A 72089-nucleotide genomic window follows, 5' to 3' on the forward strand; every position below is an offset into this window, starting at 1 on the left:
CAGTATAGCCTTGAAGTCCCCGTCAAAAATGGGAACTGAGTACATATTTGAAAGGCTTGACATTCTCTGAGAGGAAGCGTGGAGGTGGAACAACTCTTTCTGGCCCTGTTGTCGTCTGTCTATATATAGAGTTGTGCCCGTGAAACGACTTGGCAAAGGTCGCTGTGCCATACCTCCATATGAAATGCAATGTTTTTCAACTGATATTCCCGTTTCAAGTCAGGCATGTAAGCATGATGTGTCTGTGCTCTGCAGTGGAGCAGGAAACAAGGTGTCTGTCTCTGCTGCAAAGAAACAAAACTAAACCCCAAACCCTTGGCATACGCTGATTTAGAAGGTGGGGGAGGATGGAGGAAGGGGAGAGGGAGGTGCGTTCTTTTGTGGAACAAACCCAGGCTGAAAAACAACAACACTGGTGTCACCCAAAGTTTGGCTCATGCTAAAAATATAGCACATTTATTAAAAATATATATTTATAAACATCGGTTTGAACAGACACAGATGTCAAGCAACCGAGAGAGAAAAGGAACGTCAGGTAACCTTACTTTGCTCAAGATTTTACCCTTTGGTAGCACAGGCAGCTCAGCGGAGTAGCCGGTTCCCCTCCCCCCTACCTTGTGATTGCACCATATGTTCATTTTAAGTTAAAAACTGGAAAAACAAAGAGCGAGTGAAAGAAAAGCTTGCTAGCTTCGATGTAAATCAAAGAAAGGAGAGAAGAGAAGACGCGGACTAATGGGCATGGAACGTAACTTGGCACAGATATGCTATATATTTGTCACTGTTTATAATAGTGTCCAGTCTTTGGCTGTATTGAAAAGTTTTATCCATAGTGGGGGGTTTTCCCTTGACCCCCCTGTCCAAAGCTGATACTTACAGATTTGCACTCATTTCTCTAGAACAGAGAGAGAGAGAGAGAGAGATGCGAGTTTTGCTTGTAACTGTGTGAAAAAAGTCTTGTTCAATTAATTGTGCTTCAACCTCCAACGCCCTCAGGCAGAGCTTTTATGACGTCTTAATATACTACAGAGTCAATTCTCATTAAGCCGTGTGTCAATAGCCGGCCACGTTTGCCATCACCTCTTGTCAGCTGTCTCCCCCGCTTTGCATCTGCGGCTCACAATGTCGTGTAGATGTACACAAAAATGATCACAACGAGGTTCAGGATTGTCCCGATAATGCCCAGCATTGCCAGGATGGACTCCTCTTTGCTCTCCTTTTCCTGGTTGCCTTTTTCTTCTTCATTTCCACTAGTGATTACCATCTTGGTAGCCAGTTTCTTAATCCTTCTCCTCAGGCTAACCTACAATGTAAAAAAAAGAGAGAGAGAGATAAGGAGGGAGCAAAGCAGAGAGTCAGAATACTATTGCTCTATTTATGAATTAGTGAATGGGTAAATTCTGTCAGGGTCAGTTCCTCGTTTTTCCAGTCTTCAGTTCTCCACATTTTCACATCAGCTTGCAATTTTTAAAATTAAAACTAAAAAGGCCTCGTGAAAATGCTTTAGTACCTGAGGGCAATATTTACCACACTTCTGTATGTAGTTTTGCATGATAGGCATGTTTTTGCAAAGCACCGTCCCCAAATCTATTGCATTTCGCCTGTGATTTTCATTAATAAATGCATTTTGTGCATACTTTACACCCGCATATTCATTTTTGTACATATTTATAGGCTGGGGACCTGCATTGTAAAGTTTTGGAGAAAGGTGAATTCTGAAAGATGGCTGTGTTTTGGTTTGCATATTGTCTTGAAAAGTGCAAATTGGGTAACTTTTAAATGAGAACTGAATTGAATTCCCACCCTCCCATCCCTTTGTGTTGAATTTGTAGTTGACCTCCTTTGTAATGTTTTATTTTGAAATCTTTAAGATAACATTTTAGTTTTCTGTTAATTTTCTGTTAATTATGTTGCTCTGACTGTATACTCTATATATGACTTTCTTCAGAAATGTTTGATTCTGGATTGTTTTATTGATGTTTTAATATGCTGTAAACCACTTTAGCATTTTTCTTAAAAAGAGAGAAATGAAATAAATAATAATAGTAATAACCCCTATAATAATGAGCATCTCTTATACTGATAATAGTCAACCAATCATTCTGCAAGCCAGCTAGATGTTATTTTATTTTATTTACAAGATTTCTTCCCCACCCTTTACCGTAAGGTCCACAGTGGGCTACAACAATATAATTTTAGTTTTTAGTATTGAGAATCTGAAATTGATTTTCTATTCCTAAAAGGAACAGGAAGGCTAGTTTTCGACTGCATAGGGTTGCAAAAAAACCAAACACCCCCAAACAAAAATGGCCTGGCTATGGGGTTTTCGTGTGCAGGCGAATAGAAAGCTTTTGCTTGTTTATTTATTAAATATGGATCCCACCTTTCCACATTTGAGCTCAAGGTGGTGTATATGGTTTCCCCTCCCTATTTTATCTTCACAGCAGCTTCATTAGGTACCGTAAGTGGGGCTGAGAGTTACTGACTGGCCCAGAGTCACTCATTGGGCTTCTTGGCCAGTGTTAGAAACTGAGATATGAAAGCTAGGAGCTAAATGGCACCTTAAACCTGGATAATGGGCACAACAATGGAATGTCTAGGGGCACTTTTTAATATAACAAGTATACAAAGCTGAAAATGTATGAACGGCAGCTAAAATATTATGTTCATTTTTTACATGGTCCAGTCCTTCCCCTGCCCAGCCCCCTAATATTCTTAAGAGGGTCTCTTCTCCAGTCTTCAGAAAGTAGCTGGAAGTGGGGAGGCAGAAAAAGGTCCTCCTTTCCTTGCACTGAAATCTTAAGCATAATACTGTGCCCAGAGCTCAGAAACTGCTCAAGCTAATGAAATTCCCTGTTGCAAAATGCACCTAGAACAATGGGAGTCTCAAATGCTGTTCATGGCTGAATGGAGATTCAATCCCTGGTCTCTCAGGTTCTAGTCTAACACTCTAACGACTACACCTCATTGCTTCTTTTGATTCATTCTTAAACAAATAAATAAACCTTGCCAGGCTTCACTTTGATATGACAAAAACTACCCCAACCCCCTGTTAGGCTGCACACCCGGACCATCTCTGGGCTCTGTAACCTGGAGCCAAAAGGGTTTATTTATTAGCCTTTCCCAGGTTCTAAGAAGTTCTGATTTCAAGATCTGACACTCTGCAGCAACACAGGTGAGGGCATAACAGAACAGGCTTGGCCAAATCGCATTTCTGCTAATATAATCAGGGGGAGGAAAACAATCCCAGGAGGTAAACAAGAGTCCCCCGCCTTTTTTCTATATTTCTGTACAATGACTTTCTTATAAATAATTCAGAATAAAACCAGAGATGGAACTGTTCTTCTCTTTGTTTTTGTTTTTCCTTCTCCTTAATATAAAATGAAACATTTGGAGCACGGACAGCTGCTGCTGGTGGGATATGGTGGTGGACAGTCCCACTTTCTGAAGCTGCAAGCTCTTTAGGACAGTGAAAAACACACACACACACAAACACACACACACAAATACACATACGACTGATATTTGGTCTCTGAAAGGCAATCGCATTATGCCAAGCTGTATCCACAACTCAGAAGGCTCCATATCCATCATTGAAAGCAAGGCAGGATCTTGACCCACCTGATTTTGCCATGGTTTCATCCCTAAGATCCCCAATTCTAATAATAATAATAATAATAATAATAATAATAATAATAATAATAATAATTTATTGTCACTATACCACCTGTGTGCAGTGAAATTAAACGACCCCCCCCCCATACACTCAGTCTTGTTCGCACTCTGTGTGCTTGTCGGAAGTCAATTACACAACTATTTTTTTCCATTCAGCAGCCCAACAGCCCACGGATAAAAACTGTTCTTTAACCTGTTGGTGCGGCTGACTGTACAGTGGTACCTCGGGTTACAGATGCTTCAGGTTACAGACTCCGCTAACGCAGAAATAGTACCTCGGGTTAAGAACTTTGCTTCAGGATGAGAAGAGAAATTGTGCAGCAGTGGAGCGGCAGCAGGAGGCCCATTAGCTAAAGTGGTGCTTCACGTTAAGAACAGTTTCAGGTTAAGAACGGATCTCCAGAACGAATTAAGTTCTTAACCCGAGGTACCACTGTACTTCTGTATCTCCTACCCGATGGTAGGATATTAAAGAAGCCATCCCTAAGAATTTTCCTTGCTTTCCTGAGGCAGCGGTCTCCCGCAATGTCATCTAGCGAACTCTGAGGACAGCCCATGATGTCATATGCTGTATTCGCCACCCTCTGTAGGGACTTCCTGTCCGTGGCTGTCAAACCAGTGTACCACACTGTTATACAGTATGAAAGGACACTTTCCATTGTGGCCCAGTAGAAGGAGATCATCAATTTTTGTTTGACATTGTTCTTTCACAAGACCCTGAGGAAATGTAGTCTCTGTTGGGCCTTCCTAACCACCTGGATTGTATTGATTTTCCAAGTGAGGTCTTCACTAAGGCAAACTCCCAGGAATTTAAAGGAAGAGACTCTCTCCACACACACACACACCCCGATATACAATGAGGCTAGTTCCTCTCTCTTCCTCCGAAAGTCCAACACCATCTCCTTTGTCTTGCTGATATTTAGGTGCAAGTTGTTCTCTAGGCACCATGTGGAGACTTTTTGAACCTCCTCCCTATACGCTGATTCATCTTCACCTGTAATCAGACCCATTATAGTGATATCATCTGCAAACTTAATAATTTCAGTGGATGGATCAGATGAAATGCAGTCATATGTATACAACGAGTACAGGTAGGGACTCAGCACGCATCCCTGTGGGGTGCCAGTGCTGAGCTTCAGAGAGGTAGTTGTAACAGGCCCAATCCTCACTATTTGTGCGCGATCCCTCAGAAAGTCTTTAATCCAATCACAGATGGTAGGGGGAAGGTCCAGGTCCATCAGCTTTTTAATAAGAATGTCCGGAAGGATGGCATTAAAAGCTGAGCTATAATCAATAAACAGCATTAATTCCCCGGTCTCTCCAGATGACTCGCTGCAAGGTGAAAAGCTGTGGGTATGGCTTCGTCTGTTGACCTATTTCTCCTGTAAGCGAACTGGTGTTCATCAAAATCCAGTGGAAAACATGTCCTAAGGTGTTGAAGAACCAATCTCTCAGCCCCTACCCAGGCTGGTAATGTTTTTACAGAAGTTGGGAGTCACCCCCACTCTCTGCCGAGCGACAGCAAGATTCTAGGGGGTTCCAGGTGCTCACCCAGGGTTTGTGCTGTTTTGGAGAATTGAAGACACAGCGGAGACTGTCGTAGCTTTAAGAAATATGATTTATTCTCCCATTTACACCTTCAGTCTGTGTGGAGGGAGCCCAGAACTTATAGCATGGTCATTTCAAGAGGGGCTTGTTCTCCACAGAAGTGCAGCATGTCTATCGTTATTCAGTAAGTGAGATATGTAGTGGATTCTTAATGAGTGCCTGGCTTTAGGTCCTGCACAGCTGAGACATGCTCAAGCCCTTTTGCTAAATTTTCAGACCGTGCACTTGCTATTTGGGCACAGGATTCCTTAGCCCCCCCCCAACCACACTTACTGCGTAGCAGTATTTGCAGCAAATAATGTGTAGGGAGTACCTGATCTGAAATGAGCCCACCACAGGAAAGATACATCCTGGTCTCTATGAAAAAAGGAAGAGCAAATAATGGATATTCCAAAGGCTATTAGAAAATAAGAGAGAAGCAGGAAATGTACACTAAAGAGAATGGGGAAACAGCTCTTTAGGATCCCAGGGATTCTTATTGCCTGATTTCCAAAAAACTAACTTGTGTGGCAAGGCGTCCGCCCTGCCCTTTAGACCTCGCCATACCAAAGGCATGACAACTATTAGAGAGCTAGTGTGGTGTAGTGGTTAAGAGCGGTAGACTCCTAATCTGGGGAACCGGGTTCGCGTCTCCGCTCCTCCACATGCATCTGCTGGGTGACCTTGGGCTAGTCACACTTCTTTGAAGTCTCTCAGCCTCACTCACCTCACAGAGTGTTTGTTGTGGGGGAGGAAGGGAAAGGAGAATGTTAGCTGCTTTGAGACTCCTTAGGGTAGTGATAAAGCGGGATATCAAATCCAACCCCCCCTCCTCTTCTTCTTCTTCTATTATTTTGTGTAAAACCAGGCCACATCTTTATTGACTACAGAAGTAGAACCCACGACATCTGGCTAGCCTGCCAGAAGGACTTACATTGGGTTCAACCAGAAGTGGGGAAGTCCCTGACCTACATCAAGGAATAACTCCCCCACTGGATTGCACTTGTGAAGTGTTGTGGCCCCACATCTGGACATCCAGACAGAAGCATCTCCCCTGGATCCCTTTAATGGGCTATCTCATTTTTAGACGGACCAGGCAGAGACTACAACCGCTCCTCCATCCAACACTATGCCTGCCCAATGCCTAAACCACCACTTGAGCAAATGCTAACTGCCAAACCACCCATATCTGAAGCCAAAACCTTCAGCCTTCAACAGGTGGAAGCAACCAGGATGGGTTCGATTTGCAGAAATCACTAAGAAGGGTGATTTTGCTTCATAACTTTCCTTCTAGGATGACTAGAGACTTAAAAAAAAACAAAAACAACCCTCAGAGTTTGGAGCTCCTGCTCAGGTGTGCCAATGAAGGACTTCCTCTGTGCCATTGTGCCTACAGATGCCACGTTGATGTCCTCTGTCACATATCACAGGTCCGTTTCCTGATCTCCCCCCCCTCCAATGTGGCTGGTCAACTTGGCATCAGAGGCTGAGGCACATTTGTTTTGTTTCCTTGTCACTGCTGAGGGAGTCAACCACCAGCTTGCTTTTAGGAAAGTTTCCCAGCTGCAAACTTCGAACAACCTCTGCGCTTCAGAAGAAGGGAGCGGCAGCACGTTTAAAAGAAATGATAAATAACAAAGGAACATTCCGTTCTTTTGTCTCATTCATATGGCTCAAGCCTATGCATTCCCCAGAATCTTCTCTTCCCTGCTTGGCAATTTGATCACTGCTGGTGCCTCTCTTCTTCAGGAGATAAGGGAGACTCGGCACTCCAACAGCGCAGAAACTCACACACCTCTTCACACCTTCCTTCTGGGGGTTACTTCAGTTTGCCAATCAAAGCCGGTTTCTGCTGTATATCTCTCATCTGCAGAGGGATGAAACTATCCTCCCAAAATTAATGCTCCCTTATCTCTTAATGTCTCATCACAATTAATAGCCTAGGGATAGAAAACACGCTGAAATTTCTGAACAATTTGCCTGGGAGATCTGCGATTGTGTATGAAAGCATACAGAACGAGGGGCTGATAGTCAAGCTAGACTGAACAGAGGTGTGGGACAGATCCTCATTTTCCGGTCTTTCTTCATGCTCCGTTCAAAGAAAGGGAAACTGCTCTTGATTTACACCACCGGCAGATGTGGCCTTTGGGAAATGGTTACCAAAGAAGAGGCCTGACTTGTTTTGCAAATCATCAGATAATGCTTGCCAGCATAATGTTGAGCCTGGTCCAACATGGTGTCAAGCAAGTTTCTGCGATGCGATAATTAATTACTTCTGGCGCTGCGGAAGCTGTGAGAGTTGAATCTGTTCAGTTCTCCACGGGATAAGCTTTCCTCGTGCATCTCTCTGGAGCATCTTAATAAATTATTGCTTTTAATCTCAAATCACATCATTCCCACAACTTTTTCAAGTGCAAGCCAAGGTGCCGGCAACATTCAGAGCCTGTCTCAAAAAAAGTTGAAGCATTTCCTCTCAGATTATTTTGGGGGAATGCATTTCCAGGGGTGCCCAAATGTAGCATAGCGGGGGGTGTTGTTGGTCTCACTCATGAGCTACTCTCTGTCTGCAGGGTTGCCAAGTTTTAAACCAGCCACCGTGGCACTGCCTTTAACAGCAACAAGGCTGTGTTTCCATACATGATACTGAAATTAGGAGCACAAGAGCATGCCAGACCCCTTTTCTGGTCATTTGGCAGCCTTATTCCTCTGGTGCTTGTTATCAAATAAGGTAGACTAATGATTTCTCTTGGGCCAGAGGGTACAAGTTTGTAAGTTTGCTGGGTTCATTCTGTGGCATGACTCCTGTGCTGATGTAACAGCTGCGCAACAAGCAGAGATTCAACTCTTCTCCTGCTCTAGCTCAGTTGGTTAGAGTGTGGTGCTAATAATGCCAAGGTTACAGGTTCGATCCCTGTATGGGACAACTGCATATCCCTGCATTGCAGGGGGTTGGATTTGATGATGCTCAGGATCCCTTCCGACTCGGCAATTCTATGATTTCTATGGTTTCCAGGAAAGTTAATTCATAGTATAGTCTAGCTCAGCTGGTAGAGCATGAAACTCATAATCTCATAGTCATGGGTTCAAGCCCCACATTGGGCAAAAGATTGGATTGGATTAATCAGGGGTCAGCAAACTTTTTCAGCACTGTCCCTCAGACCTTGTGGGGGGCCAGACTATATTTTGAAAAAACATAATGAATGGATTCCTATGCCCCACAAATAACCCAGAGACACATTTTAAATAAAAGCGCACATTCTACTCATGTAAAAACACCAGGCAGGCCCCACAAATAACCAAGAGATGCATTTTAAATAAAAGGACACATTCTACTCATGTAAAAACACGCTGATTCCCGGACTGTCCGCAGGCTGGATCTAGATTGGGCAGGATCCAGCCCCTGGCCTTAGTTTGCCTACCCATGGATTAGATGGTCCCCACGGTCCCTTCCAACTCTACAATTCTATGATTCTATGATAGTAAATACTTTCCATTTTTCATGCAACTGTTGTGCACTCATGGGTAAATCAAGGTACTTCTAGATAGTTGCTGTTTTCAGGTAGGATTCAATCACATACCAGAAAATTCAGGTTGCACAAATGCAGCTGACTGCAATAACAGTGGGGTGACAATGCTCCCCTGAGCTCTGGTCGGTTGCACTGCTGCTGCTTACAATGAGGTGGGGGGGGGGAGAGACGGGAGAAGCAGTGGTGCGCTGTGCCTGGTGCAAAAGCACCAGCAGGATCTCCACATTGGTCCTTCCATGTCTATATATATATATATATATATATATATATATATATATATATATATGAGAAATAGAATGGGGTTGGTTATGTGAGTCTTCCCACATAATGGGCACCAGCTCTTTCCGGGTGGCACACAAGAAAAGAATAAAACAAATACAGTTAGTAATGCCATTTACAAGTAAGGCAACCAAAAATTAATACCATCTGATGCAGAGATTGCTATGTTTATCATCTCACACCTAGCCTTAGCTATTATTGTGAATCTACCAGTGCTAACAATTATATTTTTGCAATATACTACTCAGAATTGGCCTGGTGTAATGAGGAAGTGCTCTGCAATAGGTAGTGAGCGTAGAGATGGTTCTTCATTAATAACTAAATAAAGCACAAAGCAAAGCCAATGTGATCATTGACCTTATTTATTTATATCACAGTTATATCCCAGATTTCTTCTAAGGAGCTCAAGGTGGCACTCATGGTTCCCCCTTGTATCCTCACAACAACCCTGTGAGGTAGGTTAGGATGAGAGGGAGAGATTGGCCCAAGGTCACCCAGGAAGCATTATGGCTAAGTAGGGATTTGAACCCCCTGGTCTCTCAGATCCTAGTCCAACACTCTGACCACTACACTGTGCTGGTCCTAGATTACTCTAGACACTAGACTAATGGTCGTTATGGCACGTGTATATTGTTTCCCCTTAGTCTTCCAAGTTCATGGGTTGGATCCAAATGAAATGTGGCATATTAGATATGCAGAAGGTGTTCCACTCACGGAAGGGTGGTGTCTCACCATGTGCTGAAGCAATGTGCAAAGCAGTGGCACAAGATCCAGAGATGGTCTCCATTTGGGCATATTGTCTTGCATGAACGGAAGCATGAGAACAGACTTAGAAGCTGCACATTATAGCACCCAGAGCACTCTGCTAGTTTTCGCAGAGCGGCCCCAGTGGCTGATTTCCTTCCACACATTGGATCCGTGGTTCTTCCCATCTAACCCTTACAAAATACTTCCCTCCGCTCTCTAGTAATAGTTTAGTGAATGAGAACAGCCCAGATCAGCCTTCCTCAACCTCCCATCATCCTTATGATCATTACTTAATATGCAAAGTCCATAATGAGTTTATATAAAATCCAGTAAGATAATTAAAAAAGAAAAAAGGTATATACATTTAAAACCAAAAATACAAAAAAATGCCTAAGTAAAAAACAAAAAGAAGTTATCAATAAAGCATTCCGTTAAATATCAATAAAACATAAAAAATTACCATGTGATGAAATGCCTGTTTAAATAGACAGGTCTTTAGGAGTGTTTAAAGTCTGCCACAGTTGTTGTTGTTAACTGAATTTATATACTGCCCTATAGGTAAAGGTAAAGGACTCCTGGATGATTAAGTCCAGTCAAATTTGACTATGGGGTTAGGGTTAGGCTGAGGGAGCCAGTGTTTGTCCACAGACAGCTTTCCGGGTCATGTGGCCAGCATGACTAAATCGCTTCTGGTGCAATGGAACACCGTGATGGAAGCCAGAGCACACGGAAACGCTGTTTACCTTCCTGCCACAGCAGTACCTATTTATCTATTTGCACTGCTGTGCTTTTGAACTGCTAGGTTGGCAGGAGTGAGGACAGAGTAGCAGGAACTCATGGGGATTAGTCATGGGGATTTGAACAGTCAACCTTCTGATCGGCAAGCCCAAGAGGCTGAGTGGCTTAGACCACAGCACCACCTGCATCTCCGGGCAGTTCACAGAACTCAAGGTGGTTCACAGTTCCTGCCTCATGAACCGCATATGGAACTGTATTCCAGAGAGTGGGTGGAACTCTGACCATTGGTCATGCTGACTGTGATGGATGAGAATACCACAAAACCAGGAATGTCATATTTTTCCCATCTTTGGTTTAAATGATAAACCCATCAAAAGTGCCAGGTGATGCTATGGGTAAATGTGTCTGGCCATTAACCAGAAGGTTGGTGGTTTGAGCCCACCAAGGGCAGCTTGTTGACAGGATCCCTGCATTGCAGGGGGTTGGACTAGATGAATCTTAGGGGCCCTTCCAACTCTACAATTTTATGACTGGGGCTGTCAGATAAGAGACGAGCCAATGGTCTGGGATGATAGGAGTTGCAGTTTAAAACATCTGGAGAGGACCAGGTTGTGGAAGGGGGGCAGTCCAAATCCACTAAACAGCAAAAGAGCCATTTGGGTGGAAAGGAAGGATGTAATTAACAACAACAACTGTAATAGGGTCAATTGAAATCTGGCTACAAAATGTTGCTTTAGAGGAATGCAAGGCAGTCAAATGGGCCAAGGGAGAGACATTCTATGGCAGCATAAAGGTTGCAAAGCCTTCATCATATCCTTCAGCACACAGCTGGGAGGGAATTGCTGTGGCCAAGAAGTATGATGAGAATAGAAGCTACCTGAGGACATGCGGGAGAGTTGGCTGCAAATTAAAGAATTTCCCCCGAGTCGGAAAGGTTCTCAGATCTCATAATGGTGAACATCTCCATGCCAGGAAATAAACCTTTTTTGGTCTCCTGAAGTTCAGCAGCACCTCTAACCCACATAGGAAAAAAAGTAAAGGACTCCTGGACGGTTAAGTCCAGTCAAAGGCGACTATGGCGTTGTGGCACTCATCTCACTTCAGGCCGAGGGAGCCGGTGTTTGTCCACAGACAGCTTTCCAGGTCATGTGGCCGATATGACTAAACCGCTTCTGGCACAATGGAACACTCTGGCGGAAACCAGAGCACACAGAAACACAATTTACCTTCCCACCTATTTATCTACTTGCACTGGTGTGCTTTCAAACTGCAAGGCCAATCCCTCCTCCCAGGGAACTCTGGAAAATGTTGCTCCGTGAGGGGGGGGGGAGTATGTCACCTAACAACTCTCAGCACCCTTAACAAAGGACAGTTCCTGGGCTTCTTTGGGGGAAGCCATGACTGTTTAAAGCATAGCCTCCAACATTTCTCTGATGAAAATAGGCAGTGCTTTTTTTGTGTGGAGGGATGCAGGGGTACACATACCCCTAAACATTTTGTGAATCTTTGTCCATTTGTCCATTTACTGTATTTATTTTTCCCCATTTTGAACTATAAAATGGTGATTTTCTTGAGTCAAAATGAGAAAAAAGCACTGAAAATAGGGATATCAATAATAATAATAATAATAATAATAATAATAATACCCTGCTGTGTATTATATTGGGTTGCCCCAGCCACTCTGGGGTCCTTCCAACACATATAAAAACATAATAAAACATTAAACATTTTAAAAAACCTTCCCTATACAGGGATGCCTTCAGGTGTCTTCAAAAGGTTGTATACAGTGGAACCTCAGTTGTCAAACACTTCGGAAGCCAAACAATTCGGAACCCAAATGCCGGCAATCCGGAAGTGAATGCTTCCATTTTTGAACGCACCTTGGAAGTCGAACAGTTTCTGAGGTGTGTTTCTCTATTTTTAAAAGGAATTTGCTGACTGGCAATTGCGCCCGGTTGTCTAATGTTTTGGAAGTCGAATGGTATTCCAGAACAGATTACATCTGACAACCGAGGTTCCACCATAGTTACTTATCTCCTTGACTCTGGGGCCGCGTGACTCCATACCATACCCTCAACATTTCTCCAATGAAAATAGGGACATCCTAAGGAAAAGCGGGACATTCTAGGATCAAATCAGAAATTGGGATGGCTTCTGTAAATCTGGGACTGTCCCTGAAAAAATAGGGACACTTGGAGGGTCTGTCAAAGTGGTATGATAGTGCTTTCAGTGTATGGTGTGCTTATGGCCTGTGTGCTGCTTCCTAGTAAAAGAGATGTGAAATAATTTACAACCGGGGGGGGGGGGGAGAGAATGCAATAAGAAAATCACATAGACCCATTACAGGCCTGGGAAAACAAAAACACCTGTGCCTGGTATCAAAGCAATGAGAAGGGGCAGCATTCCATAAATGGGGGCTACCGCAAATAAGTCAATGTATGCTATAAGTTGCAGTAGACTCCCATTCGTGGAATGCTGAGAACTTGTGATACACTGCCCATCAACACAATTTTTGCAAGTCTAAGACAAGGAACAAAAGCGATCAACGCCATAATGATCAAAAGCTGCGGAGCTTGATCCAGAGTCAGATTTAGAATTTATTTCTCTTTTCTGCAGATACTGAATTTGGATCCTGCCAGCATGGCCCAATGCTCATGACAGCTACCGATAAAATAAAATTAACATGCAGCAATTATGCACTCTAAAGATAATGCCTTCCAAGCCAAAGCTCATCTGAACTCTGTGATGCTGTTCAATGCACATCTTGACATCCCACCACAGTATGCAAAATCCACACCACTGCGGAGTGGTGAACCTTTGAGTTTTCAATCACAATGAGCATTTAATGCATTTCCTGATTTTCAACAGGCCCCTACAGCAGCTGCATCTGAAGGCTTCAGCAGGCGGCCTTGTTTATCTCCATGCTCTAGAAACCTCTGCCTGGTGATTTCTGCAGATCAAGCTTCCGTTAAAAGATATGGGAACAGGCCAGGTTGGATTTGCTCCCTGCTCAATTATTTCATGCAGTTCTTTAATAAATGTGTACCCTGCCTTTCAGGGTAGAAAACCCTCCCAAGGAGGCTAAGAAAGGTTCAGGGAAACAGAGACGCAACATTAAGAGCACCGCAATCAAAATTAAAAACCGAACCACTTCTTTGTCTATTAGTAAATGTGTGTCCTGCCTTTTCCCACAAAGAAGCCCCAAGAAACCTGTACAAAACTCAGACAACCATATCGCTGTTCTGCTCCATCTCTCAGAATGCTAGAACTTCAGTAATCCAAGGAAATTGTCAGTAGATTCAGGGGCCCACCATATAACGTGTAAATTGTGTCCTCCCTAAAAGAGGGCATGTGTTGCGGTGAGACCTGGAGACTGACCTCCTGGTTGTGGGTGGGTCTATTGGATAGCCACAACATCCATTGGTCCCTCATTGCTGGGTATAATCTGGCCAATGGGGTGCAGTCTAAACGGATCGAGGGACCTATATATACCCATGCTTGTGACCCAGAGCTTTCTCTTTCGGCTTGTGCATCGGAACACCCACCCACCTCTCCCTAATTTCAGGGCCTTTTGCGATTGACCTTGCTATGCCGTCGTGTGTCGTCTGTCACTGGGACAGGGGCACGGCAGGAATTTTCCCCACTTGGCTGATTGGCTATAGCCATTTGGGTTTCGCCCGCTGCGTAGCAATTCGTCACAACTTGTAAGGTTGTGGATAGGCACTGGTTCAGGTGACAGGAATGGGAGAACGCTCTCGCCATCCCTACGTGAAGAGTATTCTGTTAAAGGAATCCAGGGACTTGATAGTTTGGTCAACCCCCAAAAAGGGGTTGTGTCCGTGCCTGAGTCCAGGGGAGCATCTGAGGAGTGAACAGAGTCTGCTCCCAGGCTTTTCACCTGCAAGGGTGCAGGGAGCTAGTTGAACCAGAGCCTATGCAACCACTCACTTTTCTGTAATCAATAAAGCTGTGGCCTAAATTCTGCCAAAAACCAAAACTAAAATTTGAGTCAAATGTGTCTTTATTTAGGGGGGAGGTCTCTGGGTCTGAACACGCAACTTGCAAAGTAAGTAAGCAAATAAATAAAAAGTAAGCAAATAAATAAATGGAGAGTATGGGAAAGCTGCCGCACCTCCCAGGGTCCTTGTGTGACCTTCTCAGTGTGGATTTGCATGAGAGAGTGTTGGATAGCCACACCCACTTTTGGACAGAGGGTTGACCAGGGCTGAATGCAGCTTTCAGGCTAGAGAAGGGTAGCTTACCTACACTGTGAGGATTATACAGTTTATGTAAACATATGTTCAGATATGGACTCTCCCTCCTTTCCTTTACCTGCCTTGTTCCTCAGGTCAGCACCCGTGGGGTGAAATCCCCTGCTGCTGTTCCACTTGCAACAAAGGTGCCTGCTAAGGTAAGGGGAAGTGATATTCTCTCACTGAGAGCCAGTGTGGTGTAGTGGTTAAGAGCGGTAGACTCATAATCTGGTGAACCAGGTTCGCTTCCCTGTTCCTCCACGTGCAGCTGCTGGGTGACCTTGGGCAGGTCACACTTCTCTGAAGTATCTCAGCCTCACTCACCTCACAGAGTGTTTATTGTGGAGGAGGAAGGGAAAGGAGATTGTTAGCCGCTTTGAGACTCCTTCGAGTAGTGATAAAGCGGGATATCAAATACAAACTCCTCTTCTTCTTCTTCTTCTTCTTCTTCTTCTTCTTCTTCTTCTTCTTCTTCTTCTTCATGTCCTCTTCCCATCCTATGTCCCTGCACCAATGGAGAGACCTTCCAAAACAGCACAAAGAGTGGCATAGGAGGTGCTGCATGGGGGAAGGGATGCCTCCACTGGATCAAAATCAACTATGGGACCAAAATGGCGGCATTGGATCTCACCCACTGGAACTTCTCTTCAGAACAATGCTGTAACGTCACAAGACTCTTGTGTATGGGCAAAGATGAGTGTGTTTCAGAGTCACCCTGGGTGCTTCCAGACTGGCACTTAATATTGCAGAGGTGTCAGTCATATAATGCAAATGAGTAATCAGCAACAGTTCCCCCCCCCCCATATATATTTTTTAAAAATCTTAAGGAATTTTCTGCATGAAGAGTGCATCTGGATTAAATGGTGTGGGAGGGATACAACCTGCCATTTTTATGCCAAGGGTGTCATGCGGACACTGCCAAAGGAAAAAAAGTTGTTGGTCATCTGTAACACCCACCTAGAAGCACCCTATAACTGTGATGGCCTGGGAATCCGATTCAGAGGGTGAACTGGAGGAATCCCAGCCTGCACAGGAGTCCCCGCCTCCAGGGCCGGCTGAACTGGGGCAGGGCCTTGATTCTGAGGCGCCTGCACCTGTGCCGGATCCTCAGGAGCAGGCACCAGGTGAATCCATTCTGGCTCCAGAGGTGGTTGAGGACTCAGTGCCTACAGGTGAGTCTCCCCCTGGGCCCAGTAACCCTTCAGCCTCTCCTGAACTGCAGAGGCTCAGGGCAGAGAGGCGAAGGGAACTGGTTTCTCCCAGGAGGAGTGCTCACCTTAAGACCAGGAGAGGCGGGTCTCCTGGGGGCCGGGACCGCCCCTGGCCTCAGAGAAGATAAAGGCCAGTCAGCCCGGTCCCAGGTTGCGGGAGCAACGTCATCGTTGAGTACTTGCTCTTGCCCGGACCCAGACCTGACCTTCCAGTGTTCCTGTCTTCGCCCGGCTTCCTGCTTCTGACCTTCCAGTGTTCCTGTCTCCGCCTGGCTTCCGGCTTCGGACCTCGCCTCGCTCCTTGTGAACTGTTTCCAGGCTAGTGACCCAGGACTGGACTTTGACTACGACAACAGTAACCTTCCCCCCCGGGACTAGCACAATAACTTTCCTATGCAGGGCTGAATTCTCTGCTGTTGTGGAGAATAGTCTCCTCTCTGCAATGGTGGCCAGACTATATAAAGAACATATTTGAATGTCTCTTGCAATGCAGCATATACATTGCAATGCCTCAAGGTCATGGTAGGTTGCACCACTGTACATGATGCATCCTGACATGCTCTAATGTATCATCAGTAATTGAAAAACAGTGACTATGTAAAAAAAGGAGATAAAAACAAGAATTTGCCCCTAAAGCAAATTATATCGTGCCCCTATCTTGCAGTGGCGGTATCCAGGCACCATTATAGTGGAGGTGGATCTGAGCTTATTATTATCAATATTTATTAAATTTATATAGCGGCCTTCATCAGAAGATCACTGGGTGGTTTGCAGTATAACAGCACAAAAATACATAACATAATAACAAACAAGCAAACGAAAACCAACAATATCTCCCAACACCCATGAATAAAATACGTAGCAACAGTTCTCTCTCTTGCTCTCTTTTCATGTTTCCCAGCTACTGGTTTTCAGAAGCTTGCTGCCTGATGCTAGAGACAGTCGTATACAGTGGTACCTCCGGTTACATACACTTCAGGTTACATAAGCTTCAGGTTACAGACTCCACTAACCCAGAAATAGTACCTCGGGTTAAGAACTTTGCTTCAGGATGAGATCAGAAATCGTGCAGCGGCGCAGCAGCAGGAGGCCCCATTAGCTAAAGTGGTGCTTCAGGTTAAGAACAGTTTCAGGTTAAGAACAGACCTCCAGAACAAATTAAGTTCTTATCCCGAGGTGCCACTGTACAACCAACTCAGCTAGCAGACACTGATAATCTCATCTTTATCTGGTATTCAGGGGCAGCGGCCTCCAGCAGCAAAGACAGAACCCAGCTATCCTCCTGCTCAGTAGCCACTGATAGATTTATGTGCCATGAATTTATCCAATCCTCTTTTAAAGCCACCCAAGCAGGTGGCCATCACTGCCTCTTGGGAGAGTGAATTTCACACACAGAGCAAAGAAAAGTCCTTCCTCTTGTCTATTTGGATTCTCCCACCAATCAGCTTCAATGGATCACCACTGGGTTCTAGTGTTTAAAAAGAGAGGGAGAGAAATGTTTCGCTATCCACTTTCTCTTGACCACCCTGCATACACGTTTGTCACCCTTTCTTGCCTCCGTATTTCTTACCAAGTTCAAAAAAGGCCCAAGCATTCCTCAAAGGGGAACTGTTCCAGCCCCTCAATCATTTGGGTTGGCCTGTTCTTTCTGCTTCACACCTGAAAGCCATCGTCTGGTGTCTCCATCAACTGGTATTGCCAGCAGGGCTGTCTATCTACCCAGCGCCCCCAAATTACCATGGATAGTGTTGGATGGCTGTAGCTGCACACTGCCAGTCATTGGGGGGGGCGCAACTCTCCCCCATGCTCCTGTGGGAGAGCGATCCTGGGGCTTGGGAGTGAAGTTGCACTCCTCCCAAGTCTCCGCGGGAGGAGAGCGATCCCCGCAGAGGCTTGGGAGGGAAGCTGCATGCCCACTAGCTTTATGGTTGGCAGGGTGCAGCTGGCAGGCATGCAGGGAAAGGGGAGGCTGCCGGCAAAGTCTCACAGCTCCCCCACTTGCTGGGACGCCCCTGAGAGGCCGGTGCCCTGACATGACACGCCACTAAGCCCTATGGGAAAAACGGCTCTGATTGCCAGAGAACTCCAAGTTAAAGATTCCCTAGCATATAGCAGACAGATGCCGACAACCGCAAGGGGTTGGGAACCTTCTTAAGCCTGGGGGCTGCAATGCCTTCTGGGAAACCTTCCAAGGGCCGCATGCCACCAGTGGGTAGAGCCAGGTGCAAAAAGTGGATGGAGGACAGTACAGTAGGCTAGTTTCTATGCACACTGCTTCCTATCCTTACCCAAGCAAGCAAGAGGCATTATCAGAGTTCTAGGAAATATCCCAGTCTGGCAAAGAAACCTGGGGTGTAGCCTAGGGAAAGTTCTGAGGGCCAGATAGAGAAGTCTAGTGGCTGTATTTGCCCCCTGGGCTTGAGGTTCCCCACTCCTGATTTATGAACTGGCTTACTAGCAGTACATGTGAAATGGGTCTAGGGGTCTTGGTGGACTACAAGCTTGACATGAGTCAACCATGTGATGCAGCAGGGGGGAAAAGGAGAAAAGCTAATGCTATTCTAGGCTGCATCAACAGAAGTACAGTGGTGCCTCGCAAGACGAAAAGAATCCGTTCTGTGATTCTCTTCGTCTAGCGGTTTTTTCGTCTTGCGAAGCAAGCCCATTGACGGATTAGCGGATTAGCCCTATTAGCGGCTTTTAGCGGCTTTTAGCGGCTTATCTGCTGATCGGATCAGCTGATAAGCGGCTTAGCGGCTTAGAAAAAGGGGGGGAGGGGGAAAAAAACAGCAGGAACTCGCAAGACATTGTCGTCTTGCGAAGCAAGCCCATAGGAAATTCGTTTTGCGAAGCACCTCCAAAACGGAAAACTCTTTCGTCTAGCAAGTTTTCCATCTTGTGAGGCATTCGTCTTGCGGGGCACCACTGTATAGTGTCCAGATCAAGGGAAGTTCTATTCTGCCTTGGTCAGACCACACCTGGAATACTGTGTCCAACTCTGGGTACCACAGTTTAGGAAGGATGCTGACAAGCTGGAACATGTGCAGAGGAGGGCAACCAAGATGATCAAGTGTCAGGCGTGCCGTCAACAGCTCACTGGCTATCTGCCTAGTGAAATCAGAGAGAGAGCTTTTCAGCTACTTTATTTTAATCCACAGAAACACAGGAAGACATGGAATGTACATCCTCACACTTGAACCAACGTTGCTCAGAGTGCCCCCCTGGCAGTTACTGCCTAGCATTCAGACCCCTCCTGCTGCCTATGGTGGCTGCTAAGGGAATTTCTCTGTTTGGCTTTCTGCTCTGAAACACGAAGGGCACGTCTGATGCTAGGGGAAGCAGGGGGCTCTGGTAAACTCTCCAGAGACAGCATGTCACTTGGCCACAGTACTGTTTCTAACACATCTGACTCCTGCCTCTGTTCACTGTTATCTTGCTCCTTATGGGGTGTGACCCATCTCAAACCACCACAATCCTACGTCCATGCTCTCTCCCCCTTCCTCCTTTCTGGAAGGATCTTGGAGGGGGGTGGTCTCCGCTCCTCCTCCTCATCTGCCCAGTCCGTGACATCCAGGGTCTGGAAACCAGGCCATATGAGGACAGCTGAAGTGGCTGGAAAAGAGGAGACCAAGGGGAGATATGATATCTCAAGGGCTATCACATGGAAGAGGGAAGAAGTTTGTTTTCTCCTGCTCTGGAGGGTAGGACTCAAACCAATGACTTTAACTTACAAGAAAGGTGATTCTGACTAAAGATCAGGAAAAGCTTTCTGGCAGCAAGAGCTGTTTGACAGTGGAACAGACTCCCACGAAAGGTTGTGGACTCTCCTTCCTTGGAGAGGAGGTTGAATGGCAGTCCATCATGGATGCTTTAGCTGATCTTCCTGCATTGCAGAGGGTTGGACTGGATTACTCTTGGGGTCCCTTCCAACTCTACGATTCTATGATTCTATATACTGATCATCAACCAAGCAAAGCGAAAAAGCTTCACCCACTTCAGTGGCACTCTAGGCTATGAAGTAAGCACGTGACCACACCGCGGTGGCTGAGATGTTATTTTTCATTGAAGGCAGTGTCGGCCGGTGGAGAGAGAAGAAACAAATCTATAGTGATGTGGATTGAAATGATGGCCGTGAGTGTGTACAAAACAAAAGTACATTGAAGGAATTGTTCAACAAGAGCTTATCCTGCTGAAAAGATTACTCACAGAAGGTTGCCAAGGTCTGTGTCATCTTAGATTATCTGCAATTCAATGCCAGCTACACAAGTTAGAACCACCCAGGGGCTCTCTACTCTTAGGCAGAAGGTCACTAAACACTAACAGTTGATCTATGGCTCCTGAGACATGAAGAAGGAGTCATAACCAAAATATAACAATGCATAGTGTTTCTTTCCTGGCCTCTTTTCATGATCCTTCAAATGGAGGGTTGTGCTGCTGTCTTCCCTATGAACACCATGATCAGTAGTTCTAGGGCTGTCTGAGGGCAAAAATGGTATGTGGCTGTTCTCCAAGAAACCTGGGTAGTGGTGGGCAAGGCTGCAAAGGCTGCCTTCCTTTATGGGCACCCTCCCAGAGGCCACAAGTCACACTGTGAGTGGCCAAAGTGGGTGGAACCAGAGCAACAGGCGTGGAAGAAGAACATAGGAAGAGCCTGCTGGATTGGGCCAATGGCCCGTCTAGTCCAGCATCCTGTTCTCACAGTGGCCAACCAGATGCCTGTGGCAAGCCCGCAAGCAGAACCTGAGAACAGGAGCACATTTCCCCCTTGTGGTTTCCAACAACTGATATTCAGATGCATTACTGCTTCTGAACGTGGAGGGAGAGCATAGGCAACACTTTCCATTATACACTAGGCTATGTTTCAGCCAAGGCATAAGCTGAAGACACATCATCATAATCAACCATCTATGTGAGCAAGAGGCATTGTCACAGCCCAAGTCAGGTAAGAGCACTTGAGAAAGAGCAGGGCCAGAAAAGGAGATAGTCTGGGGAGAGTGCCAGGGGCTATGAGACAGGAGGTTGCAGTTATCCTCCAGACCTGAAAATCCTCACCCCTGGCCTGCAGTAACACCTGAACAAGCTATGACTCCAAGTTAGTTGTAGACTCCAAACTAAGACTTACATGTAAGCTTGCACAAAATGTCAGCCACCCAGACCTTTCCCATCTGGATTTATCCAGACATTAGTCCTACTGCATTCAATGGAGCTTTCTCCCAAGAATGAGTGTGCACAGGACTGTATGTGCATCCTTCAGGAGGAATTCAGCATCATGCTAAGGTTATCGTTCCATCAGGGCAAGGATTTAGGCTTGCGAGATGGGATGATACCCCCTCTCCTCCCCCACACACTGTTCTAAACGTTCTCCTGACTCCCCTGAGCCATGTATTTTTTTTGGGGGGGGTGTAAGTGGCACACAGGGGAGGAGAACGGGGAGAAATCCTAGTTGTTCAAGCAAAGGTCCTTGTACAGGGCTTCTGCTGAGGGGACTCATGAGTTCAATCTGGTCCTTCATTACAAGAAAAACTACCAGCAGAGGACCTACAGAGTTAAAGCTCCAGATTTTTTTTGCAAAGCAGCTAGCTTTAAAAGACAAAGCAGAAAAGTAGAGAAACAAGTTTAATGCTCCTGACTTTGCTTTTAAGATAAAAACTAGAGCAAGGGCCAACAGACTCTAAATCGCAGCAGAGCTGACATTCAAGTTGAAGTAGAGCACTCTACAAATATGTGTTTGCCCATTGGATTTAGCAACAGAAGCTTTCCTTCCACTGGTCCAAAATTTATATTCCTTTTGCTTTGTGGAAGCGTCTATTGGGACACATAAAATTGCCCTTGGGCTGTAATTACACCAGCTTCCTTCTTGTGCATACGGAGAGTGTCATCAAATGTAGGGAGACCTGGAGGCAGAGCTTTTTTCAGCCGGAACTCGCCGGAAGTCAGTTCCAGCACCTCTCAGGTGGGCGCCGTTGCTATCCAGATGGACGGGGTATAAATAATAAGTTGTTGTTGTTGTTGTTCTAAGAGAATGAGGGAGGTGTTCATGGTGAGTTCTGGCACCTCTTTTTCTAAAAAAAATAGCACTGCCTGTAGGAGTATCTGAGCAGAACTGTGAAGAAACTGGGCTTCTAGCTACTGTAACAGGACCAGTGGTCAGGGATGATGGGAGTTGTAGTCCCAAAACATCTGGAGGACCGGGTTTGCCTATGCCTGTTCTAAAACCTCATTTGCCCTTTTTTTCTTTTTGGCAGCCCTAAGAACAGAAGAAGAACCTTCTAGTATCAGGTCAATGGCCCATCTAATCTAGTATTCTGTTTTTATAATGGCCACCAAGATGGCTGTGGGAAACCAGCAAGAGGACCTAAGCAGAAGAGCATTCTCTCCTCCTGCATTGCCAGCAACTGGTATTCGGAAGCATGGCTGCCTCTGACATGGAGGCAGAGTGTAGCCATTGTGCCTAAGAGTCATCAATAGCCATGGTTGAATGTCATTCACCCCAGTCAGAATAGGGATTCCTTCAGGGACTTCTGCTTTCCTTCCACTTTGATGTTATGAAGGCAAAAGAAACCCTCAGCAGCTTCTGGTAGATGAAGATACTTTGGACCAGGCATAGGCAAACTTAGCCCTCCAGGTGTTTTGAGACTACAGTTCCCATCATCCCTGACCACTGGTCCTGTTAGCTAGGGATGATGGGCGTTGTAGTCCCAAAACATCCTGGAGGGCCGAGTTTGCCTATGCCTGCTTTCGACGTATCTATGCCACTAACAAAGAATGCAAGGAAGCATAGCTAATCTCTAGCTTCTTCCTGAACTACCATCTCCACAGGTCACTGAGGCTAATGACCATCACCTAAATCTTGACGTTGCCTCTTTTATGCCTCAACTGCTTCTTTGTATGGAATTTCTTCTAGAGATGGGAGAATCTGCCAGTTCAAGTTTCTCCTAGTGAATTATTTTCACAGTCCGAAGTTCAGTTCTCCACATCTGCACATTGTGAAAGTTTGCTATCATTTTAGTGTCAATTTCTTCCAATATACACATTTTTGCATAATATACACATTTCGCAAAGCTTTTCTCTAATATAATGCCTTTTTTGTGTTATTTTCACCAATATATCCATTTCTATGCATACTTTAGTATATGCATTTTGTACACACTACCTGGCTGGAAAACTGCACTGCAAAATTTGGAGAAGAGGGAATGTCAAAATGATGGCAGTGTTTTGGTTCACCGATGGTTGTGGATTAGGTAAACTTTAAATGCAGGCTGAGCTGAATTTATTTCCCAGCCATGGTTTCTACCTTCCCAGCATAATGACTAGTATAAACATCTCATGGTGTGCTGTCATATAACAAGTTTCCTTTCTCTGCCTTCATTAGTAGCTGCCGTTGATGTCGAATGGGATGGAGATGCTTCACTACACGACGATGGCATTTCACACTATATTTGTTTGTTGATGTGATTCCAACTTCAGAGAGATAAAAACCTCACCAGCACAAATGAGCTGGGGTTTGGAAAGCCCAGACTACCTTTGTTAAATCATCAGAACAAGCGTGTTGTACAGATGACATGCCTTTTTATATTCTCTGCTGTGATCAGGAGAGCTATGGTGATCAGCAGCTATGGTTGGTCAGTAGAAGGAAGCCATTTTTTCATGTAAAGAGTAGACATGGGGTAGCCAACATGGAGTCCTCCAGATGCTGTTGGACTACAACTCCCATCAGCCCCGGCTGGCATGGCCAATGGTCAGGAATGATGGAAGTTGTAGTCTGTCAGTCTCCCCTGGAGTAGACCCACCTCTTCCCTGCTTTAGGTGCGAACTGGGCAGATACATGCACATTTGCTTCATCACGTTAGGTTTTTTTAAAAGCAAAGCAATGTAGCCATTGTTGCTCATTGTGAACATTCTCTTCTTTTCTGTTCTGCTTTGGTCTCTGGACAAACAAAAATCAAGATAAGAGACACTAATTCTTATAGCTACGGATAAGGAAAGTCCATTCTGTTCACATGTCCAGGTGAACTTACTTAATTCACAAGTTCTAAAACAATACAAGATTCAAAATACAGCTAGCATTCAATATTTGCACCTCTCTGAATTTTGCAATGCCATTCTACAAGTAAGCAGTATTTACAAAGGTGCATATATTGTGTGTGGCGGGGGGGGTGCTATTGGCTTTGTTTGTTTTTGCTTTATTGTGTATTTTATTTTCATTTTGGATTTTCATTTTGGATTTTTCTGTTGTGAATCACCCTGAGATATTCAGACGAAGGCAGTGCAGTCATACCTCGGGTTGAAGTAGCTTTGGGATAAATATTTTTGGGTTGCGCGCTGCGGTGACCTGGAAGTAATGGAGCGACCTGGAAGTAATGGGTTTCGCCGCTCGTGCATGTGCAGACGGTCAAAATGACATCATGCGCATACGCGGGAGCGGCAAATCGTGACCCGCGCATGCGCAGATGTGTGGAGGCAAGTTGCATTTGCTTCTGGATCCCGTTCACATCCAGAGGAATCACTATATACAAATTTAACAACAACAACATCAACAACATCTTGGGGAAAATGTGCATTAAAATGACTATATTACTGAAATTATTTATTTATACATACATACATACCCCACACATCTGGCTGGGTTTCCCCAGCCACTCTGGGTGGCTAAAAAAATAATCCTATAAAATATGTTCTATTGAGGGAAATTGCTTGCAAAACTGTAGAGGAGTAGAGGAGAAATTTCCACCAAAATGCTAACGAATATTCGTGAGTTTGTTTGTTTGTTTTTTTAAAAGGCATGCAAATCATTGCAGAAATGTGAAGGAGTGAATATAATACAGGAAACATTAGAAACTGACTGTGCCCAAACTAACAGATCCATCCCTACTTACAGGCCTGATGAATGGGTAGCTTATACAGCTTCCATGCACTTGGAGTTTTGGATCCAAGGGCAAAAAAGTTCCACAATGGTTATATTTGGCTGCAGCTGAGGAGGAAGGCTGCTCAAAAGGTCAGAAGAAAGAGCTCAAGGCTCCTTCATCTTCCAAGAGTTACTTTATTCCTTTGAAGGTGCTCATCAAAGAGCAAGATTTAGTGTTCTGCTTGAGCATGGGCACAGGCATCCTAGAGGACAGGAATTCTGAAAGGCTGGGCAAAGTGCATTGTCAGGACATTCTTCACATCTGAAGCTGAGAACGCCTTCTAGTTTGCAGCACATCACTTGCGAATGTTGCCAACGGAGGAGAGAAGCAAGAAAAGGATACTGTGGCGGCAGCAGATAGCTTGATGAAAATGCTGGCCCCAGTTTGTGGCAAAGGTGAGGCAGGCAAAATATCCATGAAACGGATTGAAAATAAAGCTGTCAAAATCACAACGCCGCCCTAGAGCATCTATAGCACAACCATATTATTGGAATGGTAAGTACAGTTCTGGCTGCCACACCTCAAAAGGGTTAACGTAGAAATGGAAAAGATTCAGAAAAGTAGATGGAACAAGTCCTCTGTGATGGAAGGTCATGGTGTTTGGGGCTGTTTGTTTGTTTATTAAATTTGTATACAGTGGTACCTCGGGTTAAGAACTTAATTCGTTCTGGAGGTCCGTTCTTAACCTGAAACTGTTCTTAACCTGAGGTACCACTTTAGCTAATGGGGCCTTGTGCTGCCGCCGCACAATTTCTGTTCTCATCCTGAAGCAAAGTTCTTAACCCGAGGTACTATTTCTGGGTTAGCGGAGTCTGTAACCTGAAGTGTCTGTAACCTGAGGTACCACTGTACTGCCCAATATCCATAGATCTCAGGACGGTTCACAACAGGACGGTTTAGGGATAAATACAAGTAATGAGAGACATGGTAAAGGTGTATAATATTATGGTTTTGAGAGTGGATAGGAAGAAGTCTTCCTCCCTCTCTCTTAATTGTAGAACCATGGTGCCATCCAATGTAGCTGAATGTTGAAATGTCCTGGATCGACAAAAGAAAGTACTTCTCCACTAAGTGCATAGTTAAAGTATGGTATTCAGTCCTAACTCCCTTGTTCCAACAGCTCCCAGGCAGTTTCCAGGCACAATTAAAAGTGCTGATTATGACATAAAAAGCTCTGCAAGGCCTAGGTCCAAGCCACCTGAAAGACTGTATTCCCTTATTCAGTCCCACCACCCTCACAGGCGCACTGTAAGGATGCAGGAGAGGGCCTTCTCAGTGGTGGCTCCCAGACTTTGGACCTCCTTCCCTGGAAAAGTTAGTTTGGCTCCCTCCTTGTTGTCCTTCTGCTGGCAGGTGACTTTCCTCTCGCAACAGACTTCTGGGAACTGACTGCTTTTAATAAAAGGGCTGGTGCCGTGTCAAGAAAAAAAAGGTGGGATAGAAATACAATAATAATAATAATAATAATAATAATAATAATAATAATAATGGCCACCAACTTGGACTTCAAAAGGTACTTCAAAAGGGCAAATTCATGGAGGATAAGCTATCAATGGTTACTAGGCATGATGGGTATGTTCTGCCTCTAGTGTTGGAGGCAGTATATCTCTGAATATTAATTGATGGGAATCACAACTGGGGGTGTTGTGGTGCCCATGCCCTACTTGCAGGTTTCCCATAGGCATAGGTTCCCATAGGTTCTTATGTCCTTACAAGCTCAGAGGGACGCAGGTGGTGCTATGGTCTAAACCACTGAGCCTCTTGGGCTTGCTAATCAGAAGGTCGGCGGTTCGAATCCCCACGACGGGGTGAGCTCCTGTTGCTCTGTCCCAGCTTCTGCCATCCTAGCAGTTCAAAAGCACGCCAGTGCAAGTAGATAAACAGGTACTGCTGCAGCGGGAAGGTAAATGGCGTTTCCGTGTGCTCTGGTTTCTGTCATGATGTTCTGTTGTGCCAGAAGTGGTTTAGTCATGCTGGCCACATGACCTGGAAAACTGTCTGTGGACAAACACCAGCTCCCTCGGCCTGAAAGCGAGATGAGCGCCGCAACCCCATAGTCGCCTTTGACTGGACTTAACTGTCCAGAGCAAAAATCATCACCCAAGTAGCTTATATGCACCATGGGGACCCAGCTCTGTGCAACCTGAACTGCTCAGGTTCTCTGCTGCTGGGGCAGCACATTATCTGTGTGGGGAAAGTTTAATTCGTTTATATACAGTTATGTGTTTCATTAGTTGCTTCCTACTAAATGTTTTGTGTGAATGTGAATTCAAGAACGGACGCTTGACCTGAAACGTGTAGATGTGTTTGCCTGAAATGTGAAACCTCAAAGTATGGACAGTGATGGGGGGGGGCATGCAAGCCTTCGCACGTGTTGCACTCCCCCTTGGTCACCAACCTTCCCTCTATTGCACAAGGAAGATCTGCAGGGATCCTACTCCCATTGTCTCTAATGCAAGCAGACTCCCCTGTGTCATCAAGGTCCTTGTTCTGTCAGGATCCTTTATTATGTGAAGGAGCAAACACAAGGAGGATCCTGTGTGGACCTTCCCATGCAAAACGGGGGATTGAAAAAAGAAAAAAAAAATCCACAAATTGCTGCAAAAAATAATAATGTAGAGAACCAAATTTAAGATTGAAACTGAAAAACTGAGAAAATCAAAATTGACAAATGCTTCCATCCCTAGTAGAAATGTCTAAAGAGGGATGGGAGAGGGCGAGAGGAGGGAGGGAGAGGAGAAACTATCTAAACATGGAGCTGCTTATTTACTGCACATTGCTGCCATAAAACACTTTGGGAATTTTTCAAGATCTGTTACAGTGAAAAGACCCCGCTGTCAATAAGAATTAATCTACCAAATCCCTTCTCAAACTACACATTTCCTGACTCAAATACACGTTTTTACAACAGCAAGCAATATGCTACTTGAGCCTAGCTGAATAGTCACATTAAGCAAAGCCTCATTTTTCTAGATGTTTGTACGAAGGATGGACTCCAAGTTATACCAGGCCCCTCCTACTTCAATGTCACTTCCTGTAAAAGCTGCTTGAAATCTGGCTTGTGTGAAGTCTATCTCCTTCTGCCTCTTTGGCTATTTAAGTACTTAGAAGCTCATCTATAGTTCTCAGAAACCATCTGGATAGGCCCCTCTCCCATATATAAATGTACCAGGCAGCTCAGTGCTGTTCAGAATACATTTAAATTCATATATATTGCATTAATACTAATACTAATAATAATAACAACAATTTTATTTGTATCCCGCCCTCCCCGGCCAAAGCAGGGCTCAGAGCAGCTAACAGCAGGTAAAAATAGCACAGTGTGCATAAAATCGCTCAGTCAGTTAATTAAAATACATTCTAGAATCAATTCAGAATCAAATTAATGGCAACCATCGGGTTGGAGTTCTATGAAGATTACAGAAGGAGAAAGGGGGTGAGACTGTGCCTTGGCCAAAGGCCTGGTGGAACAGCTCTGTCTTGCAGGCCCTGCGGAAAGATGTCAAGTCCCGCAGGGCCCTAGTCTCTTGTGACAGAGTGTTCCACCAGATCAGGGCCACAGCCGAAAAAGCCCTGGCTCTGGTTGAGGCCAGCCTAAGCTCTCTGTGGCCTGGGACCTTCAAGGTGTTTTTGTTTGAAGACCGTAAAGTCCTCCATGGGACATACCAGGAGAGGCAGTCCCGTAGGTACGGGGGTCCTAGGCTGTATAGGGCTTTAAAGGTTTAAACCAGCACCTTAAACCTGATCCTGTACTCCACCGGGAGCCAGTGCAGCTGGTATAGCACTGGGTGAATGTGATCCCGTGGTGAGGACCCCGTAAGGAGTCTCGCCGTGGGATTCTGCACCCGCTGGAGTTTCTGGGTCAGTCTCAAGGGCAGCCCTACGTAGAGTGAGTTACAATAATCAAGCCTGGAGGTGACCGTCACATGGATCACAGTGGCTAGGGCAGGGTGAGAAAGGTAAGGGACCAACTGCTTAGCTTGGCAGAGATGAAAAAATGCCGCCTTTGTTATACAGTGGTACCTCGGGTTACACACGCTTCAGGTTACATACGCTTCAGGTTACAGACTCTGCTAACCCAGAAATAGTGCTTAAGGTTAAGAACTTTGCTTCAGGACGAGAACAGAAATTGGGCTCCAGCGGCGTGGCAGCAGCAGGAGGCCCCATTAGCTAAAGTGGTGCTTCAGGATGGGATAAAAAGGGCAAAACCCGGGACCAGGAGGAAGGGACGCTGGATGAAGATCGGATTGTTTTTATTTCTCTTTTTATTACCAGGATTGTTTTATAAAATTGATGAATGTTAGAAAAATGTTGAAATGAAATTACTTGGCTCTTGCAAAATTGTTTAAAGAATTAGGTAAGAATATTACAACGGTACCAATTTGTCTAGCTCAGCAAGGCCTTTCATGTCCCTGGAAGAACTTCTCATGCAAAAATCTGAAATATCATGAATGTGTTTGAATTACATGTGAACTTTCCTTTAAGAGAGAGAGAGAGAGAGAGAGAGAGAGAGAGAGAGAGAGAGAAAGAGAGAAGGCCAAGGTACCCAACAAAAACAACTATGCAAACGGATTTTTTAAAAAATACAAAAGTGTACAAATGCAATTAAGAACACTAAGGGCACAATAATTAAGAAGAAGAAAAAAGCAAGCAAGCATAGAAATGCAGGCACCGTTGAGTAAATTCCTCCAGCGTAGCATACTTCATTCAGCCACATAGAAGGGCAGTCATCTCCTCCTGGCTGCTCTGCTTCCTGCCACTGATTCCCTCTATTCCAAATGCGTGTCAGAATGACACTTAAGTGTAAAGGGCTTTGTATCATCTTCTGCATATGGGGAAATTGCCATTCTAAATTAAACAAGCAATTACAAGTGTTCTGAACATCTGTGTTTATTACCTTTCCTCTCGAAATTAAGCCATTACCTTGCAATAAGCATCTCTCTCTTCCCCTAAGAGCCTAATCTTAGGTCACCTGGTAAACCAATTGGCGATACCCACAAGTAACAAAAAGCTGTGCCTTCACTGTAGTGGGTTCAAATCTATGGAACTCTCTCCCATTAGAAGTCAGATAGGCTTGCCCCTCCTAAATGTCATATGCCAGGTTAAAACAATTCTATTTCAGGCGCTCTTTTCACCATGACATTGTTCTGATGTATCTATTGCTTTCATCTATGTTTTAAATTTTGTATACTGCATGGTGGGTTGGTGTTAGCCACTTGGAGGCATACAGTAAAAAGTGGGATACAAATTATTTAAATAAATACATTTAAGTTGAAAGGAATTGTGTTCTGGAAAAGTGTGCAGCTGTGCAACCTAATCTGCATGTCTGTGTTCCAAACTAAGTACAGTGGTACCTTGGGTTAAGTACTTAATTCGTTTCGGAGGTCTGTTCTTAACCTGAAACTGTTCTTAACCTGAAGCACCACTTTGGCTAATGGGGCCTCCTGCTGCCGCCGTGCCGCCGGAGCACGATTTCTGTTCTTATCCTGAAGCAAAGTTCTTAACCTGAAACAGTATTTCTGGGTTAGCGGAGTCTGTACCCTGAAGCGTATGTAACCTGAAGCGTATGTAACCCGAGGTACCACTGTATGATCTGTTGGATGTGGACTGGAGAGGCTCACTGGCAGAGGAAGAGGGGTGTTGGGGGGTGCGGTCTGCTCCAGGTGCCATCCCTGGGGGGGGCGACATCGCCACCCGCCACCCCAGACGCTCACCAAGGGTGGCGGGAGGCTAGCAGTGCCCCTCCCCTGACACTCACCACACTGGAGGCAGAAGGCTAGGGACACTCGCCATGCGGGCGGCTAACCCCGCCCCCACACCGCTCCGGGTGCCAGAGCAGGTAGCTCCGCCTCTGGAGAAGCTTGCTCCAAAGATTGGAGCCAACCAGAATCCTCCTCCTTACTCCAGACATCCAACAAAGCCCTGCACTGCTGTCACCACTGATTTAAAATGTAAGGAGGTATTCCCCTTGCAGTTTAAAGGATTTATTTGGAGGCTTGCTCTCCTTTTGAGTTTCCTGAGGCACCTGGAAGCGCAAATTCAAAAAACTAGCTAAACTAAATTTAGTTTAGTTTTGCTCCAGATTATTGGTTATATGGAAGAGTTTAATTCTAAACAGCAAGTCATAAACTAAAATCTAATTGGGCTAAGGAGGTCTATATTAATTGCCATTGAAGGACACAGATCCCAACCCACAAGGGAAGAAGGTTCAGAGCCCGGAGATGATGATGAGTGGTCAGGGGGAGAAGAGGGAGAAGACTGGAAGGAGGAAGTGTTGGTAGCTGAAAAGGTAACCAGGTTTAGTGAGCAGGAAGAGGCTGGGGCAGAGATAAGTCCAGAATCAGAGACAGAAGCTGAAGCAAGAGAGGAGGGAGGCCAAGAGGCAAAGATGAGTTAGGCCGGTGAAGAAGCAAGGGTGTCTCTTCCTCCTTCTGCAAAAAAACCCCTCCCCTCCCCTGGTTGCCCGGAACCAGGAAAGGGATGAAGTGGGAGGAGCAAAGGCAAGCACACTGGCGTAGTCTCAGGTTGCTTGGGGAAAATCTGGGAAAGGAGGAGACTTAGGCAGCTGTGGGAAGATGGGGACCTTCAGTCTCCACAAATGCCTCATAGGGGCAAGACCTACCCAGAAGAGTTGCTGTGCTCATTAGCCCTGACACTCCTGAGGAGACCTTGTTTCTTCTAAGAAAGAGTTAACTTTATGTACTCTGTGTGATTTATTGCTGCATTGCCCCTGACAATAATAATCTAAACAGAACTTACTTCTGATTAGACATGTCCAGGCTTGCACTATTACCTGACTTTTAACTGATTAATTAAGTGATTACATTTAAGTAAATTTGCATCTCACAAAAAATTCAATATAGATTATTCTCATGAGATACTAAGGAAAGTGTGAAACTGATTATAATTTAATTAACAGAAGCTGCCATTCTTTGTTTGGATGAAAGATAATATTTAGTGTTCTTTTCTTTAGTTATGGCTGTGAACACACCAGAATCAAAATAGCTTTGAAAATAAATTGTTGTGGTCTTAATTCTTAGTCTCATCAATTGCAGTTTTCCCTTACACTGTTTTCCGCACTAATTAAGGCTGTGGCCCAATGGAAACTTACTTGGGAGTAGTCCCAAATGAATTGAATGGGTCTTAATTTGAAGCAAATATGCATAGGATTGGGTTGCCCAACTGTAATCTTAAGCATATTCACTGAGTAAATCCATTGAACTCAGTGGGTCTCCTCTGTGAGTAAATACTCTTACCATGAACCAGTGTAGTACAGTGGTTAGAGTGTCAGACTAGGACCTGGGGGAGTAAGGTTCAAATCCCCCACTTGCCTATGAAACTTACTGGGTGACCTAGGGCCACACCCTCCCTCACTTTCAGCCTAATCTGCTTCATGGGGTGGACTCTCCTTCCTTGGAGGTTTTTAAGCAGAGTTTGGGTGGCCATCTATCATGGATGCTTTTGTGGAGTTGGCAAAGTTGACGGGGAGGATTAGGAATCGACCTGAAGAAAAATACCAAAAGGACTGGAGCAAATTTATTTATTATTTGAAATAATAATAATAATAATAATAATAATAATAATAATAATAATAATAATAATAATAAATTTATTATTTGTACCCCGCCCATCTGGCTGGGTTTCCCCAGCCACTCTGGGCAGCTTCCATAGAAACCAAAAATACACTAAAATATCACACATTAAAAACTTCCCTGAACAGGGATGCCTTAAGATGTCTTCTGAATGTCAGGTAGTTGTTTATCACTTTGACATCTGATGGGAGGGCGTTCCACAGGGCGGGCGCCACTACCGAGAAGGCCCTCTGCCTGGTTCCCTGTAGCTTTGCTTCTCGCAATGAGGGAACCGCCAGAAGGCCCTCGGCGCTGGACCTCAGCGTCCGGGCAGAACGATGGGGATGGAGACACTCCTTCAGGTATACTGGGCCGAGGCCGTTTAGGGCTTTAAAGGTCAACACCAGCACTTTGAATTGTGCTCGGAAACGTAATGAAAGAAAATTGTACTCATATGAAAACGTTTGTAGCATTAACGTGAAATGTTTTGTAATGAGAAATTAAGATGCTGATTTATTTTTAAATATTTACAAATAAGAATGTGATTTCTTAAGGCTAATATATGATAAAGAAGTGATTATGGGAATGCAATAGATATGTTAAATGTCATAGGGATGTCAGAAAGAGAGACGGAAGGAAGTCAAAGCTCATTCTGAGCAAATAACATAAGTTGTGAGTATGTGTATGAAATTAAGATGAAATGTGGAAAAATCAATAAAAATTATGATTTTAAAAAAATATCATGGATGCTTTAGTTGAGATTCCTGCACTGCAGGGGGTTGTTCGGGTTGCCATACATCCGGAATTTCCCAGACATTGCCGGAAAATGGCACTTGGGAGCATTCTCCAGGTTGAAAACGCAGAAATGTCTGGAAAAAATCCAGACATACTGTATGGCAACCCATGTCAGAAGTCAATATTTTGGCGATTTCTCGAAAATAGCTCAAAACTGAAAAAAAGAAGAAGCTCAACAACCTTTTGAAATATGGCAGCCCTAGGACTCTCAGGATGATTCCATATTGGCGCTCTGGTTTGAGGAGCTGGGCTTAAATCCAATACTGGATGCAAAGGATACGCCACTTCCTTTTTGATTGCTCTGTCTGCACTTTGAGTTTCAACAGAGTTCGTACTGGCAAAGCGTTCTCTGGGTTGTTCTCATAATTATGTAACGGGATGCCTGACAAATTATTATTCTTATTTTATTTTTAAAAATGCAATTGGCTTGTTTCCTTTTTTCAAAGAATGCACGCTCTATAGATTTTTCTCCATCTACGCCTGAAGTGAAGATCAATGCAAAGAAATAATTTAAATTCACAATCAGCTTTTGTGCTATAGCAGAATTATGTAACAGACTTGTAATTGGCAAGTTGCCTTGTTATGAGTTGGTGAGTAGAAATTGTACTGCACTGACTGGAAGTGGCAGGACGCTAGCTTGTTGAAACTGAAGACAGGCTGGGGTTGAGTGTCCCCCATTAACAGCTGGTCCATCCCAGTTAGGGTGGAGCTAAGGCTGTTTCAACCCATTTCCATGTGGATTTTTTGGGGAAATCCTTAAGACAGCTGCATGGAAATACAAACTTTTTTTAAAAAGTACCATATTTTTTGCTCTATAAGACTCACTTTTCCCCTCCTAAAAAGTAAGGGGAAATGTGTGTGCATCTTATGGAGCGAATGCAGGCTGCTCAGCTATCCCAGAAGCCGGAACAGCAAGAGGGATCACTGCTTTCGCTGCGCAGCAATCCCTCTTGCTGTTCTGGCTTCTGGGATTCAGAATATTTTTTTTATTGTTTTCTCCCTCCAAAATCTAGGTGCGTCTTATGGTCTGGTGTGTCTTATAGAGCGAAAAATATGGTAACTACAAGGCAGTCTGAGGGCTTCAGCACTGCATCTGTTCTTCTGAAATGTATTTCTTCCTTTTAAACTTTTAAAAATAGACAATCTAGCTGCCCACAGAATGTTCTTGTCACCAAGAACTTGATGGGACTTGATGACATTCCAGAAGTCTCAGGTGAAATCAGGGGCATCAATATTGGGGGGGCCCAGACAAGCCCCACCCCACATAATCGATCACAAGACATGGCGTGTGCGCACACCATTTGAATGGCAATGCCCATCAACTTGGAGTTGGCACCCATGGGTTTAATTTTACGGGAGGGAGAGTTGGAGTCCAGCAATATCTGTCAGGTCACAGGTTCCTACTCCTGGCCTATACAATTGGTCCTACCCTGTGATGGTTTAATTCACAAGCTCCAGAGTGATGATGGTTTGTTCCAGGCAGCAATAGAATCTATGCTGCTCGGCATATGCTAAGGTTATCCTGGGAGGTGGAGTCATTAAATGCACAGCAACATGGCATTTTATTCCTGGGAAGTGGCTCTTTGTGGAGAGAGTTATGCACCTTCCCAGTTCCCCTAGATTTTTGAATAGGTACCAAACTCTGTTTAGATTTTCACTGCAATGCAAAAAGCCCTGGGATTCCCAAATGTATGCTGTATAATGTCAGAGCCCTAGTAAGCCCCCCAGAGTTCAATGGGACTTATCCTAGATAAGTGTGCATAGGATTGCAACCTCCATCTCCAAAATCAGCAAGGAGATCAGGCCAAGGTTGGTGCAAAAGCAGTTAAATTTATGCTTGCATTCTTGCATACCCAGCTTATATTTTCAGGTGTTGTATCTGGCAAGAACAATGTATTCAATTAAACTGTCTTCTAATAATTTCATATCTAGTTAAACTGGCTGAAAAACAATGCTCTCCATCATTTAAATTGTCTTCTGCTATTTCACATGGAGCAGCATTCACCAGTCACACAGGTAGAGACTTCACAGCGCAATTTATCTTCATGGACGTACTGCTATAGAATTACTTCTCCTCCAAAAAGCCTGGTGCCTTAATAAAAGCTGTCCCTCTGGTGGATAAAATGTTTTATTGATAGTACAAGAGTGATCAACTGAATTTCCTTCATTTTCTGATTTGTTTTGGAGAACCTTTCCCACCCACCTTCCCAAATATTTCCCCCCTTCTTTATATAAGTTTGAGGGATTACTTCCAATTGAAGAGTTACAGTGTCCTTATTAAAGGCACCAATTACCTGCTCATGTCATATCTTCCAAGTTTGGGCACAAATAACACTATTAATATTCTGCACCAATTTCACATAATAAATGGCCTTTCTTTGATATTTCTCAGCAGGATAGTTTTCCATTACCACATTGGATTTATTTATGGATATTCTCAAAAATCTGCATAAACACACAATGAATACCCAACTACAGAAGTTACAAACACACACACATGCTGCTCTAGATTTGTCTTTCGGGATTTTCAAAATCAAAAAGCCCTAAAGCTGCAATCCTGACTCCACTAAACTGGGACTAAGTCCCATTGAACTTACTTTTGAGTAAACATGGTTAGGATTGCTTTAAGGCATTCCTACAGAAACCCCACTTCATTTGCATAATCACAGCAAATGTGCTTTTAAATTTTGAATTTTAATGTAATTTAATTTTCTTTTCTTTTTTCATTTTTCAACATTTATAAGAAAATCTTCATGCTCTGTTCCGTCTTGTTTCCAATGCCCTCCTTCCCATTCTTCTTTGCTTCTAAATGCATTCATTTATTTTGGGGGGCATATCAGTCACCTTTACATATTTAAAATGTGTGCTCAAGATGCTTCACAGATGTAATAAATAAATAAAGATAAATTTCTAAAGAGTATCAACAAATACATTTTTAGGCATACACTTAAAATTTTAGGTGTCTACCTAAAAAATTGTATACATTTAAAATGGTAATGATACACCAGCAGATAACAACGACTATGTTGGCAGATGGATGAGCTCAGATGCTTCGAGAAGGAAGAACAGTAGTACATCTGCATCTTCTTCACATCAGAAGAGGTCAACCTTTTGCCCTCCATATGTTTGCTGAACTACAACTCCCATGATTCCTGTCCTTGGCCATGCCAGTTGGGGCTGATGTGAGTTGGAAATGACTAATGGTTCCGCAACATCCCGGGAAAAGTGTCAAGTGGGGTACTGCAAGTCCAGGACCCTTTGTTATTCAACGTCTTCTTAAAAGACTTGAACGAAGGAATTGAGAGGATGCTCATCCAATCTCCAAGTGACACCAAACTTGGAGGGGTAGAAGACAGAATCGGGACCTATTGGAGAACTGGTTCTAAACTAACAACATGAATTTTAATAGGGACAGATGTAAGGTTCTGCACTTAGGCAGGAAGAACCAGCTGCACAAACAGAAGATGGGGGACACCTGGCTTGGCAGCAGTACATGTGAAAAGGATCTAGGGGTCTTAGTAGACCACAAGCTCAGCATGAGTCAACAGTGTGATGTAGCAGCAAAAAAGCTAATGCTATTCTAGGTTGCATCAACAGAAGTATAGTGTCCAGCTCAAGGGAAGTAATAGTACCACTCTATTCTGCCTTGCTCAGACCACACTTGGAATACTGTGTCTAATTCTGGGCACCACAATTTAAGAAGGATGTTGACAATCTGGAACATGTGCAGAGGAGAGCAAGCAAGATGATCAAGGATCTGGAAAGTAAGCCTTATGAGGAGCGCTTGAAGGAGCTGGGTATGTTTAGCCTGGAGAAGAGGAGGAGTTGAGATAATGATAGCCATCTTCAACTATCTCACATGGAAGATGGAGCAAGCTTGGACTAGATGATCCCTGGGTCCCTTCCACCTCTACAATTCTATGAAGGACACCTGGAGCACCACAGGTAAGCAAATCCTGCTCTACACCTTTGAATCATGTGTTGCAAACTCAGTTAAACACCAACAAAAATCACATTTTCAAATATGTGTGGGGGGGGGTGTCTCATGATGCCTGGGGAATCTTGATCTCCTTAATGCAAGATAAAAGAATTGCGCCCCAGTAATACCATTCCACAAGTGTTTTCTCTGTCTCCTCTTCACCCAAAAAGCAACAAATAAATTAATATTCAGAGTGAAAATCACCAAGAGCCACTTCTAAGGCTTCAGTTTTAAGCTCCTTGCATGTCACTACTAATCTGCAGAACAAACTGGAAAGTTGAGCATGTGTAATGAATCAAGAATCAAAGTAAAATGCAGACCTGCTTCTAGAACCTAGCAGTAACATGCGAACCTTAATATATGTGTTGGTGTAAGGGAAACTCAAGTTATTTCAGGATTCCTGTTTCTCTATAGTACTCAAATTAGAATTTGCACATTGGCCATTGTAGCAAGGGGCTCATAAGCTTTCCCCAAATCAAGAAAAGTTGGTCACTTACCCATCATTTAAAAAAAGGTGCATCTCTCAAAAAGAGTTCAAAGAAGGGGCTCGGATTTGCATACCGTACTTATTTGCTTTGGCTAAAGTTGCATAAAAATACAATTACCATAGTGCAAATGGAAATACAACACATCACACCACAGTATGGAGGACCAGATGAGATGTGCGCTTGCTTAAGCCTCTTGTCTTGGGTAGTTCTCTGGCTGAAGGTTGACTCTCATGAATGTACAGTGGTACCTCGGGTTACATACGCTTCAGGTTACAGACTCCGCTAACTCAGAAATAGTGTTTCAGGTTATGAACTTTGCTTCAGGTTGAGAACAGAAATCGTACTCCGGCGGCATGGCGGCAGCGGGAGGCCCCATTAGCTAAAGTGGTGCTTCAGGTTAAGAACAGTTTCAGGTTAAGAACGGACCTCCAGAACGAATTAAGTACTTAACCCGAGGTACCACTGTACTATTAAAATAGGAGTCATGTGTGGCAGACCTGTTCTCCCAGGGAGTCTGGATCTTAATTTACTGTTCTCCCAACTTCAGGATTGACACGCAAGGAGAGATGTAGCACTTGGGGACAGTCACAATCTCATAGCAAAGGGCAGTTTTTCATCCCTTTTGATGAAAACATCACATACCACCCCAAAATTGTTCTTCACTATGAACCTCACCCCTAAAAAAAACAAAACAACTATCAACATTGCAGTACTGCTTACACTTGGATCCCTCATACTGGTTCAGGGCTTTGGAGAGCGTAAATGACCCTTCTAACTTTGAACTTTTCCGTAGTTCTTACTATATGAAAAATATACAAATTATTAAAATACGAGCTTCTGTTGAAATATATTTACTTGTGCCTCTGGACCTGTAATTAATTGTAAACTTTTGCAGTTGGAAAAGATTGCTAAATAATGCATTTACAGAGCTTAAAAAACTGAGATATCTGTTATTGACCTAGTTTGCTTGCTGTAATTACACAGTAAGGAAAGATTTACGTGAGCAAAAATAATGTTATTAAAGTGACTCTATTTAGAAGAGGAAAAAAAGGAATTACGCCCCAAGCTTAATGACTGCTGCCATGACAATGAAGGAACCCAACTTGACAAAACCTTTACTCACATGAATTGTTTTTAGTCACATGTTAGCTTCACCTCACTTTTCACTGGATTGAGTGCCGTAAGTCAGAATTTGCCTCAACGTTCAGTTCTAACGACAGGAAATGCTTAAAACTATCCTATCCAGGGTTTGCGCCAATGTTGGAATCGGTCCTTTAGTGTGGTGGTTCCTATCCTTTACAACTTCCTCAGATACCTTTTCTAGTGGGCTTTTGCCACCTGTTGAAGACACGCCTTTTCAGCAAGTCCTTCATGGGATTCATAAATGAAACAAACAAACAAATAAGAATTGTAATAATGATTTTCTCAAATGTGGTTCATTTATGATCTTTTCCTCCTATGTCCTTTGAAGGTCATAGAATCATAGAATCGTAGAGTTGGAAGAGACCACAAGGGCCATCAAGTCCAACCCCCTGCCAAGCAGGAAACACCATCAGAGCACTCCTGACATATGGTTGTCAAGCCTCTGCTTAAAGACCTCCAAAGGTCAGATGGATGGCTATTGTTGAAAGAGCTTTTTCTGTGGTGGCCCCTAAACATTTGAACTCACACGCTCGGCATGTTCGCCTGACACCATCTTTATTCTTTCTAAAGGGCCAGGCAAAGTCTGCCCTGTTCTCTTGTGCTTTTCATGGAATTATCGGTACCTCTCTCTTCTCAAATCCTCTTCAGAGGGAATGGTATTTTGTGGTATTTAAGATCCTTCACTGAGGGCACTCGGATGTCACAGAAAACATAGGTAAAGGTAAAGGGACCCCTGACCATTAGGTCCAGTCGTGACCAACTCTGGGGTTGCGGCGCTCGTCTCGCTTTATTGGCCGAGGGAGCCAGCGTACAGCTTCTGGGTCATGTGGCCAGCATGACTAAGCCGCTTCTGGTGAACCAGAGCAGCGCACGGAAACGCCGTTTACCTTCCCGCCAGAGCGGTACCTATTTATCTACTTGCACTTGGCGTGCTTTCGAACTGCTAGGTTGGCAGGAGCTGGGACTGAGCAACGGGAGCTCACCCCGTCGCGGGGATTCAAACCACCAACCTTCTGATCGGCAAGTCCTAGGCTCTGTGGTTTAACCCACAGCGCCATTCGCGTCCTACAGAAAACTTAGTGAATGGTTTACTGTGTATGCACCATCATATAAATGGGGAAGGAATTCAATACACTTTTTAATGTGAACCTGCCTGATTCACATTTCCGGGGGGGTGGGGACGGACGACTGAACCACAAAGCAGCTATCCTTTGAAATTTGCACTGCTCTGATGGTTCTCCAACCGAAAATTGTGTACAAAATGGGGGGGAAGCGTATGTATCTATGAGTGAAGTTAACATACAAAAAAATGCATTGTGCAATTAGGCAAAAGTATTTGCAAAAATATGTGTAGTAAGCAGGATTGCATAGAAGAATGTGTATAATTAGGGGGTTGCCTGTACTACAAGCAGCTATATTTCCCCCCATCTCGGTTTAGGACTAAGGGCCAAGCACATTCACGATTTGATCACTCCAGGAACTGGTAGTGACTTGTGCATGTGAATGGACCATCTCAGATGGAACTTCGGAATCACCTCTCCCAACCATGCTTTTTCAATGTTGCACCAACACCAGAGGTGTCTGTACAACCCTAGATTCCTTGAGAACCACAGCATGCCCTCTTTCTTGGAACACTGTGTACAGTTCTGGCCCTCTCACCAAATAGGGGAGAGTAGAGCTGGAGAAAGTTCAGAAAGGGGCAACCAATGTGACCAAAGGGTTGGAGCAAATGCCCTATGAGGAAAGGTGAAAACATTTGGAGCTTCTTAGTTTCAAAGAAAAGTGAGTAAGGGGGAGCATGATAGTAGTGTATAAAGTTGGGCATGGTATAGAAAAAGTGGATAAGTAGTTTTCTCCTGCCTACACTAGGACTTGGGGTCATCCAATGAAACTGAATGTTGGAAGATTCAGGAAAAGACAAAAGGGGATCTCTCTTCACACAGTGATTAATAATAATAATAATAATAATAAATAGTTAAACTATGAAATTCACTCCTGCCTGCTATAGTACAGTGGTACCTCGGGTTACATACGCTTCAGGTTACAGACTCCACTAACCCAGAAATAGTGCTTCAGGTTAAGAACTTTGCTACAGGATGATAACAGAAATCATGCTCTGGTGGCGCGGCGGCAGCAGGAGGCCCCATTAGCTAAAGTGGTGCTTCAGGTTAAGAACAGTTTCAGGTTAAGAACGGACCTCCGGAACGAATTAAGTACTTAACCCGAGGTACCACTGTAATGGCCACTGACTTTAAAAGGGGTTCAACAAATTCGTAACAGATAAGACTATCAGTGGCTACTAGCCAGGGTGACTATGTTCACTCTGCACTGTTGGGGTCAATATGTCTCTGAATATCAGTTGCTGTGAATCAGTGTGGGGACAGTGCTGTTGACCTCATGTTCTGCTTACATAGGCATCCAGTTGGTGACTGTGAGAACAGGATGCTGGAAAAGAAGATCCAGCAGAGCTCTTCAGATATACTGCCTCCCTGGACTTTTGCTGCAGAACCTTCTGTCCTTAATCCTCAACTGCTTACATCCCATACCTTTAAAGCACATGACGTCCCCCAAGGAATCTTGGGAACTTTTATTAAGGGTGCTGGGAATTGCAGTTCCGTGAGGAGTAAACTACAATTTCCAGGATTCTTTGATGGAAGCCATGTACTTTAACTGCATGATGTGTTACAGAGCACCCATCACTTCAGCTTTTGCTTGTGTTCTAGGAAGCTCCCTTGTAGCAGGTCACCTTATTAGTGCATCTAAGACAGTGTCATTAGACTTCCGGCAGTGGCTCTCCAACGTCTATGGGAGAGGCAGAGATCTTTCTCATTATCCACTACCCATTTCTGTAAACTGGAGGTGATGGGAACTGAATTGGGGACCTTCCGCATCCACAACAAGGATAAATGGCACCTCCCCCAAGTCTAGTTGCTGTACTTTCCCATCTAACCTCCTTTTAATTCATTTGTACTTCTCCTAGGGCCCTCGTATTTACGGGACCGGCTCTCCTGGTGTGCCCCGCAGAGGACCTTAAGGTCCATGAATAATCATAGTTTAGAGGTCCCGGGCCCTAAGGAAGTCAGATTATCCTTCACCAGGGCCAGGGCTTTCTCAGTGATGGCTCCGACCTGGTGGAATGCTCTGTCCCATGAGACCAGGGCCCTGCAGGATTTAACCTCCTTCTGCAGGGCCTGTAAGACAGAGCTATTCCTCTTGGCTTTCAATTTGAATTTAGCCTGATCTTTTATTCCCCTTCCTTCCCTCCCCCTCCCCTTTTTATGAAGATTACCCGCTCTGGGATCCCACAGCTAATTCCCCCCTGGCCTCCTTGCTGGCCCAAATAGGACTAATTTAGCCAGCTAGCCCTGGTGATCACCTAATGTTTATTGGATGGATTTCCCCCTAAATTGATTTTAGAACTTTGAATTTCTTGTTATTCATGCTTTTATACTGTATTTTATGCTGTTTTTTGTTGTATCACAGTTGTTTTAAATTTGTTGTTAGCTGCCCTGAGCCCGGTTTTCTGAACCGGGAAGGACGGGGTATAAATAAAAAATTATTTATTTATTATTTATTTACACCATTCTGCTCTGTCCCTTATTTCTCCTGCTCTGATAACTTCCGACTCTCTGCCCCAGTCTGTAATCACACCATGTCATCATCTGGGTCACTGTTTGACTTGTACATTTCAACACTTCCATATTCTGCAAGGCACAACCAGTCAGGGATGTAGCATGGGGGGGGGGACAGGGGATGTAGCCCTGGCACACAACTTTTAGTGAACCAGGCGCACCCATTCAGGGATCCCTGTTCCACCCTGCCTGCTGCTGGTTGCCAAGGTTGTCTTGCCACCCTGTGCCACCCTGCCTGCCAAGGTTGTCTTGCCACCATGTCCCCGGCCCCTTTGCTGAATGGCTGCCCTGTGTGGGTGGTCAGGCAAGCGGCGCACAGCAGCCCCACAAACCCTCCATGGTGTCAGCGCTGAGTGCTGTGCTGGCACAGCCAGTTTTGTTCACCTTCCTCACCCTGCCCCCAGTCCTGCCCAGTACGTGTGCATGCATGCGCACATGCCCCGGGTGCCAGCAAAGGACGCAACACCACTGCAACCATTCTCTTACAAAACACCTCTATGTTGTCTTTATTACTCATGCACAGACTGTCCAAACAAAGGAGTTTCGCTTCATGTCTTTCTCCCCCATGCTCACACTGTGATTCCTCAGGACAATACATACATAATGTCTTATCAATATTTCAGGTATTCCAACTTTTGCCTGACTTGTCCAGCCAATCAAAAATATATTGATGTCCAGAAATTATAGGAACAAAATGCTACTACAACAGGCATCCATCGGTGTGAATGATATATTTTTACCTCAAGGGAACCTTCAGCTTGATCAAAAAGAAACCTACTTGATTTCAGTGAGTCTGAGTTTGTCGTAAGTTTGATTAAGATTCCAGTCCTAAAGAGGAAAATCCCACTGTTTCTACAATCTGGTGACCCGCTGCCTCCTATACACACCCCATCAGTCCTCAGAGCTGTCATTTGAATGGGCTACTATGCATAGTTGCTAATGTTAAATTGATTTTGTAGCTTAGGGATGTTTTGTTGTTTTAGTGTGTTGTCACTTGCTGTACACTCGCTACCTCCAAGCATATGATCATGTAGGGAGAAATATTGCATTTACTAAAAGTTCACAAACGCACTTTGCAGTGATTTCCTCCACAGGAGTGATAGCACAAAGTACTGCCACAATCGTGGAAATTGCTGCAACGGTGGACCAGTGTACCGATGGCTCACGCAATACTTTTTCCATGCAATTACAGTTGCACATGTAGCCTGCAGTAATTGTGCTGAGAAAATGGCTGTGGAAATTGTTTCATTGTCATAAAGTTGAGTGGTGACCACCCGCAAACTTTCTTTACCTGCCTAGTATCTGTAGAATCCAAGTCTAACACAGCAGAAAAGCCAGAGAAGTCTTCTTCTTTATTACCAGTTTGTCTTATGCAGGGATCAGAGATAGTAGAAGGCCACTTTTCAACAGCCAAATTACCTTGGTCATACATTGTAACAAGGCTATTATAGACTACCATCCCATGCATAGGTACTCATGTATACGTCCCGCTGAATCAATGGAACTCAGCCACACACAAGTGACAGCAGGACCAAATCCATAATCTTATATTGCTCCTCAAAATACAATACAAATCACAACCTGGCCAATGTTTTCATTTTTTAAAAAAACAACCACCATAAAATATTTAAGCCACAAGCATTGAGGACCTAGATGCCTGATTACAATAATAAGAAAACGACGAGCACAGTTCTACATGCTTTCAAACTGAAATTAGCATTTGCTACGAGAAGAGAAATGGCCTTACCATGCAATGCATCAGGAGGAGAAAATCACCGAGCATGCTGCAGAGATTAAGCTCAGCATGGCATCCAGATTCCCTTTGGAATGCGTGAAGATTGTCCAACCCATCCTTCCCAGCCAAGCGGACAAGTTTTCTCTAGGCTTGAATTCTTCACCAGGACTCAGAGCTTTCAAGTGCATTGTACTTTCTTCATTGAGAGGTATGTTTCCTCCAGTTACGTTTCAGCTCTGCAATGCCATTTCCAATCAGCCTGGAGAGGTTCTTCATCCCGAGATCTGTGCTGTCATCAGAGACTCCAAAGGAAAGGGAGGAGGACAGAGAGAGAGAGAGAGAGAGAGAGAGAGAGAAGTATTTTAGTGAAGCTCTGGAGTAGCTAACCAAAAATGAGGAGGCTGCATCTCCTTTACTCCACTGCAACAAAATTTTGCCCATCCCCCCTACAAAGAGGCAATTATTTTCTAATGAACAAACTTTCCCAATTCCCACATAGTGCATATTTTGTAATTGCAGCTCAGTTTTGCACTGCCGACAAATGACTCCCTCTGCTTTAAAAGAAGATTAAAACAAGAAACTCCCCGTTTCTCCTTTCCTAACCTGTGTTAGGTCAAGCATTAGAAATTCTGCCTTCTCTTTAGAAAGCGGTTGGGATAAGAGAGGCGACAAATTCGCCGGAAAGGGGAAATCCTCCAGCCAAGAGAAAAGGCCGCAGGCTGATTTGCCCGAGTCACTCTGGGGCTGCTTACTCTGAATTCAAAAGAGAGATGAACCAAAGGACTGTGATCCTTAAGAGAGGGAGTGATGGAGAAGTGGGAGGGAATAACCAAGGTGATTGAGATTCTGGAGTCAGATACTTGTTTATTTACTTGACATCTGATGAGAGGGCGTTCCACAGGGTGGGTGCCACTACCAAGAAGACCCTTTGCCTGGTTCCCTGTAACCTCACTTCTCACAGAGAGAGAACCGCCAGAAGGCCCTTGGAGCTGGACCTCAGTGTCTAGGCTGAACGATGGGGGGGGGGTGAAGACGCATACATCTCAGGCATACATCTTCTTATTGCTTGTTCCTTTCACTTGAAGATGCTGGAAATTTAACATGGGGCCCTGGCCTACTAACTCACTGCCACAGATCACAACACTGATGCCTTGCCTCTGCCTGTTGTTGCTCCACACCAACTCGGAAGAGTATTCAATAATAGAGTTTTGCCCAGATCTCCTTCAAACCTACTGGAAAGCTCAGACACAAATTAAGCCTTTGTAGTTATGCTAAAAGCAGTGCTGCCTGATCGGCGCTGACAAGTGACAGGTTCCTCTCACTGGCAGTTTCTCCATTTGTGGAATCCCCCCCCCCCATTATTTTGTTTGTTTGTTAAATTCATGGAGAAAAGGCTATCAGTCTCTTGATACTATGTCTCTTGATATCAGTTGCTGCGAATCACAAGTAGGGAAAGTACATTCACATGCTGCTTGCAAGTTTATGTTCACGTATCTAATAATATGCATTCATTAAGTTGCAAATGAAGTAAATGTGAATGTGAGGCTCCTGCTCAGGTAAAACAGTTGAATAATTTGGAAGGAAGTTCAAAGAATTCTGACTAAAATTCAGCCAAATTACATGGTTTGGCTCATCTGCCACCACTGCATTGCAGCCAATGGAAGTTTACTTTCCAAATTCGGCAAGCCGCATTCAAAGCCCAACCACTGTAAGTATTTCAAGAGGAGTTTGCAGTATTTCTCTTAGACATTAGCCGGGTTCCATGGAACTGCCTTAAATCATACCATTGGTTTAGTACTGTTAATTTTGATGGACAGTGACTCTCCAGAAGCTCAGGCAAAGAGACTCTTCAGCGCCCAGTACCTAGGGATGGATGCCATCAGACCATTTCTAGAGCTAGTCACTGTCACATGCATTCATTCATAAGTGGCTTCGCTGCTATTTCCACATTCAAATGCAAACAAATAACAATAATACAGGAAAAAAACTGCTGGAAAAATCACATTTAAACATGTACTTTCATATTTCTTATTCTAATATTTTTCTTGAGAGTCCCATGGACTGCAAGAAGATCAAACCTATCCATCCTTAAGGAAATCAGCCCTGAGTGCTCACTGGAAGGACAGATCCTGAAGCTGAGGCTCCAATACTTTGGCCACCTCATGAGAAGAGAAGACTCCCTGGAAAAGACCCTGATGTTGGGAAAGATGGAGGGCACAAGGAGAAGGGGACGACAGAGGACAAGATGGTCGGACAGTGTTCTCAAAGCTACCAGCATGAGTTTGACCAAACTGCGGGAGGCAGTGGAAGACAGGAGTGCCTGGTGTGCTCTGGTCCATGGGGTCACGAAGAGTCGGACATGACTAAACGACTAAACAACAACAACAACAACAATAATATTTTCCTCCAACTCTACAATTCTATGATTATCTGAAACAGGGGTGGGTCACAGGATCTGGGTGGTAGGCCAGATTCTTACCTCCACATTCATACCCCACAGGTCAAGTTTGACACCTGATTTCACAATGACATCACGTGACCCATTTTTGCCTTTGCAGGGTGGGGAGCAAGTGTGCAGTTCTTTCCACACTCCAACAATAAGCTGCACACTCTTCCCAAGTGCTGACAAACAGCTGATTGTTGCTGCCAGAGAAGTGTTGTGCAAGGGGCTTTGCAGGCAGTGCTGATCAGTAAAGCCCTTTTAACCCAAGACCTGCTTTTACTTGCCCAACAGCTTGCACCATATATGAATCTCCCAATGCTGGTTTTCCCCAATGTCTTCATTTTCCCAGTCTTAAATTTAGTTCTCCGCGTTTCTGTGGCATTTGCAAGAAGAAGAAGAAAATCCTCATGAAGATTCATCAGCTTTTAAGTGCAAAATTCTCCTAATAAACACATTGTTGTAAGTACTTTTAACTAATAATGAACTAACACATTTCTGCAAGAAATTTCCCATGATAAAGTACATTTTTGTATACTGCTTTCACTAACATATGTATTCTTCTGCACATACATGCCCAATATATATATTTGGTACATATTGTTTGACTGGAGAACCGCATTGCAAAATTCAGAGCAGTATGAATTCCAAAGGATAGCGACGTTTCACTTTGCGTGTTGTTTCAAGAAGTGTTAATTGGGAATTTCCCCATTAAAATGCAAACAAAAACTAATTTCGCCTCCCTCTCTACTCCCCCATCAGTCACCTCAAAGTAAGGTTAAGTGCAACAAAACTCTACACCACACCCATGAGAACATCACCAAAATTTCACATACACACACATGCATACACACAAACGATAATATTCAAATGCAATTTATTTTTTTCATTAATTGATTGAAAAAGCTGTAGTCAGAGTGCTGAGAGCTGTTAGGAGACCCCTGTTTCCTGCTCAGAGCTACAATTCTCATAGTGGTTGTCAATTCCTCTTCCTCACAGAGAACTCTAGGAACTGTAACTTTCTGAAGGGACTGGTGGTCTGCATAGCTGCATAGCTGATTATTTGGTCTTATGAAGTGCCATGCATGGGTCAACTCACCTCAAAAACGCAGAGTCAGAAAAGATCTAGAACCAAGGGGATGGAGTGACTCTCCTACGAAGAAAAATTGCAGTGTTTGGGACTTAAGAGGTGACGTGATAGAAGTTTATAAAATTATGCGTGGCATGAAAGAAAGTGGATGGAGAAAAACCTTTCTCCCTCCCTCACAACACCAGAATTCACAGACACCCAATGAACCTGGAAATTGGAAGAGTCGGGACAGATAAGTGATTTCTTTGCACACAGGAAGCAATGGTGGCCACCAATTTAGATGGCTTCCAAGGAGGATGAGATTAATTCATGGAGGAGAGGGCTATTGATGGCTCCTTGTCATGATGGCTATTCTCTGCCCTCCACGTTGGAGGCAACAATGTTTCTAGATACCAGTTGCTAGAAACCACTGGAAAGGAGATCACTCTTGTGCTCAAATCCAGACATCTGATTGGCCCTAGTGAGAACAGGATGCTGGACTTGATGGCTTGATCCAGCAGGCTCTTCTTATGGGCTTACGTCTTTACAAGCATCAATGATCAGCTGATTACAAGATAACTACATGAAGACATAGCTTTTCTTGGAAAGCCCTTCTCAGGAGAAATGACAGCCTCCAGTCAGCAGCCCTCAAGAAGAACAAAGAAGAATTTGCCTCCATTCCTGGAATTTCCGCACACACACCCCTTGGAGAACCATCAGAACGTCCGCACCATTTCACAACTCATGACAAGAATGCCCCGTGCCTCCTAGCCGACCGGGGACTCTCACCCTGGTCTCAGATAAGCTCTGCATGGGCCGGGCCTGGGCCTAGGCCTGGAAAGTGTGAAAAGAACACACACAACTATGTTTTACAGTCATAGAGTCAGAGAATTGTAGAGTTGGAAGGGACTGTGTGGATCATTTAGTTCAACGCTCTGCAATGCAGAAATATGCAGCTGTCATACATGGAGGCTGGCAGTGCTATTTTTCTAGAAGAAGAAGTGCCAGGACTCACCATGAATGCCTCCCTTCTTGTTTTATAATGACAATGGCGCCCACCTGAGAGGTGCCGGAACTGAGTTCTGGTGAGTTCCGGCTGGAAAAAAGCTCTGGGAGCAAGGGGTGTAGGTTGGAAGTGATAGACAAGCTACCTCTCATGAAACTTGACTACCATTGTTCAACTTCTCATTCAAATTCTCATGCCAGAAGGTGACACGGCACACAGTTTAGGAGCCACTGTCCTAACTAAATTGCACTTCAGTTTAGAAGCCACGTTTTTGGAATGCTCTAGTATAACTCAGTCTCGGCTTTGAAGAAAAATGGATTCAGAAAGTTGGTGAGATTAGACTCCATCAGTCAATATCAGTGTACACCTGAAAACGTGAAAGGAAAAGAAGTAGACCCTCAGGATTTAGAGATAGTGGCTGAAAATGCCGTACAGTCTTCAAGCCTCCAGTGCTCAACTATGTATAGCATAACACTAAAACTAGAAAAAAGCAGTTCGGTGCAAAATATTTTACTGCAATTGAGTCAACATGGAAAAGAAATGAAAAATTCAAAAAAAAAGCAGAACACTTATCATCTGAGTTAAGCAGCTGTGTTTAAATTACACTTACTGTCCAATACCTAATTATTTCATGAAGCTGCGGATCAAGCCGGGCAAGGAAGTATCACATACTTCTGCACATACCAACCACAGCCAGAGTTTGCTGACCTAAGTTACACTCCTAATAGTCAATTTCTGCAGTGTTTCACTGCACTATTCATACTGCTTCCCTTGGCCGAACCTACTTCTGCTCCAGCAATGCTCCCTCAGGGGTGATCTGGAACAGCGAACGGCCATTAAAGGCTGCATGTGGATAGCAGAGGCATAATTTGATTGCAGAAATTCTGCATCCTATTTGCGCGCAGAGAAATTGTGCTGGGGATAGGGGCTTTCCGCCAAACTTCTCCAGAGAGAGGAGGAATTCTCCAACAGCTTGTCAGGGATGGGGTTCATCATCAGTATAGTAGCAGTTACAAAGCTTCTTCCTTTTCCCCCTAAGTTGGTGGGTTTCCTAAGGTTGGTGCAGAAGCAGTGACTGTGCTGGCAACCTGGTCATCATTTAAAATCCTCCACGGTGTCTTGGATCTCTCCCTGTTCTAAGGCAACTGTCACCAAAAGGGGGGAAAGAAGTGAATTCTGGGGGGGAGGGGGAATCTGCAAAGCGGCCTTCTTTTGTCCAGGCGGGGGGTTGGGGAGAGAAAAGAGGAAATCTCAGACTTCTTCCTCAGAAAAACACCTTCTGGGAAATTTAAGATAAGCTCTCATGGATTAGGTGCCAGACCTGGGAATGGCTTCCCAGAATTTTGTGAGCTGATGAGGGTGAAATTAGATTATGGTGCAAAGAAAGAAAGAAAGAAAGAAAGAAAGAAAGAAAGAAAGAAAGAAAGAAAGAAAGAAAGTGCATGAGGATCTCCTTTAAAAAAAAAAAAGTTCAAAGCAGCTGCTAGGAACCTGCATAAGAATAGGTCCAAGATGCTGGGGAAAGAACAGTCAACACTTCTCCCTGTGCTGTTTTCCTGATCTAAATCACATCTTTCATGAGGGAGAGAACAGAAGGACCAGTATGGCATCTCTCTGTTTGTTGTAACAGGGATACTGACAGCTTTTAAGGGCATTCTTTAGTTTGGAGAAATGATGCAAGTGACTCCCCTTATTCTCTAGCAGGATATCCCCACATATCCCCATTTCTCTCACTTATAAAGCTGTTTTTAACTTCTTTTATTCTTGTTATTTTTAAAAAGAGTGGGTGATCTTCATCATATATTTCCAGTCTCATCTAGTAGTACCCATATAACATTTCTTCACGGGATCAGAAGTGCTTGAGTAAAGTCTGCCTTGAGTCCCTCAACATGCCTACATGAGCAATAAGGATAAAAACAGGGCCTTAGTCCCCTGTCCCTTCAAAAGAAAGATGGCAAAACAAAGGGGTCCCCCCCTTTGATTTTACAACTACCTTGGGAGGGAATAAAGTTAGCCATTCCTTTCACAAGCATTCCAAGAGGTTCGTTGGTGTGAGCATGCTTTTTGATGCAGCCTAATCGGATAGTGGCTCCCCTCTCTCCATCATGCACCTACTTACGAGATCCCAAGGGAAGCAGATGCATTGCACCATCAGCAGCATGGGGCTGCATCAGCAGTGGGAGCCCCACGCAACCCAATGCGATCCATCAGCAAAGTGAACGTTGCAGAGGACACTGGGGCAGAGCCCTCAGACCATGTGCTGGCGCAAGTGGCTTCTGAGCTAAGAGGTGTGCCTTAGCCTTCCCTGCTATGTTGCAAAGGTTCCTGCGGTGCATATTTCATCTCTCATGCTCCAGGTAAACACCACCACCCACCACCACCCCTGAAGCAATGCAGAAACTAAGAGGGTGCCTAAGCAGCCTTTGCAACATTGCTGAAGTTGCATCTCTGATTTTCTGCAGCGGTCTCTCACAGGCAACAAAACGTCTCACCCCATCAGTCAAATGCAAAAACGTAATAAATGTTGTAATCCTCGACCACTGTCTCTCTTCCCTTTCTCGTGCACCCTTGTTTTGAGTATGGGGCTCCCATGTGCTCTCACCTCTCCTAATAGCACCACATATTGAGAGTTGTACATAGGGGGGCTGTGTGTAGGAAAGGGTCTGAATCAGGCCCATAGCATTGGACCAAATTATATTATTCGCATTCCCATTGCTTCTTTTCTAAGTAGATTTTGTTTTTAATCTTGTGAAGGAGACGTGTCAGTCTGCAGAAGTAATAAGGATGAATTTGCAGGATTTCCATTCCGAACATCATATAAGAATCAGATTATCTCTGAATATCATGCGGTGATGTACTTGCACATCCTCTGTTTGTTGTTGAAGCTCATTGGGGAAATGATCATCTTCCTGTACAACCATGTAATAAGACAGGACATGCAATGTGCGAATTCACTGAATCTCAAGAGTGATCATCTGCCTGAAATCCTTTTCACCCTAAGCAGATTTGTACTTCAAAAAAGAGAGAAAACTGTCCAGTAAGTTACCCAAATTAACAGTTGTAACTGCTGCATAAATACACACACATTATTATTATTCTTTAACTTAGTGCAAATGCCCAAAAGGCAGAGAGAGAGAGAGAGAGAGAGAGAGAGAGAGAGAGAGAGAGAGAGAATTGCATCAGGTTACTGGAGGAGAAAACAGCTATCCTCTCAATTAGTCTTATTAAAGTTTAGTTAAGCTCCCCATTATTGGCTTAAAATCATGAACAGGAAAATAACTTCTCTTCAAGTTTCTATGCACTGAAAATTGTAGAAATTTGGGGATATCTTCTTTCATTGGATTAGCTTCTAGGAAAGTATACACGTGTGTGTGTGTGTGTGTGTGTACATTTCAAATAATGCAGTCGAAAAAATCAAAACATGTTGCAAGGCTGAGACTTTAATATTAATGCTCTGGCTGTCAGTTTTGTGCTCTGCTCCGTTTCACTGTGCTGAATAGTATTATTCAGGCTTCCAAAGTTTATTGAAATGATTCGGTTGAGTACTAGATGTAAAGGGATGGGAATTGGAATTTAGGAAATCACTTTTAAAAAATGCTTTTAAGGAATCTGTGCCCATGAAGAGCATGAAAGGACTTAATCTTTCTGAAGCACTGTTCTGTGCAACTGTTTTCATCTTCGACAAACTTTCTTGACTGAATCTTTTCCTTTTCTTTTTGAAATGTCTTAATTTGATGCAAGACATTTGGAAATTAGCAGAATAGTGATACTAAGGTTGCAGTCCCAAGCACACTCCGCATGATGCTGAGCACAATGGGACTTAGCATGCCTAGGATTCCGGCACACTTTTTTGAAAGTAAGTAGCAGCAATACTGCTAGGATTTACTTCTAGGTAAATGTGACTAGAATCAAACATGTGAGGTCACGGTCAGGAAACTTCCATGGGACTAAACATGCTCCACCGACTGGTTTGTGGAATAGTTTACTCAGAATCACAGCTGATGTCTATTAGGAAATAAACCATGCCAAAGCAATCACATTCCTACAGTACATCCAGATTGCTGCTTTCATAATTGAGAAATATGATATGACATGAGGCGACTCTTGTTTGCTTGCCTATATCCCTATATTCCACAGTTAATCAGCTACGAAGTTCATATTAAATTCTTCCTATTTTAACATCTCACTTCCTTTCCTCTGCTGATCATGAGGTGGCTTTTTAACGTGAGCCCTCCGTGAGATGGGGTGCTAAATGGCTTATGCGGTGCAGAAACGATAACAGCTTTGCCTGCTGTTAATTAAGCATACAGCTATTCATATATTTTATTTATAATTTTTATCTGTCAGCATGCTTGTGTGCAGATTGCATAACTAAAATGCAAACCAGTATTTGAATTAATTACTTTCCACAATCAGCTATACTTTCTCCCTTGTGGCATCGCTATAAAATTAATAATTTTGCTCAACACTGCCTCTGGGTTATTTTCCTAAAAGGCTACCCTAAAGATTCATCTTACACCTTTAAGATTCATACTGAAAACCATGAAAGTGCAACTAAAAAACTGAGGTGTTTTAATTCGAGTGGCATTGGTGTGTGTGTGTGTGTGTGTATATATACATATATATATGCGCACAAGAGTAATTTTCAATTTTTCTTAGCAAAAGAACCAATGATCACCTGTCATTGCAAATAGCATTCTCTATTAAGGCATTATTAGCACATCCCTCACTCATGCAGTAGTTCTGTAACTGATCCAAGTTGAATAGCCCAGATTAACCATAAACCCATTAAGAATCTTCATGTTGATCCAGAGACTACATTCAGCTTATCAGCATTTAAAATGCCACCGAATAGAAACTAGCTAATGCGGGGGGGGGGGGGGGAGAGAATACTGGTGAAACAAGAACTTGATGGTTGCAAAAAGCAAAGATTGAGAAAACGAACTGGAAGGATGTGCTTGAGCAATCACACAGCCTGTTCCCATGCATGTTTATTTGGAAGTAAGTCCCACTGACTTCACTGGGGCTTACCCCCACATCACTGTGCAATAAGGATCCAGTCAAAATTTGCCAGGATACTTGTAAATACAGACCTCCTCTTAAGATAAGGTCCACCTTTGTAACATGTTTGCTGGGCAGCTGTGCCCAAGTTCTCAGAATGGAAACAGCTAAAATGTATTAATGAAAAACGTACAACTCGGGCATGAATAATCTGTCTTGCAAGTATTGCCAAGATAGCACTGTGCAGCTAAAAACTAGCGTCACGCAATTTCCTCCGAAACAACAACTGCCCCCCACTCAAACCCCCATTCAGTTTGTTTGTTTTTTTAAAAAAAGAAGAAGAAGAAGGGTCTTAAGACTCACATATTCCACTTGGAAGAGATGTTAAAAGTTTAAGCCATCGTGTTTTGCAGTGCTGCTCATCCTGTCCACAGAATCAGCCCTTCACATTTATCTTACGTGGAAAGGAAATAATGACATTCTCTCCAGCTCTTATCCTCCTTGGTAAGTGACAGCTCTTTACGGACGCCGGCAGCCTTGCTGAAGTATTATTGTAATCCATCCGAGCTTCCCAAGATTGCTCAGGAGATTGAGTCTGAAATATACATCATCTTTAGTTTCGCAAGCTGCTCAGTGCTTTCCCCCTGCCGTGTGCCTTCCCCTCCTGGATGCCTGGATATCTCAAACTGGATGTAGCACAGGCTTGGCTATTTATACAGCGTTCTGCACTGCCTGCTTGGAACACAGAAGGAGGAGAGCAAATGAAACTGAACTCTTCAGAGATGAAAAATGCTCTCACATGCCCGGGCATTTCCCATATCAAATGGTATTCATTTTTTTCGAAGTGGAAGGCAGCCCCTGGGTTCAAATAAACCCAGGCAAGCACATAGATATATATATATACACACACACACAAATGGTTTGGTTGGTTGGAGAAGCAATACGGAATGATACAGAGAAACAAGCAGCAGCTTAGTGAGCATCAGGAAGGGATGGGCATCTTGTGATTGCTTTGAATTTAATGCTCCTCAAGGGGAGTTTGTTTGCTGGTTGTTGTTGTTTGAAAAAGAGACCTCTACAAATACAGCGAAACCTGTCTCATGGAGTGTAAATCTGTTGGCTCAGCCAAGTTCTTCTGGCAAAGTTATACAGCATGTGTATATTTACTTTTGCTGATTTGCTCGGCATTTCAGCCACGGTTCAACAACAACGGGATTAACTCACCAGATGTATCTTTTCTCCCTCCTCGAGAAAGATGAAGAAGAGCAGGATCTGGGGGAAATATTGCCCTGGTCCTGATTTGCTGAAGGCAATAAGGCCAATGACCAAAGGCAGGAGGACCTTTATTCTGTGATAATAAGGGTCAGACGAAAGGCCAAGATGCCCTGACATGATTCCTGGTAACATTTTGATAGCCAATTCTTCTATCCAGCAGAGATTACATTTTGCACTGTGCCTGAGGGCAGTGGGCTAGCTTATTTGTTAAGGGGCAGGGGAACACAGCCCTGTTTTCCAAAAGAAGGAAAATGCTCAGGGACCTCAGGAACAACAACTGAGGGGCTCTCACTGCTGTCTTCTCACTTTCCCCAACATAGGAGCCAACTCCTAGGGGTCAAAGTCCCTTTGCCTCCCTCCCCCAATAAAATATTTGAGCCCCCCCCCAAGTTGATGGACATTTCCATTCAAATGGTGTTGCATGCACTGCATTGCCTGCCCCCAATATTTTATTCAAGTTGGCGCTCCTGTCCCCCAAGATCTGCCACCTGAGGCAGGTCACCTCACTCTGCCTAATGGTAGGACTGGCCCTCTGACCTCCTGCTACATCAAGAAAGCAACTGGAATCCAATCCCAGCATTTTTAATTTGCCAGTGCAGAGCCACATGCCAGTGTGGTTCATTTGATCTCCACTGTGCAGGAAGAGAAGAGGACCAGTGTGGTCTGAGGGCTGGACAGGCCGGATTCATACCATACATGCACATCTGCTTTCTAGTGGGGATGCGGTTGGCGCTGTGGGTTAAACCACAGAGCCTAGGACTTGCCGATCAGAAGGTCAGTGGTTCGAATCCCTGCAACGGGGTGAGCTCCCGTTGTTCAGTCCCAGCTCCTGCCAACCTAGCAGTTTGAAAGCACAAAGTGCAAGTTACCTTCCGGCAGGAAGGTAAACGGTGTTTCCGTGTGCAGCTCTGATTCACCAGAAGCGGCTTAGTCATGCTGGCCACATGACCCGGAAGCTGTCTGCGGACAAACGCCGACTCCCTCGGCCAATAAAGCACGATGAGCGCTGCAACCCCTGAGTCGATCATGACTGGACCTAATGGTCAGGGGTCCCTTTACCTTTTTATCCACTATAAATTTAAAGCCAATGTGAAACTTGACTTTCCTTAAGGAACGAACCTTGAGAATTGTATATTCTAGTAGAACTACAGTTCCCAGGATCCCTTGCCCAGATGGCTGCAGTGCATTTACATTTATAGGGGGGCATCAAAATAGGTAGCAACAGCAGTACACATAGCTGAAGAAGCCCTTTCTTGGGGTGCATTCCTGTATTGTTCAGGACTGTAATGGCTAACATGGTGTGCAAGGAATGACCCAGGAGTATGGATATCTTTTCTCTAAAGGCATCTCTATAAGGTACATTGGGCAGAAGTCATGTGACTATACAGCCTCAGCTGGTCGTAGACTGATAGAGTGGAGAAGACCAGAAGAAGCTAAAGTCTCCCATATACATGGACTAGGAGCACTGAATCACCAGTTCAGAACCATTTGTTAGCTTGAACATGAACCTCGGGAATGTTCTTACTTCTGAAGCACTTCCTGAGCTGGATCTCAGTCAACATAAAAACTGTGTTGCCTTCTTGTTTCAAAAAGGAAAGCTGTTGATTCTTCTGTGCACAATCAACATCTGTTTGCAAGTGCTTGTAAATACACTTTGGGATATTAAATGCCCAGGCACATGCATAGGTGAGATAAGTGTGATGTATTTGTAGTGTGAGATCACTGCCAATATAGCAAAGAGGAAATGCCAGTGTCTGAGTGCCAGTGCCAGTGTGAAGGAGAGATTCTGTTCATTCCTTTCTCAGTCACATGTGTTCCAGTGCTGGGTTGGAAAGAAGGAGAAGGGGGTGGGGGAGAGAAAGAGAAAAGGAAAAAGGTATTCGCTTTCATAAGTGTATACATAAAAATTGCTTCCTGGATCAGGCCAAGGTTCATCTGGTCAACTATTCTGTTTCCAGCAGTGGACAGCCAGGTGTCTCTTGAAAGAGCATAAGTAGGGAATGAAAGTAATAGCTGAATTTCGGTGTTAAGCAACTCTGGACATGAATGAATACAATCTTTCTGCAAATGCTAAAGGGGATGAGAATTTTTATAGTAATTTCTATTAATTTTCATTTACAACAATCCAATAAAAGTCACATTAATACAATACCAAATTATAATACAATTATTAAAGCCAATTATCCAATGCCAAATCAAACAATTTGCATGACTTCCCGTGCTCTGGATTTCAGGGGGTGTTCTTATTCCATCCAGCTCCAAAACTCTTAATTGGTCCAAATGCAACAGCTCCGATCTTGATCCTTTATTTTAACAGCCACTGATATGATGACTTTCATTCATATTTAGATGTTCCATATCCATTAATTTTGCAAGGGTTTTTTTTTCCTGTGAGGGGGATGGAGATTTGTGTTTGTGTTTGTTCACCATCCACGCCCAACGTTTGAACCAACAGGAGAAGCTAAAAATGCTAATGTTTCAATTTATGATTTGTTCAGTTGTGAACTTTACATTTAACACTATTTTGATGTTGTTGTTGGCCATCCAAAATTTCTTCTGAAAAACAAGTGGGAGATAAGTTTATAACTAAAGAAATAAAAGTAGAGAGCTAAAGTAGCCCTTAACAAACAATACATGGTGGTACAATCCTATATGTGGCAACTCCTATAAGCTCAGGTAAATGTGAGTCTACAGCTTTAGGCTGCAATCCTAAACACATTTTGAGAAACACTTCAATGAAGCTACCATACTTCCATTTCAGCCGAAATGAAATAGTGGGGACTGCCTGAAAGCACTTCTCAAAAGCACTGTTTGCAGCAGCTGTCCCCTCTTCTTCATTTAAAGGAGAAGCAGGCAGCTGCTGCAAACAGCACTTTTGCAAAGCCTTTGAGACATCCCTGCACTGCACACTCCCAATTTAGGCTGAAACGAGCACAGGGCCTGTTTCATAGCCTTGTAACTATCCCCATACTCTCCTATTAAACCTCCAAGACTAGGAGTTTAAAAGAGGAGGGCGAGACTTGCAAAGGTGCTCATTTGACAGGTAAATGGCCTCACCCACCTGTCATATTTTACCCTCAAGGCAAAATAAGGATTTAGCCTGTGGAGTCACAAAGCTTCCTCACCCCTGCTGCAGGGGAATAACTTCCCCAAGGAATTGTATCATTGATATCACAGGCATTACCCAATAGGGTCCTGAGACAGTCACACACTCACCTGACAGGCAAGATTTCAGAAGCAATATCTGCGCTAGTGAAGGGGCTGATGGGGAATTGCATATAACTTATTTATAAGATTTTTGGAGGTGCACATTCATTTTGTAAAATGGATGGAAAACAAAGCAAATGAGACCCATTTGTTTCATTTGTCTTAGTTATGGGAACAGATGGGGAAGCAAATGAATGAATGGAAATTCATTTTTCATTCATTTTGACCATTTTATCCCCTCCCTCCCAAAAAACTATTGGGATGAAAACAGTCTGGAGCAGCCGGAACAAGTCACAGAAAGGTGACAGGGATCCGAAACTGACACATTTGCTTATTTAACAATACCACACTTTTCAAGAAAGCTTCTCCGCAAAGTGGCATACAACGATACTGAAAAGCACAAGAACAATACAATATACAAGAATAACATATTCATTCCATGACCAAGATAAGGATAAATCCAACAGCCAACAATAAAACAATAAGCTGTGTACAGTTCTGGTCACTCCAGCTCCAAATTGGATATTACAGAGTGGAAGCAGGTTTGGAAAAGGGCAAGCAAAATGATCAAGCAGGTGGAGTGAGCAAAGGTTGCAGCATTTGGGACATTTTAGTGAAAAGGTGACCAGGGGTAATTATCTTAAGTAATGATAGAAGTTTATGAAATTATGCATGGCATCGAGAAAGTGGGCAGAGAAAAGCCTTTCTCCATCTGTCATAACACAAGAACTCATAGATGTCCAATGAAGCTGAAGGTTGGAAGATTCAGGACAGAGAAAATAACTTCCTCCCAAGGAGCGTGATTAAACTATGGATCTTGCTCCCTCAGGATGCAGCAGTGACCACCAACCAAGATGGCTTTGAAAGGCAATTAGACATATTCATGGAGGAGAGGGCTGTCAATGGCTACAAGCCATGATGTCTACTGCATATTTGGAGGCAGTAATACTTCTGAATACCCGTTGCAGGAAACCACTGGAGAAGACAGCGCTCTTCTGCTTGAATCCTGCTCGAGGGTTCACCACAGCCATCTGGTTGGCCATTGTGACAACAGAATGCTGGACTAGATGGGCCACTGCCTGATTCAGAAGTCTGTTTATGTTCTTCTTGAGAAGCTCGTTCAACCTCATCCACCTCTAAACAGCTGAGGAGTTCCATAGCCTCCCCAAGGAGAAATTCCAACAGCTGTCGGAAAGTGAGGAAACAAGGTCTCTGGTGAGGTCTCCCAACCATTCTACTAATGCTAGGCAAGGTAAGAAGGAAGGGGTGGCAGGAGTTGTGGTGCAAGTGGTTGGACCTCACTGCGTTCCTGATTATGTAATTAGAAGCATATTGGGATTAGATTTGGACTTGGAATACTGAAGAGAAAAGAAAGTATATCTCCAGTATATCTGAAGGAGTGTCTCCACCCCCATCGTTCTACACTGAGGTCCAGCACTGAGGGCCTTCTGGTGGTTCCCTCACTGCGAGAAGCCAAGTTACAGGGAACCAGGCAGCAGGCCTTCTCGGTAGTGGCACCCTCCCTGTGGAACACCCTCCCACCAGATGTCAAAGAGAACAACTACCAGACTTTTAGAAGTCATCTGAAGGCAGCCCTGTTTAGGGAAGTTTTTAATGTTTGATGTATTACAGTATTTTAATATTTTTTGGAAGCCGCCCAGATGGGCGGGGTATAAATAATAAATAATAATTATAAATTATAAATTATTATTATTATTATTACTTGCTATTCTATATTTTTGCATTGGACCAGTGCCAGCTGCTTTTTTTTACTGGATCAAGCACTGCAGAAAACCCAGTTCTCTAAAACTTATTATGGAAAGCAACACATTGAATTGTTGAGACAAGGAATTGTTGAGACGAGGGATGGTGGTGGAATGTGCAAACGGGCTGCATATCAAACTGACCCATAGTCCACTTGTCTCCTTGCAAAGCAGTCTTGCTTGGAACAATATTCTGTGGATTTTCCCTGTGCTGGTTGTTTGGTGGGGTTTTTTTTACAGAATTTGTCAAATACAACGACATTTGTTCTGATACAATTTAGTCAGCTACCATCACCAATGTTCATCTTAACTGCCTGCTAACAAGGTACTTTTGAAATGTGTATTCACTTCAACTTCTGCTCCTTGATAATTTGTGTTGAGGTGATTATGTTAGCCATTAACCACAACTAACATGCCTTGAAAAATGCGAGCTGGGTTTTGGGGGGGCCTGGTGGGTCGCTCATGTCCTTGGCAATATACGCTGTTAATATGCTAGCTAGCTGACAGTAAAAAATGACCAAAAACACAATAACTTCATGGGGGGGGGGTCCATCACCTCCTCATCCTCACTTAAGCAGACAGCAACCCTCAAGCAAGATGCATACTTCAGTGGGCAATTACTGGCTCATTGAGTTTTCAGCCAGCTCTGAAATCGTCATAAAAAACGTAAGGAATAACATTATATTCAACAAGCTAAAGGAACAGGTAAAACTAGAGAAGGAATAATTGAAGAGAAACAATGAAAAGTGAAAAGTGAGTCCACTTAATTGTAATCTAAACCAGTACCTAGGGCCTACAGGAAAAGCAAAAGGTAAAAGACGCCTGGACAGTTTGTTGTTGTTTAGTCGTTTAGTCTGAAAGTGGAGATGAGTGCTGTATCTTTTAGTCAAATTTGATTGGACTTAACTGTCCAGACCTGTTGTCTTTGTCCATGGAGTTTGAATTATGGTGCTGGAGGAGACTCTTGAGAGTCCCATGGACTGCAAGAAGATCAAACGCATCCATTCTTAAGGAAATTAGCCCTGAGTGCTCACTGGAAGGACAGATCCTGAAGCTGAGGCTCCAATACTTTGGCCACCTCATGAGAAGAGAAGACTCCCTGGAAAAGACCATGATGGTGGGAAAGATGGAGGGCACAAGGAGAAGGGGACGACAGAGGACGAGATGGTTGGACAGTGTTCTCGAAGCTACAAACATGAGTCTGACCAAACTGCGGGAGGCAGTGGAAGACAGAAGTGCTTGGCGTGCTCTGGTCCATGGGGTCACGAAGAGTCAGACACGACTAAATGACTAAACAACAACAATATGTACCAGCAACTGCATATAGAAAATGATTTCAAAATTCAGATCCTGATGGCGATATATAAAAAAGACCTTCACTTAGAAAGCTTGTTGAAAGCAGAAAGTCCATAACAAATGATGAAGGAAAGCCAACAGAAGTGGCAGTTCTGTGGTGTGTAACAAGAGAGAGGTTCAAAGGGCACTGCCAGACTCAAGCCCCAATTTCAACATTGTGTGCAGCAGACCTCTTGATAAGATGGCATTTTGAATTTGTCTTCTCCTGCAAAACACAGTGATCAGCTTGGTATTTAAGCGATGAGACCTTTTAGATATGACCATAGGAAACAAAGGCACCAGCTTGCGAAGGCGTTTGGGGTGGGGGCAACGTCACACACACGACATCAGAACGTTGGGAGGAACATGGCGGCCGCACAGCTTCAATGGCCAGCAGCTCCTTCTCCAATTTCTTTTTGGCACTTGCAGTGATTTCAGGCTCTTTATTGCAGTTTGTAAAACAGTGATTGAATTGCCCCCCAAACCTCAGGCTTTTATATACATTATTTACACAATGAGTCCCGTCTGATTGGCTGATTCTGCTTCCCTCGTGGAGCCTGATTGGTCTTTTCCTGCAGGCCAATCAGTTGTTGCATTCTACGATCCTACCAGCCTAATAGGCTGATTAACTTCCTCCTGGAGCCTGATTGGTCTTTTCCTGCTAGCCAATCAGTTGTTGCATTCTACGATCCTACTTGCCTATTGTTCTAACATCCAAGCTTAGTACATAACAGCACTGCTAACAGTGAGAGGTGGTTTTGACCCTCCTTCCCCTCTGTAGCTGGAGGAGAAGGAAGAGGAGGAGGAGCTGGGCACTGGAGCCATGCTGAGAAAAGTCATCAGGAAACAAAGTTAACCACAAATCTCCCAGTTACAGACTGGGTTCAACATAAGGCTTCTGGCTTTTGTGCTTGAATACCCCTAACAACATAGACATGTGCCCATCAAGTCTTCTTCTTCTTCTTTGGTGATCACTCGTAGTCAACTAAAATTGTCTTCCATAAACACAATTTTAGCAATGAGTCCCTAAGTGACTGTGGAGCCCAATTCTGGACCCACATGTCCTTTCACATTGGGGACATTGGTTCCCGGACGGGAGTTGATCATGGTGTGGATTTGCCAAGCATGCCTTCCTCTTAGCACGTTTCTCCCCTGCGTTCTGAGTTCGAGTGTCTTCAAAGTCCATTTACAGATAGGTAGCCGTGTTGGTCTGCCATAGTCAAAACAAAAAAATTCCTTCCAGTAGCACCTTAAAGACCAACAAATTTAGTTCTTGGTATGAGCTTTCGTGTGCAAGCACACTTCTTCAGATACCTTCAAAGTCCATGACACCTTTGGTAAAGGCTGTTCTCCAACTGAAGCGCTCGCAGGCCAGTGTTTCCCAGTTGTCGGTGTTTATACTACATTTTATTAGATTTGCCGTGAGACAGTCTTTAAAGCTTTTTTGTTGACCACCAGCATTACGCTTTCCATTTTTAAGTTCAGAATAGAGTAGTTGCTTTGGAAGATGATAATCAGGCATCCGCACAACATGACCAGTCCAACGAAGTTGATGTTGGAAAATCATTGCTTCAACACTGGTAATTTGTAGAAGTGGACATATGTCACACCAAAAACTCAGGTGAAGAGTCAAGGACATTATCTCCTGACTCCAAGTTTTTCTGTGACACCCTTGCCTGGGTAAATCCATATGTTTTTGTGTGGTTGTCTGTAATTGCCTCCCATGTGAATCAAATATGGATAGCACTTCCCCATCCTGCCTCATCTGACTGTCATCTTTTCAGGTGGCACCCACAGCAGGACAGTAATCCATCTGTGGTCATGTGGAGACTTATGTATTCCTCAATACAGTAGGTGAGTGGCTAGGTTAGCTGCATCCCCATTACCATGGCAGTGGGAAGGACCATCTCAGCTTGAGGATGCCCAGAAAGTCTCATAAGATGGCAAGGAACTCTCATGAGACTATGTTCCTGGTCACAGAGGACAAATCAGTGGTCTTTGCTTCACTGCTAGGAGACAAGGCTGAAGAACTGAGTTTGTTCACCCTCTAATTCTGAGGTCAACGGAGGGAGAATCTTGGGAGGCCAAAAAGGAAGCCAGGACAGAGAGAGTGCTTAAGCCTCCCTGCCACAACTGGAGGAGTCCTGGGGCACTATAGTAGGTACACATTTTGAAGCACAAAAAGTAAAGCGAAAATAATCTCATAGTGTGGTTCACGGAAGTTGGTATTTTACATCTTCTCCCATACTGTTCATTGTGCGGGAAAATGGCTTTGACAGGCTAGGTTCAAATTCAGTTTAGAACGAATTATAGCTATTTCACTGGGCACCAGGGCTTCCAAATATATCCCTACTGATCTATCTATATATGTGAATTTATAGAGAGTTTCCCTGCTACAACCTAAGAGAATTACCACAGCGATTTTCCCCATCTTGTCTCAGGTTATTTTGCCAATATGACAATAAATATATTTTGTGGGCTCTGTTTCTCTCTCCAAAGAAGTTTATTTCAGACAATTAAAAATAAAATTGTTTCCGGATTCGAAAATGTTTAAAAGTGACATACTTAAGATCACAAAAACTACTGAAATGCAGCACCATCCAGTGTTTAATATCTCATAGATTCTAATTTAAAAGTTACTAAATATATTGCCAAGAGACAACTAAGAGTTCATTTAAGACTCTTGACTGTTCTTCTGCAACTGAGTTTCCACTTGCCCCACATCTGGCCTCATATTTGTGGGCCAGGTAGGTGTGACTTGGGGGGGGGGGAGTGCCCCTGTAGGCCAAGTTATGAACTCTGCCAGTGGGCAGGGTTTCCACCACTATCCTAGAAGGAGGTGGTAAGAGGCTGGATCTAGACTCATCAAAGAAGCATTTCAGTTTAAAGCGTTGTAAATTAAAACAGGGAAAACAGGTAGAGAAAAACAGGACTTTACATCGCCATCTGGTGACACAATGTTATATCACTACTACTACTACTACTACTACTACTACTACTACTACTAATTTTATTATTTATATTTCGACATTAAAAATTTCCCAATACAGGGTTGCCTTCAGATGTCTTCTAAAAGTCAGATAGTTGTTTATTTCCTTGACATCTGATGGGAGGGTGTTCCACAAGGCAGGCACCACTACCGAGAAGGCCCTCTGCCTGTTCCCTGTAACCTCACTTCTTGCACCAGAACACCCTCAGAACTGGACCTCAGTGTCCGGGCTGAACGATGGGGATGGAGACACTCCTTCAGATATACTGAAGGTATACAATGCATATATATAAATTGTTTTTTCTTTACCAGTCTAGCTGAGTCCAGAGAGGAGGAAAACAGTCCTCCGTGACACTGATGGATTGGATCCAGGCTAAAGCCCCATCTGTACTATACGTGTAAAGCAGGATCAGACCACTTTAAACAGCCATGACTCCCACACAAAAATGCCGGACCGTAGTTTAAGGGTGCTGAGAGATGTCAAGAGACCCCTCTTCCTCTTACAGAGCAAAAATTATCCAAGTTAGATTAATTGACAGTTAAGAAATTTTGAGAACTGTAGCTCCATAGGGGCCTTCTAGCAACTCTTATCACCCTCAGTACCCTTAAACTACAGTCCAGCATTTTTGGGTGGGAGTCATGGCTTTTTAAAGTGGTCAGATCCTGCACTGAAAGCAAGACACAGTGATAACAGCAAGAACCTTTATTGAACAAACAGAACTGGACAACTGCGGCAAAGCAACTGCTTATATACACTTCTGGAGGCCTGGGCCACTCCCACTCCCAATGTGATTGGCTGTCTGAACTTCCAAGCTGCAAATCATAAGTCAGAGTTTAAGGGCCAATGGCAGAGAATATCATGTATCGAATCAGAACACAGGGGCTCAGAATCCTTAGTCCAGACTCAAGCTCAGGCAAAATGCAGAACACGGAATACATACTTTGTGGGATGACATGTCTGTTTAGGGTATTGCTTTAAACGTGCAGTGCAGAAGGTGCCATAGTCATGCTTGCAGTTGGCTCATTGAAATCAAAGGTACATACTTACCGTATTTTTCACTCTATAAGATGGACCAGGCCATAAGACGCACCTAGTTTTTGGAGGAGGAAAACAATTTAAAAAATCTGAATCCCAGAAGGCTCCCCACTGCCCTGAAGAGGCTTCACGCGGCTATCCCAGAAGCCAGAACAGTGATAGGGAGCACTGTGCAGCCTGCATTCGCTCCATAAGACGCACACACATTTCCCCTTACTTTTTAGGCGGGAAAAAGTGTGTCTTATAGAACAAAAAATACGGTAAATGTCACTTATTTCAACGGGTCTACTCTAAGCATGATGGGAAGTCTAGACCCACCCCTTTATTTTTTGTATAGCTTTACATTTTTCAAGAATGCAACACAATGAAAAGTTTTAAATTAAAGAATAACCAACATTATAGGATCAAATAATTGGGCACAACAATTGCTTTATAGCAAAGTTTGCAACCCTGAACAAAAGCTGCGATGAAGGGCATCCTTTAAACCACAAAGTAATTTGGATATTTTAATCCCTTGTGCCTTAAGAATGGTCTGCTAAGGATCTTATCAAATTTCATGCCCACCAACCTTATTGTATTTCAGATAGAAAGCTGGTTTTAACCTCCAGAAGGGCTTGCCTCTGTTGTCTCCCTTTACACCAGTGGCAAAGATAGACATGCTTAGTTATCGATTTTTTTCTCTCCTCTGACTCCCAGATGTAAGTTGTTTCAGATATATCAGCAAATTTCATAAATAAAAATGTGTCAAGGGCATATTGAAGAATGCAAGCAATCCAGTTGCCGTTTTGCTAAACTGGACATATTTATCTCCTCCAAAGCAGACGCTCTCAAATTCTGTCACGAGGAGTGGGTGCGCATTATATTTCTACCCTGAGCTGCTGTTCCAACAGAAACGCCTGGTCTCTATGCATGCAGCAAAATGAGATGGAAGAATATTGAGGTGGTAGAATGGACTGTGCCACTTCAGACTGCTAGCCGGGATGCCATTTCTTCAGCCACAACAACAGACCACCAAGAAAAGAAGTTCTTGACCAGTCCTGTCCCTGGTCTGTTAATCTTATACTTGCAAAATGGCACCCCTTCCTGCGGCCCATTCTCCCATCTCAGAATGCTCCTAATCAGTGCTATTTTTCTAGGAAAAGAGGTGCCAGAACTCACCAGGAACACTTCCCTTGTTCCTTTATAATGTCAATGGAGCCCACCTGAGAGGTGCCGGAACTGAGTTCCGGCTGAAGAAAGCCCTGCTCCTACTTCATTCAACTACGTGTGTACACCCTGCTGCAACCTAGAGCATATGCTCCTCAACATATGTAGGCTGCATTCACACAGATGTGTATGTGGGTTTCTATGAGGTGAGACACAGTGATTACAACAAGAGACTTTATTGAGCTGATGACTAACAGCACAGAACAGTCAAACAAGGGCAAAGCAACTGCTTATATATATTTCTGAAGGCCTGGGCCACTCCCACTCTCAGCGTGATTGGCTGTCTAAATCCCCAAGCTGCAAATCATAACCAAGAGCTTAAGAGCCAATGCCAGTAGCCCAAACCCTGACAATACTATGGGATTGAATATCATGTATTGAATCACAACACAGGACTTTGGATTCTAGTCCAGACTCAAGCTCAGGCAAACATAACATACATACATACATACAGTTACAGATAGGTAGCCGTGTTGGTCTGCCATAGTCAAAATAAAAAAATTCCTTCCAGTAGCACCTTAAAGACCAACTAAGTTAGTTCTTGGTATGAGCTTTCGTGTGCATGCACACTTCTTCAGATGATACCAAGAACTAACTTAGTTGGTCTTTAAGGTGCTACTGGAATTTTTTTTATTTTATACATACATACATACATACATACATACATAACATACACCCTACAATGAAAGCATCATAATGCCTCTTTAATTATTCATTGCTTCCCCCAAAGAATCCTGGGAGCTGTAGGTTGTTACAGGTGCTGAGAGATGTTAGGAGATCCCCTTCCCCCTCCTAGAACTACAATTCTCAAAGTGGTTTAACAATTCCACTTCACAGGGAACTCCTGGGAATTGTAGCTTTGTGAGGGGGGTAGGGGGTCTCCTACCAACTCTCAGCACCCTACACCCTCCAGAATTCTTTGGGAGAAGCCATTCCTGCCTAAAGTGTTTTCAATGTTTGATGAGGATGTAGTCCCAGGGTCCCAGTGGTCAGGAGCAGAAGGTAAGTGTTATGTACTGAGTTGAATAGGATCCAAAATGCAGCAGTCTGATTGGTCCTAGAACAATAGGATTCAGAATGCAGCAGTCTGATTGGTCCTAGAACAATAGGATCCAGAATGCAGTAGTCTGATTGGTCCGCAGGAGCCACCCATTCCAGCTCCAGGTGGAAGTGAACCCGCAACCTGATTGGCCTACAGGAGAATCCAGAACTAGCCAAGCACGTGGGGCCCATTGTGTAAATAATGTATACAGTGATGCCCCGCAAGACGAATGCCTCACAAGACGAAAAACCCGCTAGACGAAAGGGTTTTTTGTTTTTCGATGCGCTTTGCAAGACGAATTTCCCTATGGGCTTGCTTCGCAAGACGAAAACGTCTTGCGAGTCTTGCGATTTTCCCCCACTTCCCCCCCTTTTTCTAAGCCGCTAAGCCGCTAATAGCCTTTTAGCCGCTAAGCCACTAAGCCTTTAATAGCCGCTAAACCGCTAAACCGCTAATAGCGCTAATCCGCTAATAGGGTTGCTTCGCAAGACGAAAAAACCGCTAGATGAAGAGACTCGCGGAACGGATTATTTTCGTCTTGCGAGGCACCACTGTATAAAGCAGACAGTTCGGGGAAACTTCCATTCCTTGCTGCTATGAGCTGAATAAAGAGCATGAAATCCACACTCGACTCGGAGTATATTTCAGTAAGAATTTATTCTCTGTTTACCAGGCAAAGGCCAAGCCAGAGATGTTGTACTGAATACCAGCCACATGGACTGAAGTTGCACATAACCCTTCTGTGCTGAGGCCTAACCACACACACACACACAGAGAGAGAGAGAGAGAGAGAGAGAATTTGTACACATTTTTTGGTTGGAGAACGGCATCACAAGATTCAAGAAAGTGGATTTTGAAGGATAGCTGTGTCTCAGTTTGCATATTGTATCAGGGAGTGCAGATTAGGTAGGTCTGCATTAAAATGAGAAGTGAATTGAATTGCTCCCCCATTACTCATTCCAATGCACAAAACACATTGCACACACTCTCAGTGCTTCTTAGTCAGCCAGCTTCTTCATTTGCTTCAGAAAAAACAGCAGCTTTGGAGTGTACATCTCTGTGAGGTCACCGAACTTATCACCTTGTTGGAAGGAGTGGGCATGCCTTTGTGACCAGAGAAACTCCACATGCCCATCACATGCCCACAAAGAATTATTTGATTGACATGATGGTGTCGTGGATTTCAGGCTAAGCTGGTTGATTCCATCTCAAGAGGAATAGCTTAACCGCTGAACACCTTCACTCTAGATGTTCACAGGAACAAATGAGAACATAACTGTGTAATTTATTATTAGATGTTTGCTTTGGGATGGTGTCGGGAGGAGGAAAGGTCAGCAAAGCAGGTCTGCAGCATAGTGATGCTAGTCCATTATTTATTGGTCTAAGGGGCTGGGCTGGCTGAGTAGTAGTAACATATGATTTAGGAAGCAGGTGTGGTCCTGCTTTCTCCATGGAAAGAAGGAAGTACAAGTGAATCCCTTAACATATACAGCCAACGCATGGAGGAAACAGGAAAACTTACAGCAACCAGCTCCACCCCCCCAGTTCAGTGCATCACATACCCGCTCTTAGATTTTACACATTTACTCTGTGGCCTTGGAAAGGAGCAAGCCTATGGACATACAGATGTATGTGAATCAGTGACCTTTTCCAGATGTTACACCCTACATACTGTCAGGATGCTGTCAGTGGCTCCCGGCTAGTCGCCCAGGAAAGTATAAAGACAAGGGAAAGTTTCTTACAGTCCTTTTTTATTTCAAACTTTATGGAGAGAGGCTGTAGAACCCAGCCTGTTGGATAATGGCATTGTCCTGAGTGAGTGGCGCCCGCCCTGTGGAACGCCCTCCCATCAGATGTCAAAGAAATAAACAACTACATGACATTTAGAAGACATCTGAAGGCAGCCCTGTTTAGGGAAGTTTTTAATGACTGCTGTTTCATTGCATTTTTAACCTTCTGTTGGAAGCCGCCCAGAGTGGTTGGGGAAACCCAGCCAGATGGGCGGGGTAGAAATAAATTATTATTATTATTATTATTATTATTATTATTATTATTATTATTATCACCATCATCATCATCATCACCACCACCACCACCACCACCACCATCATCATCATCATCATCTCCACCCCCCATCTCTCCTACTTCCTCATTCATCATTCTCATCGTCTCCTCTATGGGTGCTGCTACGTGCCCTCTGTCTTTGAGCTCTTTGCTCTCCTACTTTTAAGGCTCACCGGGTTCTGGGAGACAGTGGGTCTTGGAATGCTTTCTAATGATGTGTCAGCCAGCTGCTGCCTGCTCCTCCTCTCCCAATATTTCCCAACTTTTCTCCTCACCTGCCTCTGAGCTTTGATCTCCCTCCAACCCCTGTTGTGAATCTATACCATCTTCCTCTTCCTCCTCCCTGGAAGGGTCAAGATGGGGAGGAGGTCTCCACCATTCCTCCTCTGCCTACTCCCTGACACATGCAGATCTTGCGGGCATTGGTTGGTGTGTAGCCAGCTACAGTCCCACGGTTACCAGTTGCTGGAAACCACAGGAGGTGAGAGTCCCTAATTGGGAGGGATTAATTGTTAAACCACCCTGGGAGGTTTTAGTACCCTTAACAAACCACAGCTCCCAGGATTCTTAGGAAGAAGCTGCATGCTTTAAATATATGGTGTGGATATCTGACTATATTCATGGCAATAAAACAGGATAGGCTGCAATCCTGACCAGTGGCATAGCATGGGGAACTGGGGGACCGTGGCCCTGGGCACATTTTTTTGAGGGGACACAACCAGACCGATCAGGCTCAACAGGCTGATTTGAAGCAGTGGTGAGGGCTGGGCTGGTGCGACTGCAGCGGGCTCCCTCTACACACTGCCTCCCATACATACCGCCCCCATTGCACTGCGCACCTGCCCTGGGCAGCAGCAGCATATGCTCCGCCGCTGTTCCTGACCTCACCTGGGAGTAAGCCCCATTGAATTAAATGGGCTTAACTCTGCGTAATTGGACTGTAAAGAAATAGACTTCATCTCTAATGCACCTGTCTTTTTAAACACACATGCGTGAACACTGATTCCATGCAGCGTAGTCAATCTTTTCACATGCTAGTGGGGCTCATTTTGAATGGCTGGTAATAGCTTCTTGGACCATTTTGCTTTTCAAGCATATCTTTAGTGTAAAGTACAAAAATCAGGTCAGGAACAAATACGTCCCGGGGATTAAAAACTCCCTACGCCTCTAACTAGAGAAACAATCTGATTGCTTCTAATTTACATTTCTGCATACTCGTGGGAAGTCTCCGGCTCTTGCTTTCCATATAAGCCTCCAGGACTCGACTTTTGCTTCAATCATATCTGCCTAAACCCCATTCAAGTACCTTGAACAGATGTGGTTTTTATTAGCGTTTGTCTTCTCTTTGGAATTTTTCTCTAATTTCATGCCCAGAAGAAAAGGAGAAGCCTGAGTATTATATGCATGTATAATAAGAATAAGAAGAAGGGCTTGAGCAGATGTTAAATCTGCAAGATTGGAGAACCAAAGACACTTTCCCCTCTCCGTCACTGCAGTGCATGCGGCAGACTGAAAAGGATCCTTATGCCCATGTGCAATATCTCACAGAGAATCAGACTAGAAATGATCATGATATGCGCCATCAAACTGTAGCCCTAGTTGGGCATTTGCTCTTCACAAAATTGGAATTGCATGAGTGGGAGAGCAAGTCCATATTCCTGGTGCCCTCCACCTCTGTTGCATCTCCATTGGCTCACCCCTACCACCATCTGCACCAGAGATGCAGAACCTCAGGGCTGGAGACTTTCTATCCAGGCTTGTAGGGGATGTGGGTGGTGCTATGGTCTAAACCACTGAGCCTCTTGGGCTTGCTGATCAGAAGGACGGCGGTTCAAATCCCCATGACGGGTGAGCTCCTGTTTCTCGGTCCCAGCTCCTGCCAACCTAGCAATTTGAAAGCGTGCAAGTAGATAAATAGGTTCTTTGGCGACCACTCGTAGCCGAGTAAGATTGTCTTCCATAAACATGGTTTTAACAATGAGTTCGTAGGTGTCTGTGGAGGACAATTCTGGATCCACACGTCCTTCCATAGTGGGGACATTGGTTTTCAGGTGGGAGCTGATCACGGTGTGGATTTGCCAAGTGTGCCTTCCTCTTAGCACGTTTCTCCTTGTGTCCTGAGTTCAAGAGTCTTCAAAGCCCATGACACCTTTGGTAAAGGCAGTTCTCCAACTGGAGCGCTCGCAGGCAAGTGTTTCCCTGTTGTCAGTGTTTATACTACTTTTTTCTAGATTTGCCTTGAGACAGTCTTTAAACCTCTTTTGTTGATCACCAGCATTACGCTTTCCATTTTTAAGTTCAGAATAGAGTAGTTGCTTTGGAAGACAATCATCAGGCATCCACACAACATGACCAGTCCAACAAAGTGGATGTTGAAGAATCATTGTTTC

At 44.1% G+C, this 72089-nt stretch overlaps 1 protein-coding gene across 4 annotated transcripts; it reads right to left on the minus strand.

Annotated features, from left to right (window-relative positions):
* Positions 1-428: 428 nt before the first annotated feature.
* Positions 429-54632, minus strand: TUNAR (transmembrane neural differentiation associated intracellular calcium regulator). 4 transcript variants are annotated; one of them, XM_083503898.1, is made up of 3 exons: positions 54146-54626; positions 44279-44550; positions 429-1303 (listed from the first exon to the last, which is right to left on the minus strand). In XM_083503898.1, the coding sequence occupies exons 2-3, from the start codon at positions 44312-44314 to the stop codon at positions 1118-1120; spliced, it is 222 nt and encodes a 73-aa protein (XP_083360024.1). In that variant the 5' UTR covers positions 44315-44550; positions 54146-54626; the 3' UTR covers positions 429-1117. The 4 variants fall into 4 exon arrangements, with proteins under 4 accessions (XP_083360024.1, XP_083360022.1, XP_083360023.1 ...); XM_083503896.1 differs by having other exon boundaries at positions 44279-44555; XM_083503897.1 differs by having other exon boundaries at positions 44279-44568.
* Between the last annotated feature and the right edge of the window lie 17457 nt (positions 54633-72089).

This window comes from Podarcis liolepis (assembly GCF_965112155.1).
Source record: "Podarcis liolepis genome assembly, chromosome: 1".
NCBI classification, from domain to species: domain Eukaryota; kingdom Metazoa; phylum Chordata; class Lepidosauria; order Squamata; family Lacertidae; genus Podarcis; species Podarcis liolepis.

Excerpts from the sequence above, each read along its gene's own strand:
- TUNAR (XM_083503898.1), bottom strand. The coding sequence starts at position 44,314 with ATGCTCGGTGATTTTCTCCTCCTGATGCATTGCATG. Across the intron at positions 1,304-44,278 it reads TCCTCCTGATGCATTGCATG|GTTAGCCTGAGGAGAAGGAT; the intron begins GTAAGGCCATTT and ends TTTACATTGTAG.